Source organism: Triticum urartu, chromosome 3 (genome assembly GCF_003073215.2).
Source record: "Triticum urartu cultivar G1812 chromosome 3, Tu2.1, whole genome shotgun sequence".
NCBI lineage: Eukaryota > Viridiplantae > Streptophyta > Magnoliopsida > Poales > Poaceae > Triticum > Triticum urartu.
In genome coordinates, this window is record NC_053024.1 from 87,523,872 (window position 1) to 87,595,960 (window position 72,089).

At 46.8% G+C, this 72,089-nt stretch overlaps 1 protein-coding gene, 1 long non-coding RNA gene and 1 pseudogene across 2 annotated transcripts; 2 read left to right on the forward strand and 1 right to left on the reverse strand.

Moving 5' to 3' along the window:
* Window positions 1-34,876: 34,876 nt before the first annotated feature.
* On the forward strand, window positions 34,877-37,011 carry LOC125546689 (annotated as a pseudogene).
* A 3,416-nt stretch (window positions 37,012-40,427) lies between these two features.
* On the forward strand, window positions 40,428-41,725 carry LOC125546690 (aspartic proteinase CDR1-like). The gene is made up of 3 exons (XM_048710854.1): window positions 40,428-40,475; window positions 40,520-41,272; window positions 41,336-41,725. Exons 1-3 carry the CDS (start codon window positions 40,428-40,430, stop codon window positions 41,723-41,725), a joined length of 1,191 nt encoding a protein of 396 aa, XP_048566811.1.
* A 5,246-nt stretch (window positions 41,726-46,971) lies between these two features.
* On the reverse strand, window positions 46,972-49,690 carry LOC125543022. Its single transcript, XR_007298228.1, has 3 exons — window positions 49,211-49,690; window positions 48,220-48,461; window positions 46,972-47,491 (listed from the first exon to the last, which is right to left on the reverse strand). It is a non-coding gene; the product is annotated as an uncharacterized LOC125543022 (long non-coding RNA).
* Window positions 49,691-72,089: the final 22,399 nt, after the last annotated feature.

Below are 72,089 nucleotides of genomic sequence, written 5' to 3' on the forward strand. Positions count from 1 at the left end.
CAACCCCGATGACAAGCCAAGCAATGATAATTCGAAGAGACTTGCAAAGATAACCAATCATACATAAAAGAATTCAGAGAAGATTCAAATATTATTCATAGATAGACTTGATCATAAACCCACAATTCATCGATCTCAACAAACACACCGCAAAAAGAAGATTACATCGAATAGATCTCCACAAGAGAGGGGGAGAACATTGTATTGAGATCCAAAAAGAGATAAGAAGCCATCTAGCTACTAACTATGGACCCGTAGGTCTGAAGTAAACTACTCACACTTCATCGGATGGGCTATGGTGTTGACGTAGAAGCCCTCCGTGATCGATGCCCCCTCCGACGGAGCTCCAAAACAGGCCCCAAGATGAGATCTCGTGGATACAGAAAGTTACGGCGGTGGAATTAGGGTTTTGGCTCCGTCTCTGATTGTTCGGGGTACGTGGGTATATATAGGAGGAAGAAGTACGTCAGTGGAGCAACAGGGGGCCCACGAGGGTGGAGGGCGCGCCTGGGGGGGGGCGCGTGAAGGAAATATGCCCTAGAGGCAATAATAAAGTTATTATTTATTTCCTTATATCATGATAAATTTTTATTATTCATGCTAGAATTGTATTAACCGGAAACATAATACATGTGTGAATACATAGACAAACAGAGTGTCACTAGTATGCCTCTACTTGACTAGCTCATTGATCAAAGATGGTTATGTTTCCTAACCATGGGCATGAGTTGTCATTTGATTAACGGGATCACATCATTAGGAGAATGATGTGATTGACTTGACCCATTCCGTTAGCTTAGCACTTGCTCGTTTAGTTTGTTGCTATTGCTTTCTTCATGACTTATACATGTTCCTATGACTATGAGATTATGCAACTCCCGTTTACCAGAGGAACACTTTGTGTGCTACCAAACATCACAACGTAACTGGATGATTATAAAGGTGCTCTACAGGTGTCTCCGAAGGTACTTGTTGGGTTGGCGTATTTCGAGATTAGGATTTGTCACTCCGATTGTCGAAGAGGTATCTCTGGGCCCTCTCGGTAATGCACATCACTTAAGCCTTGCAAGCATTGCAACTAATGAGTTAGTTGTGGGATGATGTATTACGGAACGAGTAAAGAGACTTGCCGGTAACGAGATTGAACTAGGTATTGAGATACCGACGATCGAATCTCAGGCAAGTAACATACCGATGACAAAGGGAACAACGTATGTTGTTATGCGGTCTGACCGATAAAGATCTTCGTAGAATATGTGGGATCCAATATGAGCATCCAGGTTCCGCTATTGGTTATTGACCGGAGACATGTCTCGGTCATGTCTACATAGTTCTCGAACCCATAGGGTCCGCACGCTTAAAGTTTCGGTGACGATTGTATTATGAGTTTATGTGATTTGATGTACCGAAGGTAGTTCGGAATCCCGGATGAGATCGGGGACATGACGAGGAGTCTCGAAATGGTCGAGATGTAAAGATCGATATATTGGATGACTATATTCGGACATCGGAGAGGTTTCGAGTGATTCGGGTATTTTCGGGGGTACCGGGGAGTTACGGGAATACGAGGAAGAAGTAATGGGCCTCATGGCCCAAGTGGTGGAAGAGAGGAGGCAGGGCGCACGCCCCCCCTAGCCCAAACCGAATTGGACTAGGGGGCCGGCCCCCCTTTCCTCCTTTTCCTCCCTCTCCTTCCTTCTCCTTCTCCTCCTTCCTTTCCTCCTCCTAGTAGGAGTAGGAAAGGGGAGTCCTACTCCTACTAGGAGGAGGACTCCTCCTCCTGGCGCGCCCATAGAGGGCCGGCCGGCCTCCCCTTTGCTCCTTTATATATAGGGGCAGGGGGCACCTCTAGACACACAAGTTGATCAGTTGATCTCTCCCATCCGTGTGCGGTGCCCCCCTCCACCATATTCCACCTCGGTCACATTGTAGCGGTGCTTAGGCGAAGCCCTGCGTCGGTAGCAACAACATCACCGTCACCACGCCGTCGTGCTGACGGAACTCTTCCGTGAAGCTCTGCTGGATCGGAGTTCGCGGGACGTGATCGAGCTGAACGTGTGCTGAACTCAGAGGTGCCGTGCGTTCGGTACTTGAATCGGTCGGATCGTGAAGACGTACGACTACATCAACCGCGTTGTGCTAACGCTTCCGCTTTCGGTCTACGAGGGTACGTGGACAACACTCTCCCCTCTTGTTTCTATGCATCACCATGATCTTGCGTGTGCGTAGGAAAATTTTGAAATTACTACGTTCCCCAACAGTGGAGTCATACTGCTTACCAGCATGTCATACTTTGGTTCGGCGATATTGTTGGATGAAGCGGCCCGGACCGACATTACGCGTAAGCTTACGCGAGACTGGTTCTACCGACATGCTTTGCACACAGGTGGCTAGCGGGTGTCAGTTTCTCCAACTTTAGTTAAACCAAGTGTGGCTACACCCGGTCCTTGCGAAGGTTAAAACAGCACCAACTTGACAAACTATCATTGTGGTTTTGATGCGTAGGTAAGAACAGTTCTTGCTAAGCCCGTAGCAGCCACGTAAAACTTGCAACAACAAAGTAGAGGACGTCTAACTTGTTTTTGCAGGGCATGTTGTGATGTGATATGGTCAAGACATGATGCTAAATTTTATTGTATGAGATGACCATGTTTTGTAACTGAGTTATCGGCAACTAGAAGGAGCCATATGGTTGTCGCTTTATTGTATGCAATGCAATTGCGCTGTAATGCTTTACTTTATCACTAAGCGGTAGCGATAGTCGTGGAAGCATAATGTAGCGATCAGACCTCAAACAGTGTGATCTCTGTGCTCCGGTGTCATCCCTGGATCAGTAATGCTTACACCACACAATACTCGGAGGATTTATAACAGAGTAGCAATCACACACTTATTACATCGAGTGTCTCAATAGAGAACTTATTACAATAAATATGGCTTAAGGCCATCTAATAGCGATAACAGCAGAAGGCTTGGAAGATAAGTGAGTCCATCAACTCCAACGACATCACTGAGTATAGAACCACGACCTAAAAACTCCTTAATCGTCGTCTGAAAAGTCTGCAACATTAATGTTGCAGCCCGAAATGGGTCAGCACATGGAATATGCTGGCAAGGTAACACATAGAGAGTAATGGAATGAAACAGCTATACTATATGCATATTTGGCTGGTGGAAAGCTCTATGGTTACAGTTTTGCGTAAAGCCATTTTTTCCCTACAACAAAGGAATAAATTTTATTTACTATCATGGTAGTTGTTAAACATTGAGAATGGTTGACAGCATCCTCAATCCCAATTAAACATCATCATTATCAAAACCCAACAAAATTAATTTAGAGTAACATGTTGAGATTCATATGATAATCCAAGTACTAGATACTCAAAAAGTCCATAACTAGGGACACAGCTAATCATGATTAGTTTATTACACTCTGTAGAGGTTTGCGCACTTTTCCCCACAAGACTCGATTGCCTCCGTTTGGTTTCTCGCACTACATGGTGTTTGAGAAGATGGATGACCAAGACATAGTCTTTCAGAAGCACTAGCACCTTACGATGGATAGACCGTTACACCTACTTTCCCCTACATCTGCTAGTCTACCCTGTAAGAGTTCGCACGACTTAATCAACTATGCCAGAGCCCATAATGGCTTGTGGCTGCACATGGAAGTTTCTAGTATGAATAATCTCATGATCCCTTTGAGCATGGGTGGCGGTCCAGAAAGAAACAGGCAATCCTGGAATACCCAGGTACCTCAATCCAACCAGATGTGTATTTAAGTTGCCACCTTAGATAAACCATTAATTAACAAACTCACATCGGTCATGGATATCACTCACCCAATCCACGTCTACTAGCATAGCATGGCATAATGGCAAACGTAGAAGTAACTCCCAAAGGTTTGATAATAAAACAGGTAATAGGTACTACCTCAACTACTTCCCATCCCACAATTTAGTTACATCCTAATCATGCAATGTGTGAGGATTGATCTAATGCAATAAAACTGGGTAGTAGGAAAGGTATGATCAAAGTGTTACTTGCCTTGCTGATGATCCGCGAAACCTAGAGATTCGAAGTAACAGGCGGCGCACTCCGGGTATTCTATCACAGACAAACAAACAAGCATACAATAAGCACTCATAAATGCACAGGTAAAACTCAAATAAGAGATCTAACCAGAAAGTTCAACTTAAGAACTCCGGTTTGCAAAAAGAAACAAATCGAACGAAGCAACGAAAGTCAAACGGAGGAAGAAAACAACTTCGTTCTACTAATATGGATCTAAGTCAAAACTTGTTTAAGTTGGTTAAACGGATAGAGGGTTTCGAGACGAAACTCCAGGCGCTTGAATCGCCTGATTCCGATAAACGAGCGAAAAGTTATACTAAAACAAAAATCGGATCAGAAATCGCGATCAGAAATTAATCGCAGAAAATCCGAGAAAAAGAAAAAGGACGAACGGATTAACGAGCGAACGTTCGTTAACCGGATCTAAACGACGAATACGTTCGTTAAAATGAACGACTGAGCGAACGCTCGCTATTTAACCTAAACCGAGAAAAAAAATAAGATCTAAAAAAACGACGAAAAACTGACGGGTTTTCGAAAAAAAACGACGACATGGATTTCGAGGCGACCTCGGGCGGCGGGTCGGCGAGGCGGCGGCGTCAGGCGAGGCGACGGCGACGGGCGGCGGCGGCGAGGCACGGCGGCGGCGGCGCGAGCGGGCGGTGGCGGCTCGGGCGGGGTGGGGCGGCTCGGGGCTAGGGTTTCGGCCCAGGGGTGGGCTGGCTTATAAAGGCTAGTCGGGCCGGAGTCCTTGTCGAACACGGCCCGTAGGTCGGTGCGATTTTTTTTATTTATTTTTTCTAAAATAATTACGCGCAGAAGAAAAATAAAAAGAAATACTAAACGGACTCCAAAAATCCCGACATAAATTTTCCTGGGCTTCTAAAATCAAGCCGCACAAGGTGAACATTTATTTGGGGCCTAAATGCAATTTTGAAAAACGCACATTTTTCCTAAATTCAAATAAAATAACGAAAAACTCCGAAACAAAATCTTATTTGATTTTATTATTAAATCCTCAATATTTCTTTATTTTGGGAAAGTCATTTTATTCCCTCTCTCATATTTTTGTAATAGAAATAATTGATGATAAAATAATTAAAATCAAATGATCCTATTCTCAAAATTTGAGAAAACTCAAATATGAAAATAACGAAATCCCCAACTCTCTCTGTGGGTCCTTGAGTTGCGTAGAATTTCTAGGATCAAAACCAAAACCAAATAATATATGATATGCATTGATGATCTGATGTATAACATTCCAAATTGACAATTTGGGATGTTACAAACCTACCCCCCTTAAGATGAATCTCGCCCTCGAGATTCGGGTTGGCTAGAAAATAGGTGAGGGTGGTCTTTGAGCAAATCTTCCTCTCGCTCCCAGGTGGCTTCATCCTCCGTGTGGTTGCTCCACTGAACTTTGCAAAACTTGATAACCTTGCTGCGAGTGACTCGGCTGGCAAACTCGAGAATCTTAATTGGTTTCTCCTCATAGGTAAAATCGTTATCCAACTGAATTGCTTCCAATGGCACCATGTCTCTCAAGGGTATGTCAGCCATCTCCGCGTGGCACTTCTTCAACTGAGAAACGTGGAACACATCATGAACTCCTGACAATCCTTCGGGCAATTCCAACTTGTAGGCCACTTCTCCCATACGTTCCAATACTCGGTATGGTCCTACAAATCGTGGCGCTAACTTTCCCTTAACACCAAAACGCTTTGTTCCCCGAAGTGGAGATACTCGAAGATAAACTCGGTCTCCGACTTCGTAAACTGTCTCCTTGCGTTTAGAATATGCATAGCTCTTCTGCCTGGACTGGGCTATCTTGAGCCTATCGCGAATCAATTTCACCTTCTGTTCAGACTCTTTAATCAAATCAGGCCTAAACAACTGGCGGTCTCCAACTTCGTCCCACGACAACGGTGTCCTGCACCTCCTTTCGTACAAAGCTTCGAAAGGGGCCATCTTTAAACTGGTTTGGTAACTATTGTTGTAAGAGAACTCTGCATATGGCAAATTGTCGTCCCAACTAGATCCATAATCTAGCGCACAAGCTCTCAGCATATCCTCCAAAATCTGATTGACTCTCTCGGTCTGTCCATCTGTCTGTGGATGAAAAGTTGTGCTGAACTCTAGCCTGGTACCCAAAGTTTCATGCAACTGCTTCCAGAACTTTGAGGTAAACTGGGTTCCTCTATCTGATACGATACTCCTCGGAACTCCATGCAGACATACGATCCTGGTCATGTATATCTTTGCCAACTTAGCACTGGTGTAAGTGGTCTTTACTGTGATGAAATGAACTACTTTCGTCAACCGATCGACTACAACCCAAATCGAGTCATAGCCTGAACGAGTCCTGGGTAATCCCGTGATAAAATCCACCTAACTTATCCCACTTCCATTCGGGTATCGGCAATGGTTGTAAAAATCCCGCTGGCTTCTAATGCTCTGCCTTTACTCTCTGACACACATCACAAACTGCTACATACTCCGCAATATCCTTCTTCATTCCGGTCCACCAGAAAATATCCTTCAAATCCAAATATATCTTGGTATTTCCTGGGTGAATCGAATATGGTGAATCGTGTGCCTCTTGCAGAATCAACTTCCTGATCTCCGGATCATTGGGCACATAAACACGGTCTTCAAACCATAGGGTGTCGTGCTCATCCTCACGAAATCCTTTAGCCTTTCCTTCGCTTATTTTCTCCTTTATAGAGGCAATCTCCTTGTCAGTCTTCTGAGCTTCTCTGATTCTATCCATCAAAGTTGACTGAATCTCCAATGCTGCTACATAGCCTCTCGGAACTATTTCCAAACATAACTCTCGAAGATTTTCGGATAACTCCCTTGGTATTTTTCCCGTCATTAATGTATTAACATTGCTCTTACGGCTCAATGCGTCAGCTACTACATTAGCCTTTCCGGGATGGTAATGCAATCTCATATCATAATCCTTGATGAGCTCCAACCATCTCCTTTGTCTGAGGTTTAACTCCTTCTGCGTGAAAATGTACTTCAAACTCTTATGATCCGTGTACACCTCGCAATGGTTTCCAATGAGGAAATGTCTCCATGTTTTCAATGCATGCACTACGGCTGCTAATTCCAAATCATGCATAGCATAATTCAACTCATGAGGTTTCAGTTGTCTTGAGGCATATGAAATAACTCTCCCTTCCTGCATAAGCACTGCTCCAAGTCCTCGATGTGAAGCGTCGCAATACACCTCATAGTCCTTGGTCTGATCTGGCAAAATCAACACTGGTGAAGTAACCAAGCGTTTCTTCAACTCCTGGAAACTAGCCTCACATTCCTTAGTCCATTTGAAATTGGTATCCTTCTTTAATAACTCCGTCATAGGCTTTGCAATCTTGGAGAAACTCTCAATGAATCTTCGGTAGTATCCTGCGAGTCCAAGAAAACTCCGTATCTCTCCAACTGTGGTTGGTGCTTCCCACTTGGTCACGGTATCAACCTTAGTGGGATCAACTGCTATTCCTTCTCCGGATATAACGTGTCCGAGGAATCCTACATCCTTCAACCAAAACTCACATTTGCTGAACTTGGCATACAACTGATGTTCTCTGAGCTTACCAAGCACCAAAGGCAAATGCTCCTTATGCTCCTCTTCATTTTTCAAGTAAACTAGGATATCATCAATGAACACCACGACGAACTTATCCAAAAACTCCATAAACACTTTATTCATCATGTTCATAAAATAGGCAGGTGCGTTAGTCAGACCAAATGACATAACGGTATACTCGTACAGCCCATACCTGGTGGTAAAAGCTGTCTTAGGAATATCCTGTTCTCGAATCTTCAACTGGTGGTATTCTGATCACAGATCGATCTTGGAAAATACCTTAGCTCCTTGCAATCGATCAAACAGACCATTGATCATTGGTAGTGGGTACTTGTTCTTAATCGTTACTTCATTTAATCCTCGATAATCAACAACCATCCTTAACGATCCATCCTTCTTCTCCACTAGAAGTACTGGCGATCCCCAAGGCAAAGAACTTGGGCGAATATATCCCTTATCCAGTAACTCTTTAATCTGCTTCTTAATTTCCACCAAATCCTTTGCAGGCATCCTGTATGGTCTCTTTGATATTGGCCCTGTGCCTGGCAATAGCTCAATCAAAAACTCAATATCTCTATCCGGTGGCATGCCTGGTAACTCCTCTGGAAATACTTCAGGGAAATCCCTTACCACTGGTACTTCCTCCTGCACAACTCCTGTTAAACAATTTACTTGAGTCCCTTTTGGCATATGTCGGGATAGATACTTGATCCTTCTCCCTTCTGGGGTGGTAAGCAAAATTGTCTTACTGGCGCAATCGATGTTTCCTCCATACATCGACAGCCAATCCATACCCAGAATTACATCCAATCCTTGTGATTACAAAATGATTAAATCCGAGGGAAACACATGCCTACCTATACTCAATGGCACTTGAAAACATCCTTGACTGGCCATATACTCCGCTCGTGGTGAGCTTACTAGCATAGGTGTTCTAAGAACCTTAGTGGGCAGGTTATACTTATCCACAAATCCCCTTGATATGTATGAATGCAATGCACCAGTATCAAAAAGAACGAGTGCAGTAAATGACTTAGCCGAAAACTTACCGATTACGGCATCCGGCTGCTCTTCAACCTCCTCCACATTAACGTGGTTCACCTGTTCCCTGTTGAAAGGGTTCGTCTTCTTCCCAGAACTTCCATTGCCATTCTGGCCTTCAGGACATTCATTGGCATAATGTCCGGTCTTCTGACACTTAAAGGAAGTGACTTGGCTCAGGTCTTTCTTGGCTGGGGTTGATGGGTTGGTGCGATTCTGGCCGTTGCTTCCTCCATTGCCATTACCATTCTTGGTGCCATTGTGATTGTGCGAGCTACCTCCTCCATGGGTATGCTGAAAATGTCCTCCCGGTCTAGGGGTAAAACATGGCTTCTACTGAGCTCCTGAATTGTACTTTCCTTGTCCATACTTCCTCTTGCGGTTCTCAATTTGCTGCTGCTTGCCTTCAATCATAAGAGCACGGTCTACCAACTCCTGGTATTTGTTGAAGGTTGCCACCATCAACTGCATGCTCAACTCATCCTTCAGTCCTTCCAGAAACTTCTCCTGCTTGGCTACATCCGTAGCAACGTCATCTGGGGCATAACGTGCTAATTTACTAAAGTCCTCCACATACTGGCCAACTGTCCGTCCTCCTTGGCGCAAGTTGCGAAACTCACGCTTCTTCATGGCCATAGCTCCTGCTGAAACATGGGCAGTACGAAAGGCCTGCTGAAACTGGTCCCATGTGACAGTGTCGACAGGGAAAGTGGCTGTGAAATTCTCCCACCATGATGTTGTGGGTCCTTCAAGCTGATGTGCGGCAAACTTCACCTTCTCCGCATCTGTGCATCCTGTTGTGGTCAACTCTCTAGCTGTCTTGCGGAGCCAATCATCTGCTACTATCGGCTCAGTGCTACTGGAAAACACCGGCGGATTCAGCCTAAGAAAACGGGCTAAGTGATCAACAGGTGGTGGTGGTGGTGGGTTGTTGTTGTTGTTCCCCTGATTCTGATTCTGGACTAGCAACTGCATCAATGTGTTCTGCTGCTGGATCAACTGGGTGAGCTCCGGTGGAAAGGTAAATTCGGGGTCACGTCTCAGAGGCATCTAAGGGTTTATAAAAGATGAGATTTAAGAATAGAGGGGGTCTAAAGAGAAAACACTACCCATATGCACATGAGGCAAAAGCAAACAATTCACTTCATTCAATCAAACAAGGGCATACAATCGATCTAACTATCGCAAAAGTGCTCGGACTACTGTATTTACATGGTGGACTACTACTACTGATGAGGTGGTCTACTAGAAATATTCTTCGGTTGCAGACTCCATGATATCTGCTTTGGCTTCATCAACATAGTCATCATCGCTATCATTTGGGTCCGAGTTAGTGTCGTCGATGATGATGTAGTCTTCCAGACGAATCTCCTTGGGTTCTTCGTCTTCATCTACTGGTGTAGGGCCTCCCATAAATATCCCGACCTTCATTGTTAGGTCGGCATTCTTATCCACTAATACTTCAATTTCTTCTTCATAATCTTCACGTGTAGCCTTGAGTTCTTCCTCCAGTTCCTTGATTCTTGTCCTTGCCTTCTTCAGGTCTATCATGTCGGCGCACATCTGGTTCTCCTGTCGTCGAATGTGCTGGTTTAACTCCTGGATAAAAGCTGCAATTGATCTATCCTTTCTGGTGCTGATCATCTCCCAGTGCTCATCTCGGCGCCCACAAATCTGATAGATAGTATCCTTGAGATCATTACGGTAGACTTCCCCAATGCGTCCCATGGCGATGTGAGCTGCCATGCTCTTTCCTAGACTCCAAGTTGGTGAATCAAAAGAAAACTCTATGGGCTCAGTGACTGGCATGAACGTCCTTCCTGGAACTTGAACTTGAATCATCCAGCGCTCTTCTTCAGGTAAAGTGGCGTTGTAGGTTCCGGTGAAGCTGGGTACTCCTATGTTCAGGTATCTCGTGACTTCCTTCAAGTTACGTCCAAAGGGTGTATTTTCATCCGGTTGCGTGAACTTGTTCCTTGCATCCGCCATCCTAAAGAGTAGAAAAGATGAGAGGTCAGAAGAGAAGAGAGTGAATAGTGATCTAGGTCTTTAGCTTAGTGGTCGTGTCCTACAGTCAACGTGTGCTCTAATACCATCTCTTTTGTAGCGACCAGACCTCAAACAGTCTGATCTCTGTGCTCCGGTGTCATCCCTGGATCAGTAATGCTGACACCACACAGTACTCAGAGGATTTATAACAGAGTAGCAATCACACACTTATTACATCGAGTGTCTCAATAGAGAACTTATTACAATAAATATGGCTTAAGGCCATCTAATAGCGATAACAGCGGAAGGCTTGGAAGATAAGTGAGTCCATCAACTCCAACGGCATCACTGAGTATAGAACCACGACCTAAAAACTCCTTAATCGTCGTCTGAAAAGTCTGCAACATTAACGTTGCAGCCCAAAACGGGTCAGCACATGGAATATGCTGGCAAGGTAACACATAGAGAGTAATGGAATGAAACAACTATACTATATGCATATTTGGCTGGTGGAAAGCTCTATGGTTACAGTTTTGCGTAAAGCCAATTTTCCCTACAACAAAGGAATAAATTTTATTTACTATCATGGTAGTTGTTAAACATTGAGAATGGTTGACATCATCCTCAATACCAATTAAACATCATCATTATCAAAACCCAACAAAATTAATTTAGAGTAACATGTTGAGATTCACATGATAATCCAAGTACTAGATACTCAAAAAGTCCATAACCGGGGACACGGCTAATCATGATTAGTTTATTACACTCTGCAGAGGTTTGCGCACTTTTCCCAACAAGACTCGATCACCTCCGTTTGGTTTCTCGCACTACATGGTGTTTGAGAAGACGGATGACTGAGACATAGTCTTTCAGAAGCACTAGCACCTTACGATGGATAGACCGTTACACCTACTTTCCCCTACATCTGCTAGTCTACCCTGTAAGAGTTCGCACGACTTAATCAACTATGCCAGAGCAATGGCTTGTGGCTGCACAGGGAAGTTTCTAGTATGAATAATCTCATGATCCCTTTGAGCCTGGGTGGCGGTCCAAAAAGAAACAGGCAATCCTGGAATACCCAGGTACCTCAATCCACCCAAATGTGTATTTAAGTTGCCACCTTAGATAAATCATTAATTAACAAACTCACATCGGTCATGGATATCACTCACCCAATCCACGTCTACTAGCATAGCATGGCATAATGGCAAATGTAGAAGTAACTCCCAAAGGCTTGATAATAAAACAGGTAATAGGTACTACCTCAACTACTTCCCATCCCACAATTTAGTTAGATCCTAATCATGCAATGTGTGAGGATTGATCTAATGCAATAAAACTGGGTAGTAGGAAATGTATGATCGAAGTGTTACTTGCCTTGCTGATGATCCGCGAAACCTAGAGATTCGAAGTAACACGCGGCGCACTCCGGTATTCTATCGCAGAAAAACAAACAAGCATACAATAAGCACTCATCTAATGCACAGGTAAAACTCAAATAAGAGATCTAACCAGAAAGTTAAACTTAAGAACTCCGGTTTGCAAAAAGAAACAAATCGAACGAAGCAACGAAAGTCAAATGGCGGAAGAAAACAACTTCGTTCTACTAATCTGGATCTAAGTCAAATTTTACAGTAGCAAAAACTTGTTTAAGTTGGTTAAACGGATAGAGGGTTTCGAGACGAAACTCTAAGCGCTTGAATCGCCTGATTCCGATAAACGAGCGAAAAGTTATACTAAAACGAAAATCGGATCAAAAATCGCGATCAGAAAATAATCGCGAAAAATCCAAGAAAAAGAAAAATGACGAACGGATTAACGAGGGAACGTTCGTTAACCAGATCTAAACGACGAATACGTTCGTTAAAACGAACGAATGAGCGAACGCTCGCTATTTAACCTAAACCGAGAAAAAAAATAAAACCGATCTAAAATAAAATAAAATAAAATAACAAAAACAAAAAAAACCGACAAAAAACCGACGGTTTTTTGAAAAAAAACAGTGGCACGGATTTCGAGGCAACCTCGGGGGCGGGTCGGCGAGGCGGCGGTGTCCGGCGAGGCGACGGGCAGCGGCGGCGGGCGGCGGCGTCCGGCGAGGCGACGGGTAGCGGCGGCAGGCGGCGAGGCGCGGCGGCGTCCGGCGAGGCGACGGGCAGCGGCGGCAGGCGGCGAGGCGCGGCGGCGGCGGCGGCTCGGGCGGGGCTGGGGCGGCTCGGGGCTAGGGTTTCGGCCCGGGGGTGGGCCGGCTTATAAAGGCTAGTCGGGCCGGAGTCCCGGTCGGACACGGCACGTAGGTCGGTGAGATTTTTTTTAAAATAATTACGCGCAGAAGAAAAATAAAAAGAAATACTAAACGGACTCCAAAAATCCCGAAATAAATTTTCCCGGGCTTCTAAAATCAAGCCTCACAAGGTGAATATTTATGTGGGGCCTAAATGCAATTTTGAAAAACGCACATTTTTCCTAAATTCAAATAAAATAACGAAAAACTCTGAAACAAAATCTTATTTGATTTTATTATTAAATCCTCAATATTTCTTTATTTTGGGAAAGTCATTTTATTCCCTCTCTCGTATTTTTGTAATAGAAATAATTGATGATAAAATAATTAAAATCAAATGATGCTATTCTCAAAATTTGAGAAAACTCAAATATGAAAATAAAGAAATCCCCAACTCTCTCCGTGGGTCCTTGAGTTGCGTAGAATTTCTAGGATCAAAACCAAAAGCAAATAATATATGATATGCATTGGTGATCTAATGTATAACATTCCAAATTGAAAATTTGGGATGTTACACATAAGATTGGCGAGACGACAACGATGCTATGATGGTGATCAAGGTGCCGCGCCGGTGACGATGGTGATCATGACGGTGCTTCGGAGATGGAGATCACAAGCGCAAGATGACGATGGCCATATCATATCACTTATATTGATTGCATGTGATGTTTATCTTTTATGCATCTTATCTTGCTGTGATTGACGGTAGCATTATAAGATGATCTCTCACTAAATTTCAAGATAAAAGTGTTCTCCCTGAGTATGCACCATTGCCAAAGTTCGTCGTGCCCAGACACCACGTGATGATCGGGTGTGATAAGCTCTACGTCCATCTACAACGGGTGCAAGCCAGTTTTGCACACGCAGAAATACTCGGGTTAAACTTGACGAGCCTAGCATATGCAAATATGGCCTCGGAACACTGGAGACCGAAAGGTCGAGCGTGAATCATATAGTAGATATGATCAACATAATGATGTTCACCATTGAAAACTACTCCATTTCATGTGATGATCGGTTATGGTTTAGTTGATATGGATCACGTGATCACTTAGATGATTAGAGGGATGTCTATCTAAGTGGGAGTTCTTAAGTAATATGATTAATTGAACTTTAATTTATCATGAACTTAGTCCTGGTAGTATTAGCATATCTATGTTGTAGATCAATAGCTCGCGATGTTGCTCCCAGTTTATTGTGTTCCTAGAGAAAAATTATGTTGAAAAATGTTAGTAGCAATGATGCGGATTGGATCCGTGATCTGAGGATTATCCTCATTGCTGCACAGAAGAATTATGTCTTTGATGCACCGCTAGGTGACAGACCTATTGCAGGAGTAGAGGCAGACGTTATGAACGTTTGGCTAGCTCAATATGATGACTACTTGATAGTTTAGTGCACCATGCTTAACGGCTTAGAATCGGGACTTCAAAGACATTTTGAATGTCATGGACCATATGAGATGTTCCAGGAGTTGAAGTTAATATTTCAAGCAAATACCCGAGTTGAGAGATATGAAGTCTCCAATAAGTTCTATAGCTAAAAAGATGGATGAGAATAGCTCAAGCACTGAGCATGTGCTCAGATTGTCTGGGTACTACAATCGCTTGAATCAAGTGGGAGTTAATCTTCCAGATAAGATAGTGATGGACAGAATTCTCTAGTCACCATCACCAAGTTAGTAGAACTTCGTGATGAACTATGATATGCAAGGGATAACAGAAATGATTCCCAAGCTATTCGTAATGCTGAAATCAAACGAATGTAGAAACCAAGAAAAATATCAAGTGTTGATGGTAGACAAGACCACTAGTTTCAAGAAAAGGGCCAAGGGAAGAAGGGGAACTTCAATAAGAACGGCAAGCAAGTTGCTGCTCAAGTGAAGAAGCCCAAGTCTGGTCCTAAGCCTGAGAGTAAGTGCTTCTACTGCAAAGGGACTGATCACTGGAAGCAGAACTGCCCCAAGTATTTGGCAGATAAGAAGGATGGCAAAGTGAACAAAGGTATATTTGATATACAGATTATTGATGTGTATTTTACTAGTGTTCATAGAAACCCCTCGGTATTTGATACTAGTTCAGTTGCTAAGAGTAGTAACTCGAAACGGGAATTGCAGAATGAACAGAAACTAGTTAAGGGTGAAGTGACGATGTGTGTTGGAAGTGGTTCCAAGATTGATATGATCATCATCGCACACTCCCTATACTTTCGGGATTAGTGTTGAACCTAAATAAGTGTTATTTGGTGTTTGAGTTAAGCATGAATATGATTTGATCATGTTTATTGCAATACGGTTATTCATTTAAGTAAGAGAATAAATTGTTGTTTTGTTTACATGAATAAAACCTTATATGGTTACACACCCAATGAAAATGGTTCATTGGATCTCGATCGTAGTGATACGCATATTCATAATATTGAAACCAAAAGATGCAAAGTTAATAATGATAGTGCAACTTATTTGTGGCACTGCCGTTTAGGTCATATTGGTGTAAAGTGCATGAAGAAACTCCATGCTGATGGACTTTTGGAATCACTTGATGCTTGCGAACCATGCCTCATGGGAAAGATGACTAAGACTCCGTTCTCCGGAACAATAGAGCGAGCAACTGACTTATTGGAAATAATACATACTGATGTATGCGGTCCGATGAGTGTTAAGGCTCACGGCAAGTATCGTTATTTTCTGACCTTCACAGATGATTTGAGCAGATATGGGTATGTCTACTTAATGAAACACAAGTCTGAAACATTTGAAAAGTTCAAAGAATTTCAGAGTGAAGTGGAGAATCATCGTAACAAGAAAATAAAAGTTTCTACGATATGATCGCAGAGGTAAAATATTTGAGTTAAGAAGTTTGGCCTTCAGTTAAAACAATGTGAAATAGTTTCACTACTCACGCCACCTGGAACACCATAGTGTAATGGTGTGTCCGAACGTCATAACCGTACTTTATTAGATATGGTGCGATCTATGATGTCTCTTACCGATCTACCACTATCCTTTGGGGGTTATGCATTAGAGACTGTTGCATTCACGTTAAATAGGGCACCATCTAAATCCGTTGAGACGACACCGTATGAACTATGGTTTGGCAAGAAACCTAAGCTGTCGTTTCTTAAAGTTTGAGGTTGCAATGCTTATGTGAAAATGTTTCAACCTGATAAGCTCAAACCCAAATCGGAGAAGTGCGTCTTCATAGGATACCCAAAAGAAAATGTTGGGTACACCTTCTATCACAGATCCGAAGGCAAGATATTCGTTGCTGAGAATGGATCCTTTCTAGAGAAGGAGTTTCTCTCGAAAGAAGTGAGTGGGAGGAAAGTGGAACTTGATGAGGTAACTGTACCTGCTCCCTTATTGGAAAGTAGTTCATCACAGAAATATGTTCCTGTGACTACTACACCAATTAGTGAGGAAGCTAATGATGATGATCATGTAACTTCAGATCAAGTTGCTACCGAACCTCGTAGGTAAACCAGAGTGAGATCCGCACCAGAGTGGTACTGTAATCCTGTTCTGGAGGTCATGTTACTTGACCATGACGAGCCTACGAACTATGAGGAAGCGATGATGAGCCCAGATTCCGCGGAATGGCTTGAGGCCATGAAATCTGAGATGAGATCCATGTATGAGAACAAAGTATGCACTTTGATTGACTTGCCCATTGATCGGCGAGCCATTGAGATTAAATGGATCTTCAAGAGGAAGACGGACGCTGATAGTAGTGTTACTATCTACAAAGCTATAATTGTCGCAAAAAGGTTTTTGACAAGTTCAAGGTATTGACTACGATGAGAGTTTCTCACTCATATCTATGCTTAAGTCTGTCCGAATCATGTTAGCAATTGCCGCATTTTATGAAATCTGGCAAATGGATAAACAAAACTGCATTCCTTAATGGATTTATTGAAGAAGAGTTGTATATGATGCAACCAGAAGGTTTTTTCAATCCTAAAGGTACTAACAAAACATGCAAGCTCCAACGATCCATCTATGGACTGGTGCAAGCATCTCGGAGTTGGAATATACGCTTTGATAAGTTGATCAAAGCATATAGTTTTATACAGACTTGCGGTGAAGCCTGTATTTACAAGAAAGTGAGTGGGAGCACTACAGTATTTCTGATAAGTATATGTGAATGACATATTGTTGATCGGAGATAATGTAGAATTATTCTGCAAAGCATGAAGGAGTGTTTGAAAGGAGTTTTTCAAAGAAAGACCTCGGTGAATGTGATGGCCTGGCTTATTAGGGATGATAGACTACTCATATCAATAAGGAATTCCTTCTTTTCCGGGAGCCCATCCGGACAGAACTCCCAAGTTAAGCGTGCTCAGCTTGGAGTAGTTTCGGGATGGGTGACCGACCGGGAAGTTGCTCCCGGGTGCGCACGAGTGAGGACAAAGTGCGTAGAAAAGACTAGTATTGATCTGTGGGGCCAGTCTATATCCCGCCAGGAGTAACGACCACCGGCGGGTGTGTCCGGGGCGTTATAAGTTGGTATCAGAGACGACCCTCGCGGTTACACGGATGGTTGCGGACAGGTGCGTGGTCATGTTGTTCATGACGTTTGTGACCCGTCGTGGCACACGGCATGACATATGTACTAGACTGGAAGCACAAACATATGTGCCAAGAGGGAATGTTCCTGTGGCCCGACGAGGACGTCGGTTCCTCTGAGTGGGGGTGTATGTGATGGCCTGGCTTATTAGGGATGATAGACTACTCATATCAATAAGGAATTCCTTCTTTTCCGGGAGCCCATCCGGACAGAACTCCCAAGTTAAGCGTGCTCAGCTTGGAGTAGTTTCGGGATGGGTGACCGACCGGGAAGTTGCTCCCGGGTGCGCACGAGTGAGGACAAAGTGCGTAGAAAAGACTAGTATTGATCTGTGGGGCCAGTCTATATCCCGCCAGGAGTAACGACCACCGGCGGGTGTGTCCGGGGCGTTATAAGTTGGTATCAGAGACGACCCTCGCGGTTACACGGATGGTTGCGGACAGGTGCGTGGTCATGTTGTTCATGACGTTTGTGACCCGTCGTGGCACACGGCATGACATATGTACTAGACTGGAAGCACAAACATATGTGCCAAGAGGGAATGTTCCTGTGGCCCGACGAGGACGTCGGTTCCTCTGAGTGGGGGTGTATGTGATGGCCTGGCTTATTAGGGATGATAGACTACTCATATCAATAAGGAATTCCTTCTTTTCTGGGAGCCCATCCGGACAGAACTCCCAAGTTAAGCGTGCTCAGCTTGGAGTAGTTTCAGGATGGGTGACCGACCAGGAAGTTGCTCCCGGGTGCGCACGAGTGAGGACAAAGTGCGCAGAAAAGACTAGTATTGATCTGTGGGGCCAGTCTATATCCCGCCAGGAGTAACGACCACCGGCGGGTGTGTCCGGGGCGTTATAGTGAAGCTTCTTACATATTGAGCATCAAGATCTATAGAGATAGGTCAAGACGCTTAATAAGTTTTTCAATGAGTACATACCTTGACAAGATTTTGAAGTAGTTCAAAATGGAACAGTCAAAGAAGGAGTTCTTGCCTGTGTTACAAGGTGTGAAGTTGAGTAAGACTCAAAACCCGACCATGGCGGAAGATAGAGAGAGAATGAAAGTCATTCACTATGCCTCAGCCATAGGTTCTATAAAGTATGCCATGCTGTGTACCAGACCTATTTTATACCCTGCCCTGAGTTTGGCAAGGGAGTACAATAGTGATCTAGGAGTAGATCACTGGACATTGGTCAAAATTATCCTTAGTGGAATAAGGAAATATTTCTCGATTATGGAGGTGATAAAAGAGTTCGTCGTAAAGAGTTACGTCGATGCAAGCTTTGACACCATTCTGGATGATTCTAAGTCTCGATCTAGATACATATTGAAAGTGGGAGCTATTAGCTAGAGTAGCTCTATGCAGAGCATTGTAGACATAGAACTTTGCAAAATACTTATGGATCTAAATGTGACAGACCCGTTGACTAAAATTATCTCACAAGCAAAACATGATCACACCTTAGTACTCTTTGGGTGTTAATCACATAGCGATGTGAACTAGATTACTGACTCTAGTAAACCCTTTGGGTTTTGGTCACATGTCGATGTGAACTATGGGTGTTAACCACATAAAGATGTGAACTATTGATGTTAAATCACATGGCGATGTGATCTAGATTATTGACTCTAGTGCAAGTGGGAGACTGAAGGAAATATGCCCTAGAGGCAATAATAAAGTTATTATTTATTTCCTTATATTATGATAAATGTTTATTATTCATGCTAGAATTGTATTAACCAGAAACATAATACATGTGTGAATACATAGACAAACAGAGTGTCACTAGTATGCCTCTACTTGACTAGCTCATTGATCAAAGATGGTTATGTTTCCTAACCATAGACATGAGTTGTCATTTGATTAACGGGATCACATCATTAGGAGAATGATGTGATTGACTTGACCCATTCTGTTAGCATAGCACTTGATCGTTTAGTTTGTTGCTATTGCTTTCTTCATGACTTATACATGTCCTATGACTATGAGATTATGCAACTCCCGTTTACCAGAGGAACACTTTGTGTCCTACCAAACGTCACAACGTAACTGGGTGATTATAAAGGTGCTCTACAGGTGCCTCCGAAGGTACTTGTTGGGTTGGCGTATTTCGAGATTAGGATTTGTCACTTCGATTGTCGGAGAGGTATCTCTGGGCCCTCTTGGTAATGCACATCACTTAAGCCTTGCAAGCATTGCAACTAATGAGTTAGTTGTGGGATGATGTATTACGGAACGAGTAAAGAGACTTGCCGGTAACGAGATTGAACTAGGTATTGAGATATCGATGATCGAATCTCGGTCAAGTAACATATTGATGACAAAGGGAACAACGTATGTTGTTATGCGGTCTGACCGATAAAGATCTTCGTAGAATATGTGGGAGCCAATATGAGCATCCAGGTTCCGCTATTGGTTATTGACCAGAGACATGTCTCGGTCATGTCTACATAGTTCTCGAACCCGTAGGGTCCGCACGCTTAAAGTTTTGGTGACGATTGTATTATGAGTGTATGTGATTTGATGTACCGAAGGTAGTTTGGAATCCCGGATGAGATCGGGGACATGACGAGGAGTCTCGAAATGGTCAAGACGTAAAGATCGATATATTGGACGACTATATTCGGACATCAGAAAGGTTCCGAGTGATTCAGGTATTTTCGGGGGTACCGGGGAGTTACGGGAATACGAGGAAGAAGTAATGGGCCTCATGGGCCTAGTGGTGGAAGAGAGGAGGCATGGCGCGCCGCCCCCCTAGCCCAAACCGAATTGGACTAGGGGGCCGGCCCCCCTTTCCTCCTTTTCCTCCCTCTCCTTCCTTCTCCTTCTCCTCCTTCCTTTCCTCCTCCTAGTAGGAGTAGGAAAGGGGAGTCCTACTCCTACTAGGAGGAGGACTCCTCCTCCTGGCGCGCCCATAGAGGGCCGGCCAGCCTCCCCCCCTTGCTCCTTTATATACAGGGGCAGGGGGCACCTCTAGACACACAAGTTGATCAGTTGATCTCTCCCAGCCGTGTGCGGTGCCCCCCTCCACCATATTCCACCTCGGTCATATCGTAGCGGTGCTTAGGCGAAGCCCTGCGTCGGTAGCAACATCATCACCGTCACCACGCCGTCGTGCTGACGGAACTCTCCCATGAAGCTCTGCTGGATCGGAGTTCGCGGGACGTCATCAAGCTGAACGTGTGCTGAACTCGGAGGTGCCGTGCATTCGGTACTTGAATCGGTCGGATCGTGAACACGTACGACTACATCAACCGCGTTGTGCTAACGCTTCCCCTTTCGGTCTATGAGGGTACGTGGACAACACTCTCCCCTCTCGTTGCTACGCATCACCATGATCTTGCGTGTGCGTAGGAAAATTTTGAAATTACTACGTTCCCCAACAGCGCGCCCCCTACCTCGTGGCCTCCTGTTACGTGGCTTGACGTAGGGTCCAAGTCTCCTGAGTTATATTCGATGAGAAAATCACGTTCCCGAAGGTTTCATTCCGTTTGGACTCCGTTTGATATTCCTTTTCTTCAAAACCCTAAAACAGGCAAAAAACAACAATTCTGGGCTGGGCCTCCGGTTAATAGGTTAGTCCCAAAAATAATATAAAAGTGGATAATAAAGCCCAATAATGTCCAAAACAGTAGATAATATAGCATGGAGCAATCAAAAATTATAGATACGTTGGAGACGTATCAGGAGGCAACCCAATGAATAAAATTTATTTTTGCTTTTTGCTTCCTGTTCTTGAGTGTTTGCACAATTATGCTACTGTTATGATTGTGTTTTTATGTTTTAATTAGTGTTTATGCCAAGTAAAGCCTTTAGGATCTTCTTGGGTGATAGTTGTTTGATCTTGCTGAAAAAACAGAAACTTTTACACTCACAAAAATAATTCTCATTTTTAACCAGAGAGCGATAAAATGCCCATTCCTTTTGCAGTAGATCGATATACAAATTTATCAGGTCGTCCTATTTGTTCAGAGTTTTTGGAGTTACAGAAGTATTCTAAACACCTAGATTTCTACAGACTTCTGTTTTTGACAGATTCTATTTTCTTTGTGTTGTGTGCTTATTTTGATGGCTCTATGGTTTTCTTTGATGAGTTTTTTCCGTAGAAAAGTTGGAATACAGTATATATAATGCAAGAACAAAATATGAATTGGTTTACTACAACACTTACAGTAGTGATTTGTTTTCTTATACTAATGGATCTCACGAAGGTTTTTGTTGAGTTTTGCGTGATTGAAGTTTTCATGTTTTGGGTTATATTACGATGGATGAAGGAATAAGGAGTAAGAAGAGCCTAAGCTTGGGGATGCCCCGGCATCCCAAGCTATTATCCAAAAGAGAGCAAGCAATTAAGCTTGGGGATGCCCCCGAGTGGCATCCCCTCTTTCTTCTAACGACCATCGGTATTTTACTTGAAGCTATATTTTTATTCGTCACATACTATGTGTTTTGCTTGGAGCGTCTTGTATGATATGAGTCTTTTCTTGTTTTATTTTGTGTTTTTAGTCTTGATTCCTTGCTGGCCACACCTATTTGAGAGATCCAAAATTATGTCATGACTTGTTAGAATTGCTCTCTACGCTTCACTTAAATTTTTATGAGCTATGGTCTTGCTCTAGTGCTTCACTTATATCTTTTTGAGAACGATGTGCTTTAGTATTTTTGAAGAAATAATATCTTGCTTCACTTAGATTTATTTGAGAGTTAGTAAAATTTTCAAGAAATTCTCTCTTGCTTCACTTAAATTAATTTGAGAGAAAGAAATTTTATGCTCATGATCTTCACTTATATTTGTTTGAGCTTATCAAAAGAAACATATGAAAATTAGTTCCAAAGTTATAGATATCCAAGAAGGATATAATAAAAACTTTCTTGAAGATCACTGGACAAAATAAACTTGATTCTTAGTAATAGTTTTGAGATATGATGATGTGATATGGGAGTTATGTTGATGAGTAATTATGCTTTAGCAAGAATATTGGTGTTAAGGTTTGTGATTCCCTATGCAAGCACAAAAGTCAATAATTACACAATGAAATTATATCCTACTTGTGGTGCATTATTCGGTGTTAATTATGCTCAATGCTCGCTTATGAGATTATTTGTTTCTTGGTTGGTCGCTTCTCGATCTTTTGCTAGCCTTCATTTTGCACTAAGTATGATCACTACTTGTGCATCCAAAAACCTTTAAACCAGTTTTGCCACATGAGTCTGCTATATCAACCTATATGCGGTATTCTTTTGCCGTTCTAAGAAAAAGTGTATTTGCCATCTCTAATTTTCAAAATAAACTTCTCTTTTGTGTGTTTGTTTCGCTCGCGGAGCGGTGAGGGGTGGCTAATATTTTCCATGCTAGATGTGTTATTCTCACGATGAGTGTTTATTCACTTGTCATTGCACGAGAGTAAGGAAAAGGTATTAGGGATGCCCAGACCCGAAATGAAAAATGAATTTACTTTATGTTGTCAAATAATAAATTCCTTGGAAAGTGTTGGTATGGAAGGCACCCGTGGATACGGTTAGCCATGGAAAGTGAAAGTATGGTGGAAAAAAGAATAAACTTTATTTTCTGTTTGGGAACCGCCTATGATATACTCCCTCCGTTCCTAAATATTTGTCTTTTTAAAGATCTCAAATGGACTATCACATACGGATGTATATAGACTTATTTTAGTGTGTAGATTCACTCATTTTGCTTCGTATGTAGTCACTTGTTAAATCTCTAGAAAGACAAATATTCCGGAATGGAGCGAGTATCTAGCATGGAAAGTGTTGGGAACTCTAAGTTGTTTTTGTTGGTGGGAAGGACTCACCTCCCAAAATGTTTTTATCTCTAAGTTTTTTGCTTTGAGCTCTGGCACCTCTACAAATCCCTACTTTCCTCTGCGAAGGGCCTTTCTTTTACTTTATGCAATTTTTATTTTTGAATTTGAGTCTCCAGATTCTCTTATAAAAGCACCAACTAGGAGGCACTAAGATCGTACTTGAGCATTGGGTGTAGTTAATATGTGAGTGTGTCTCATGAATGGATCAATGATTGAGCATGGTGGGCTAGGGATAGCTTATTTTAGCATTGATATTTTGAAAGACATGGTTGCTTGTTGATATGCTTGAGTATTTAAGTTATCATGTCAAAACTAGACAATTGCTTTGAACAATATAAAAGTCCAAATGTCCATGCTATAAAGAAAAGAATATGATATGATATGTTAGGCAGCATTCCACATCAAAAATTCTGTTTTTATCACTTACCTACTCGAGGACGAGTAGGATTTAAGCTTGGGGATGCTGATACGTCTCCAACGTATCTATAATTTTTTATTGTTCCATGCTGTTATATTATCAATTTTGGATGTTTTAGAATCATTTTATGTCATTTATATCATTTTTTGGTACTATCCTATTAACATAGTGTCAAGTGGCAGTTGTTGTTTTTTGCATGTTTTTTACATCGCAGAAATTAAATACCAAACGGAGTCCAAATGCAATGAAACTTTACGAAGATTTTTATGGACCAGAAGACAGCTAATGGGCCAAGGCTGCGCCTGGGGGGGTGCTCCGAGGAGAGCACAACCCACCAGGGCGCGCTTGGAGGCCAGGAGTGCCCTGGTGGGTTGTGCCCACCTCGGGTGCCCCCCGGACCGCCTCTTTGCGCTATAAATACCCCAATATTCCAGAAACCCTAGGGAAGTCGACGAAAATCAATTCCAGCGGCGCAGATTCCAGAACCACCATATCCAATCTAGACACCATCACGGAGGGGTTCACCACTTTCATTGGTGCCTCTCCGATGATGCGTGAATAGTTATTTGTAGACCTTCGGGTCCGTAGTTAGTAGCTAGATGGCTTCATCTCTCTCGTTTAATTCTCAATACAATGGTCTCTTGGAGATCCATATGATGTAACTCTTTTTGCGGTGTGTTTTTTGGGATCAGATGAACTTTGAGTTTACGATCAGATCTATCTTTTTATATCCATGAAAGTTATTTGAGTTTCTTTGATCTCTTATATGCATGATTTCTTATAGCCTTGTATTTCTTCTCCGATATTTGGGTTTTGTTTGTCCAACTTTATCTATTTATCTCGTAATGGGAAGAGGTGCTTTGTAGTGGGTTCGATCTTATGGTGCTTGATCCCAGTGACAGAAAGGGAACCGACATGTATGTATGGTTGCAACTAAGGATAAAACGATGGGTTCTATCACTATATAGATAGATCTTGTTTACATCATGTCATCATTGTTATTGCATTACTCCATTTCTCCATGAACTTAATACACTAGATGCATACTTGATAGCGATCGATGTGTGGAGTAATAACAGTAGATGCAGGCAGGAGTCGGTCTACTAATCTTGGACGTGATGCCTATGTAATGGTCATTGCCTGGATATCATCATGATTATTTGAAGTTCTATCAATTTCCCAATAGTAATTTGTTTACCCACCGTTTGCTATTTTTCTCGAGAGAAGCCACTAGTGAAACCTACGACCCCCGGGTCTCTTTCTCATATTATTTGCCTTTGCGATCTATTTTATTTGCCTTTCATTTTCAGATCTACTAAACCAAAAATACAAAAATACCTTGTTGCAATTTATTTTATTTAGCGTTCGATCTATCAATATTTACAACTTTCTCCCGTCCACGTGCCAATTTCTGGCGCCGTTATCCGAAAGGTATTGACAACCCCTTTTACACGTCGGGTTGCGAGTATTTGTTATTTGTGTGCAGGTGTTGTTTACATTGTGTTGCTTGGTTCTCCTACTGGTTTGATAACCTTGGTTTCACATCTGAGTGAAATACCTACCGCCGCTGTGCTGCATCATCCCTTCCTCTCTGGGGAAATACTGATGTCGCTTCAAGCGACATCAACATTACATAGTAAAGGTTGGTCATCTATATGCATAAAGTAGCACAAGTCAGATATTAATAATAAAATAAATAAAAATTCTTAACATAATTTATTTATGCAAAATTAATTATTAAAAGAGATTTGGCCTGGCGAGAGGCCGATGTCGACAGGGCGTCGCGCGACGAGGTGCCGGATTTGCAGGGTTGCCCGAGTTACGGACGTGACGTGCGCAGGACTGCGGTGGCATATTGGATCGCCCTGAAACGACGGCCGCAGTGTAGACCGGAGTGCAAAACCTATAGCACCAATTGTCGCTAACCAATAGAAAATAATCTTTGAAATATAATTAATATGCACATCGCGAATAACTTAGAGCGATTGCACCTGGTGATTTATCTGACGACGTCCATACTGATGGCAGACGAGATGATTATGTACGAGGGACGTCCTGGCCAGAGTGCCTCAAGACTACATCTGGCCGACCAACATATGAAACGCTCGATCTGAATGCGGATGTTGGTTTGGCAAAGGTTCTGACGCGTAGGTTGGGCGGCCGAGGTGACGATAGGATATGGTCACAGTCGAATTTTGACGTCTATCCTGCGACAACCCTAACCTCCCGCGACTCCGCTCGCGGCCGCCGCCGCCACCGCGCCGCCCCCTTCGCCGCCCTCGCCCATGGCCCCCTTAGCCCATGCCGCTTCCCCGCCGCCGCCCCTCCCCCTCCCCCTCCCAGCCCGGCCGGGGACGAAGGGCCTGACTCGGATCCCGACCCGTGCCTCTCTCCGGCGGTCGTTCTTTTCGCCCCTGCTGCTCCAGCCCTGGCGCCGGCCGCTCTGGCCCCTGCTGCTCCGGCCCCGGCGCCCGCCGCTCTGGCCCCGGCCGCCCCGGACCTGGCCGCTCCGGCCCCTGCGGCTCCAACCCCGGCGCCCGCCGCTCTGGCCCCGGCCGCCCCGGCTTGGGTGGAGGTTGGGAGACGGCGCCGCCCGAGCCTGGAGAAGGTGGTTGCTCCCCCTCCCAGGAAGGATGCTGGACTGCCTTGCACTTTCAAGCAGAGGACTTTCGGCCTCTGCTTTCGGTGCTTGGCGTTGGACCACTTCGTCGCGGGCTGCCGCGGCCCTGTCCGGTGCTTGGGATGTGGCCACTCCGGCCATCGCGAGCGGGAGTGCTTGGCACGACATCCTGCCGGTTCAGAACCTCGTCGTCCCCCGCTCGCGCCTACCGGACCTCGTCAGTGGCCTCCCCCCTGCAGCGGATCGCCTCCAGCCCCACTTCATCGACCTGGTCGCACTTGGGCTTTGGTGGTTTCTCACCAAGACAACCCTGCGACTGATGGTGTCGTGTCGGCGGCTGACCCCGGCGTGCCTCCTGCTGTTTTGGAGCCCTTGCGGCCTCTCCTTGCAGCTCAGGCGGAGGCGCTCGGCGCTGAGCTACAGGCCTTGTTCGCTGCTCTTCTTGAGGTGCTGTTCAAGCCTCTTCAAGACTTGGTTGCTGCTGTGGAGAGTTGGACTGCTCAAGTCTCAAGCCTATGGGAACCTATGGAAGCTATCGGAGGCAGCCAAGACCCTGCCAATGTTGAATCTGCTCCTCCTGCTGTGGCCGTTGGTGAGGATTGCAGTGCGCTTGTTGTGGCTGGCTGCTCAGCTGAGTTGAGTGAGAAGGCTCAGTCCGTTGATGATCCGCCTGCCTTGGAGAAGGTCATGCTTGAGGATGATCCTCCTAACTTGGCTTCTGTCCTACTCGGGATGGTGAGTCAAGGCGTGGAGGAGCGGGCCAAGGTGTCTTCTTGTTTTGACATGGTTATGTCTGAGGTGGAGCTTGTTGAGCAGTCGACACTGGAGGAGCCGAAGGTTTCCAGTGCTCCTTGCACCAGCAAGCCTTCAAAGGAGCTGATCCGGATGTATGCAAATGAGCCTCTTGGGAGAGCCTCCTCTCCGTGGGGGGAGTTCCTCAAAGATCTTGCTCTCACTGTGTCGAGATCGCCGCAAGTTTTGCAGGTGGGAGAGGCTGCTCCTTCTCTCTTACAGTGATGAAGCTGCCGTTTGGACAAGAAAAACAAAGATTGCGACATTCCTGTAGCCAAGCGCGCAGAGTATAGGCGGGCGGAGGCCTTTGGAGAGGTTCCAACACTCAAGAACAAAGGAAAAGCATCTGAAGAAGACCTGAATGAGAAGATGCAACACTATCTGCAGATGTACAAGAAGGAACACACGCCCAAGGCGATCGAGGCGGTGCGCGCATTAGTTCAGGCCAATGCTTGACCACTTCTGTTGCGAGGGTGCACTTCGGTGTGCTGCCATTGTAGAGAGTTTGTGGGTGTTTGCGGAGTTCGTCTTTGTTGGATACAAGGCATGGCCTCCATTCCTAGGTCTGGGGCTCTTGTTTCCGGCACAGATGATGTGCCATGAGTTGTTGGGTGTGGTTTTTGCCGGTTTCCCATATTAACCGTGTGTTGTATGGTTTTCGGGTCTGGTTTCCCTATTAACTGGACCACTTTCCCTCTTCTATAATGCAAAGGCAGAGCACCTGCCGTTCACACTCAAAAGAATTTTGACATCTGCCAGGCCGCGAATGAGGAGTCGGTCGGCGAGAACTTTGGCCAGATATCTCTGCAAAAAATAATGCAGTACAAACCAACCGAAAATATTCTGTATGTAGTAATTTACGTCCTAAACGAATAGTTAGGAAAAATAAAACCTGCTGACGGCGACGACGTGAACAAACAAGCTGATCCATACTGAACTAGCGAGAAGGATCCAGTTCGCTTTTGACCTTTGCATGATGATTCACCAGTACGTGAACTAGTAGTGCTAGTTGAATTACTATAATTCACTGACTACAGTGGTGGATCCAGGAATTAAACTTAGCCGGGGCGGAACATTTGAGGTACAGATTTTTTGATTGACAAATGCAAGTCCACTGAACCAAATCTCATAAAATTCAAATATTAAGCTATATGCATTCAAAAATTAACATAACCAATGATTTAAATAGTCGTCAGCCCCTAGTTCGAGTCGGATATAGTCCGGCTATGAGTCATCCGCCAAGGACAAGTTCTTTAATGAGTTTAGCATGTCGCCCAAAGGCGAGTGCTGGAAGATGTTTGCGACGCTGAATTCGAAGATTGATAAATGATCAAGTTCGGCGTCCGCGGGCTCACATGGTTCGGAACTTACGGCCGGAAACGAGTCTGGAGTTCCGGTGGAACAGGCATCGTGTGAGATCAAGCCTATGTGCGGCTCCAACGCCATGGAATCTGTGGCCTCCGTGGTGGGGTCGATCCTCCCGTCCTTGGATGGCGCAGTCTGCTCTGGATCTAAGGTCAGGGCGGTTATGGGAGCTGTCTCCTGGATGCGGTCCGATGACAGATTTAGGTCATGTCCCTCGGGGTGACCAGGAGTGGTATCCGCGGTCTCGAATCCGGCGAAGATCAAGTCTCCACGGATGTCCGCAACGTAGTTCAAGCTCCTAAATCTGACTTGATGGCCAGGGGCGTAGATTTCGATCTGCTCCAGATGGCCAAGTGAGTTGGCCCGCAGAGCGAAGCCGCCGAACACGGAGATCTGTCCGGGGAGGAAGGCTCCCCCTTGGGCAGCATCGTTGTGGATGGTTGAAGGAGCCATCGAACCTCTTGATGACGGCACAGTGGAACTCTCAATGAAAGCACCAAAACTGAGGGAGTCCTGGACTAAGGGGTCCTCGGGCGTCCGGCCTGTTAGCCATGGGCCGAACTGATGGGCTATGAAGATACGAAGACCGAAGACTGCACCCGTGTCCGGATGGGACTCTCCTTGGTGTGGAAGGCAAGCTTGGCGACTAAATATGTAGATTCCTTTCTTTGTAACCGACATATTGTAACCCTAGATCCTCCCGGTGTCTATATAAACCGGAGGACTTAGTTCGGAGGAGGATACTCATTATCATAGCCATACAAGCTAGACCTCTAGGGTTTAGCCATTACGATCTCGTGGTAGATCAACTCTTGTAATACTCATATTCATCAAGATCAATCAAGCAGGATGTAGGGTATTACCTCCATAGAGAGGGCCCGAACCTGGGTAAAATATTGTGTCCCCTGTCTTCTGTTACCATCGACCTTAGACGCACAGTTCGGGACCCCCTACCCGAGATCCGCCGGTTTTGACACTGACATCGTGACTTACCCCTCGGGAACCCAGTCATGGACGCGGCGGATCTACGGCCCGATGCCTGCCTCGCCAAATACTCTGGGGTTGCCGTCGCTCGCCATTTTGCCCTGGGGTTCACCCTCGTACTTCCTCTGTGTGCACCAGCCCCCCTATCAGCGTTCTGGCCGGGCGCACGGAAGGAGGCCACACCGCGGGTCGAGCAGGTGGCGGGCGCCCCACACATGGCATCTTAGGAAGGTGGCGGGCGTTTGGCGGCGGTGCAGGTGGTGGCGGTGGCGCAGGACGGCCGGACGGCGGACGAAACAGAGTGGCGTCGAGTGGCCCGGTTAGACCCTAGGATTCATTTGGGGACGTTGTTGCATGGTCCCACATGTAAGCTGCGTACCCACGTCCACGTGGTCCCACATGTAAGCTCCGGACCCACTACTGCTAACGCCAATAGATGGAATGGACTCAAAACTGCCCGTTTGGGCTCGTCATAGTAGTTGCACACAGTCTAGGGGTAAAACTGAGCATGATTCGCAACTGAGGGCAAAACTGAGTACATGAACACCACTGAGGGCAAAAAGATAATTAACCCAATTAAAAATGAAACACCTCAATTGAAAGAGAGGGCTCCAAAATTAGGAAGCATAGTGTATTAGATCATAAAAAACAACAATTGCATCGATACATATAGCAAGGTAGCAACAGTCACGCAGCCAAAATAATAGTTTATCATACGAATGGACGGTTAGCCGGATATTATCCAATGTAGCCGAGTGCATTTTGTCGACCCCTTGGCTTACCCTGGATGATGAGTTCTCAGATTTGTTTTACAAGAAAATCTATTATGTACGCCGTCACGATGTCATCATGTGCGGTAAGCCAAGGGGTCACAATAACACTCAAATTTCTTTATTGTGTTATTGTGGCTCGCGCGGGCCACAATAACACTCGAATCTATTATGTGGTAATCCGTCGCGCGGGCCACAATAACACTCGAATTTTATCACTATATGCCGAGTTTTTTTCCAATACGCTGAGTGTTTTCGAGCCGTACCATGGTGTATGTGGTGGTGCGCCGAGACTCCGCTCCGTGCGTCTTGGCATCAACACACGGCTTAGAGGGCCATAAGCCGATGAAAGGATCGTGAAGAGGTGTCTATAGAGGGGGGGTGATTAGACACTAAGTGTCAAAAGTTGCAGTTTTTAATATTCTTAAGTTTAAGTGGAGTTTAAGCACAAGTTTAACAAACACAATACATATCAAGCAAGCATGCAATGAGTATATGAGCAGCGGAAAGTAAAGCATGCAACTTGCAAGAATGTAAAGGGAAGGGTTTGGAGTATTCAAACGCAATTTGAGACACGAATGTTTTTGTCGTGGTTCCGATAGGTGGTGCTATCGTACATCCACGTTGATGGATACTTCAACCCACTGAGGGTAACGGTTGCGCGAGTCCACGAAGGGCTCCACCCACGAAGGGTCCACGAAGAAGCAACCTTGTCTATTCCATCACGGCCGTCGCCCACAAAGGACATGCCTCACTAGCGTTAGATCTTCACGAAGTAGGCGATCTCCTTGCCCTTACAAACTCCTTGGTTCAACTCCACAGTCTTGTCGGAGGCTCCCAAGTGACACCTAGCCAATCTAGGAGACACCACTCTCCAAGAAGTAACAAATGGTGTGTTGATGATGAACTCCTTGCTCTTGTGCTTCAAATGATAGTCTCCTCAACACTCAACTCTCTCTCACAGGATTTGGATTTGGTGGAAAGAAGATTTGAGTGGAAAGCAACTTGGGAAAGCCTAGAGATCAAGATTCATATGGTTGGAATGGAATATCTTGACCTCAACACAAGTGTAGGTGGTTCTCTCTCAGAAAATGTGTATTGGAAGTGTAGGTATGTTCTGATGGCTCTCTCCACGAATGAAGAGTGGGTGGAGGGGTATATATAGCCTCCACACAAAATCTAACCGTTACACACAGTTTGCCAAACTCGGTGGGACGGAATGGTTAAACTCGGTCGGACCGATTCAGCAAACCTAGTGACCGTTAAGATTTTCTGTGGGACTGAGATGCAACTTGGTAGGACCGATATGGTTAGGGTTAGGGCATAACGTAATCTCGGTGTGACCGATTACACAAACTCGGTGGGACCGATTTTGGTAATAAGCTAACCAGAGAGTTGGTCAGGCAAACTCGGTGGGACCGATTACACAAACTCGATGGGACCGATTTTGGTAATAAGCTAACCAGAGGGTTTGCATTGTAATCTCGGTAGTACCGATTGCTCAAACTTGGTGAGACCGATTTTGGTAATGGACATACACAGAGAGATTACAATCCCATCTCGGTGAGACCGAGATCCCTATTAGTGAAACCAATTTGCTAGGGTTTGTGGCAGTGGCTATGACATTTGAAACTCGGTGGCGCCGGATAGATAGAATCGGTGGGGCCGAGTTTGACTTTTGGTTTAGGTCATATGTGGATGTGGGAAGGTAGTTGAGGGTTTTGGAGCATATCACTAAGCACTTTGAGAAAGCAAGCCATTAAGCAACACCTCATCCCCTCTTGATAGTATTGGCTTTTCCTATAGACTCAATGTGATCTTGGATCACTAAAATAGAAAATGTAGTCTTGATCTTGAAGCTTGAGCCAATCCTTTGTCCTTAGCATCTTGAAGGGGTTCCACATCCTCTAGTCCATGCCACTCCATTGTTGAACTTATCTTAAACATACTAGGTAAAAGTGTTAGTCCAACAAGAGATATGTTGACATTAATTACCAAAACCACCCAGGGAGCACTTGTGCTTTCAGCCGAGTGACCGACATAATACTTTTTTGACGAAAATGCTGCTGTGCAGCTTTTCATTGAATATGAGAGAGGGAAGACAACGCCTGTTAGTTACAAAATTTGCACGAAATGTGCACCACCGCATTCCGTATCCTAATGTCTAGTTTGGTTCTAGAGGTCTATGCAGCAGGTTATTGATCTTGTTACGACCGACTATCGTTCAAGTGTTGATGTCTTCAATCAGGCGGCGGAAGACTTGCACCCCCGTCGAGAACTTGTTAACGAAGATCCACGCATTTCGTTCTTTCCATGCCGTCCACCAGACCAGCTGCACCAGCGAGCTCCATCCACGTCTATGGTCCCTCGGCACCCTGGACCGGCTTTGATCCCACCATTCTAGAAGGTTTGCCGCGGTTGCGGACGGTGCCAGCATCGCCGGTAGACCGCACCGGCTTAGCACCCTCTGCCAAAGCTCTGTGGTGAAGGAGCATGAGGCGAGCAGGTGAAATGCGCTCTCCGGCATCCTCTGGCAGAGACTGCATGATGCATTGTGTAGCCATCCTCGTTTGGCCAGGTTGTCGGCGGTGAGGCATCAATTTAGCACCGCAAGCCAGGAGAATATTTTGCATTTCATGGGTGCGTCGGCCTTCCAGATGATATGTTTGAATTCAGTCCACATCGATCCCTCGAATTGAATCGCATACGCTGATGCCGACGTGAATCGTCCGTCAGCCGTCCATTTCCATTCCACCCAGTCCGGCTCGTCGGTCAGCACCACATGTTGAAGTTGCACCCAGAGTGTGGTGAACTCCCGGATGGCTTGGCCCGAGGGGTTTGCTTTGATATGTCTTGTCCATCTTGTGCCGCCGATTGCTTCTGCCACCGTGAGCTTCTTTCTTGTGCAGTGTTTGTAGAGCTCAGGGGGGCAAATGTTCGAACTTGCACTTAGGAGCCAAGGTTCCGTCCAAAAGCTTATCTTCTTGCCGTTTCCAAGATGGAATTTCGCTGATGCATTGAAGAGTGCCCTTACACGCTCATCCGTGGGCAGTGGCAAGCCTGGCCATGGTTTTTCAGGTTGGGTTCATGTTTGCCAAAGCCATCTCATTCTAAGTGTTGTGCTCTGTGCCTCAACATTGGTGATGCCAAGCCCTCCGAGCTCTCGTGGTCTGCATACGGCCCTCCAGTTTACCAAACATTTCCCGCCCGGGGCGACCTCTTTGCTCTCCCAAAGGAATCCTCTTCGGACCTTATCAACAGCTTTGCGTAGCCAGACTGGAGGGTCAATGGAGATCATTTGGAAGACAAGCATGGCCGAGAGGACCTGTTGCACTAGGCTCAGCCGGGCGTCCATGGAGAAGTGAGCTAATTTCCATCCTTTCATCTTGCCGTAGACCTTGTCCAGCGCCGGTTGCCAGTCAGCTCTAGTGATCCTGCAGTCAGAGAGAGGCATACCCAGGTATGTGCAAGGAAAGTGCTTGATCGGACAGCCCAGCTCCCCGGCAATTGCTTCCATATCTATCCCTCCGCAGCAGATAGGTGTTAATGAACTCTTTCCATAGTTCGTACGCAATCCTGATGTTGTACCAAAGGTGTCTAGCATATCCTGAACAGCCTTCATCTCTTGGATGTCTGGGTTTATGAATATAATTGCATCATCGGTGTATAGGGATGTTCTGTAGGCCAATCTCTGGTTGCCAATGGGCTTTAGAATCCCTACTTGAGATGATTTGGCGAACATTGTTGCCATGCAGTCCAGGACGATGACGAAGAGGAGCGGTGATAATGGGTCGCCTTGGCGCAAACCTCTTCTATGGATAATTGGCTCGGAAAGCTTCCCATTGATGAGCACCCGAGTGGATTGAGTGGCAAGCAGATTTGAAATCCAATTCAACCATTTCCTGCCGAACCCCTTCGCCTGCAAAACTTCCAGCAAGAATTCCCATGACACCGTATCAAATGATTTTTCGATGTCAAGCTTGATCATCATGGCTGGGGTCTTTGCTTGTCGTAGCGCCCTTGCAATCCCACCGACATAATACTCTCGGCATAACTGAGAAACACAAGACAAAATATGTTTTTCTTGTATTGGCAGAATCATTTTCTTTCACGAGGAAAACACAAAAGATTTATGAAATACGTTAGATGAGAAAGCGAGGAGAACATAATAAAGAAACAAATAGGAGAAAATCATGCAGTAGTTTAACCGTTGCCGTTTCTGAATGATTTAATGTCCTTGCCATTTTTCTGACGGAGGACTCTGACAACAATTGGGACCTTGAGCTGCTCGTTCTCTGTCTCTTGAAGAGTTGGTCGACTGGCAACGTCCTTTTGCCCTCTTCCCTGTGCTCTCGGAGGAGGACTCGGTGGCCTGGCCCCACTCTACATCTGGGCGTTTTTCCTGTGAAATCGTTATATGGCAAACTCATATCTGGATCGACCACTACCAAATTTAAGTGTCCGGAGGGCCCGCATCCCTCCTAAGGTTAAGGTCTTCCTATGGCAAGCTCTACGAGGGCGCCTTCCGGCAGTTGACCAGATTCGCAAGCGTAATGGTCCGCGATCTGATAGATGTGCTTTATGTGGCCAGAGAGAAGACACAACTCACATCTTCTTCAACTGTGTCTTGGCTAAGCTATTTTGGTGTTGTATCAGATCGCGGCTTCATGTCTCTTGAAGGCCTGCTTCCTTCTTAGAACTTTGTCTTTTGGCTTCTAACCTGGTTGGGGCTCAGAGAAGAATGTTCTGGATGGGATTCGCAGCCATGCGCTGGACCCTTTGGACGACTAGGAACAAGTTTACCATTGAACACATTTTTCCTGCTAAACCCGCTGATTGCTTATTTAAAACTTGCATATTGCTGCAGTAGTGGAGATTCTTTTTTTTTTGAAGGGAGCAGTAGAGATTCTTGATTAAGGAGGAGGATCGGGACGCATTTGATGATATGGCTACCAAGATTCAGGCTACAGCTACTACCCTTCCTCGAGTTCAGGCCGGCGGTTAGGAGCTGATGACCCTACTATCGTCGTTCCTGAGTCTCCGGCCTGTGTGCCGTGTACTAGCCTGGGAGCTATGTATGTTAACTTCTGTCTGCCGTGTTTTGGCGTTGATACTTTGCGAATGGTGTGTCGTTTCGTTTGGTACGGCTACATTGTTGACTCTGCCGGATGGCTTTATTTATAAAGTCAGACTCTAAACTTTTCTCTAAAAAAGTTGTCTGTCTTGCCACTGAGATATTCGCGTGCTAGCAAATTAACAAGTGATCACAAAAAAAACTTTAAGCACGGACTTAATTACCGCCTTCAAATCTCTAATCTCTCTCCAATCAAATTATTGCAGGAAATTATCATTTCTTGCTTACCACATTCGTCTCCCCACCGGGACTCTAGCAAGCGACCGGGTGTAGAGGTACTACACAATGGCGGGTGTAGACCACCCAAGTCGCCGCTCCACGACCCGTCGCTCACCTCGCACGACCGCGTCCTTGCCGCCGTGCGGCGTTCCACGGCGCGCTCGTACGGTTCTTCCGGCGGCGTGGTCGAGATCAGGTCCAGTCCGTACGAGTACCTGATGTACATCAACATCGGCACGCCACGCACCCGGATGCTCGCCATCGTCAACACCGGCGGCAACCTCGTGCCGTTCAAATGCATCAACGGAACCTCCGGCCCTCCGCCAGCCGCCGCGGGGGCGGGGGGGGGGGGGGGGGGGGGGGGGGCGTTGAGCTACGTGTTCGACACCTCCTCCTCGTCGTCCTACGGCTTCGTGGTCTGCCGGTTGCCCTCGTGCCACGCGGTCCGCGGCACCTCCTGCGACGCCAACTCCCTCTGCCAGTACCACTTCTCCTCCGGTGACGGCTCCACGACGGACGGCATCCTCTCGAGACCTTCACCTTCGACGACGCTCCCGGCGGCTGTGTTGGATGCCGCGATCGTTCGCAGCTGCAAGCCTGCAACTGACCAGAGTCAACTTCGGCTGCAACACGAACACGACCGGCGGCAGCCCGTTCCTCTTGACCGGCAACGTCGGCCTCGGCGCCGGGAACCTCTCCCTCATCGACCAGATCGGTGCCCAGACATCGCTCGGCCGGAGGTTCTCGTACTGCCTCGCGCCCTTATCCGTCAACGCCTCCTCCATCAATTTCGGCGCCCGCGCCACCGTGACGAAGCCCGGCGCGGTGACCACGCCGCTGGTCCCGTCGGCCGTGGACGCTTTCTACACCATCCTGCTCACGTCCGTCAAGATCGGGAACTCGACCATCGTACCGCCGAAGCTGTCCCCCGTCGTCGTCGACTCTGGTACGGCACTGACGTTCCTCGACAAGGCGCTGCTGGACCCGATCGTGGAGGAGCTCAGCAGTCGCCGGAGAAGCTGCTGGACCTGTGTTACGAGGTGGGCGGTACGATTCCGGACTGGGTGCTGGAGAAGCTGTTCCCGGAGGTGACGCTGGGGTTTGGCGGCGGCGCCGTGATCACCCTGAAAGCGAAGAACGCGTTCGTACAGCCGCAGCGGGGGACCGTGTGCTTGGCCATGTCCGCGGCGACGGACAATGTGGCGGTCATCGGTAACATCACGCAGCAGAACTTCTGGGTCGGCTTCGACCTGGACAAGGGCGCCATCACCTTCGCCGCGGCCGACTGCGCGAAATCCTACCCCTCTCCTCCCGCCTCTAATCACCATGAGTAGATATAGCTAATCACCATGTACTCCCTCCATTCCGAATTACTTGTCTTAGATTTGTCTGAATACGAAGGTATCTAGCACTAAAATAAGTCTAGATACATCCGTATCTAGACAAATTCAAGACAAGTAATTCGGAACGGAAGGAGTAATAACTAGGATTATCGAGTACCGCCTCTGTCCAGAAATACTTGTCCAAAGAATTGATGTATCTAAATGTATTTTAGTTTTAGATACATTCATTTGTATCTATTTCTAAGACTAGTATTTCGGGATGGAGGGAGTAACTAAGGGGGTGTTTGTTTCCGGGACTTTTTAGTGTACGGACTAAAAAAAGTCTCTCTTAAAGACTTTTTAACCAAACGGGAGGGACTACTAGGGACTAAAAGTTGCTTTTTTGATACTAAATGAAGAAGACTCTCAAGGAGAGTCTTTTTTGGGACTTTTCCAACAATGCCCCTCCATGCACCCATTGGCCCGTCACCCTATGATGTTGTTTGGTTGTTATTTTTTTATATAATAGGGGTAACATGGTCATTTAATAACCTGAGGGACAAAGCATGGCCAACAAGGTGGAGGTTCAGCCCAGATATGGGGAATCGCTTGAGCAATGGTGTCTACGGCAGGAGGATGTCTCGGCTAACCGGAGAGCACACAGAGCAAAGTGTCTGCTGGTCATGTGGACATTATGGAAGCATAGGAATGATGTGGTGTTTAATGGAGCAACGCCATCATTTCAACACGCCATGCAACGGATTCACGAGGAAGGACAATTGTGGGGTCTCTTCAAGGAGGATAATATAGGGTTCGAGGTAGCTCAAGTTGCGTGGGATGTCAGCGAGTAGTAGGCTTTGGTAGTCAAAGGTAGGCGGAAATCCGCTTGTACATAACGCTGTAACGGTGGACATGGATTTCGTATCCTTTCTTCTCTAATGAATGATACGCACTCTCTCCTACGTATTTGAGAAAAAAAAATAACCTGAGTGACTAGGTATTTTTTAGTCCCTAGAAACAAACAGGGAATGACTTTTTAAGGAATAGAGACTAGAAAAAGTCATAAGACTTATGAATCAAACAGGGCCTAATAACCCTTACGTCTATTGTTTTGCCATAATAAATCTATGCATGCATGCGTTGATGTGTCTCAGTGTCGAAGTTGGACCATGAATGCAACATGTACTTTCATCTCCGAAACTACTTTTCAGAGGATGCATGACCTGCACGACGGGAGTGCTGATTTTCGTATGTCAATAAGTTGATATACTAAAGCGGTCAAACATGTGATTGTAGCATCATCACGATTTAGCTGGTCGATGTTGTGTCTGAAGCAAACGGCCTGGGTAAAAACCCTACCAATTAGCCGAATGCATCGGTCTGATGTAGAGACCAAGGGTAATCATCTTTCTGAAAAAAAAAACATACCAATTTGAGTTGGTTGATCCATCATCCATAGTAGCAGCGACGATACCGCTAGTACCAGATGCGTGTGACGACAAGTGGTGCTTCAACTGCCTAGCGGCAACGCTGTCACCCCAGTCGATGTTGCTGCGACTGGTTCACAACGATGCGAACGAACGGTAGAGGGGTTGGTACCACTGGCTGATGGCGTGGCCGCAAGCCGGCCAGCGACCAGACATGCACAACCGCGATGTTGCATCCGCGTGTCGCTCTGCTAGTGCTACCTGCCGACCAACGAAAAACGATGATGCCATACGACCACCAGGACGCTCTATTGTGAGCAGTGGCCCAATGTGTTGCGAGACATTCGGTGACAAGGGATGCACCTGAGCAGTGATGCGGCAAGCCATCCTAAAATGGGGACGAGTGGAGAGTGGCGGCGGTCAGCGAGGGCTCTCTACTGCGAGCGATGACTCTAGTTGTTGCTAGCCACCCGGTGATAGGAGTGAGACGGGTAGCGCGCCTACTGGAGACCTGGGGAGCCGCGAGCGATGTGCAGGGGCAACACAAAGGCGATCCAACGCATATAAGCGGCCCAATCTTATGGTGTAGGAGTCGACCTATCCGTGGTCTTTTTTTAAGAGACACCGAAACGACTGAAAGTGCTAATTGGAGGAGGAGCTCCATGGAGCCCTTTGTTTTAAAATTTTAAACCTCATTTTTAAGTTTCAAAAAATCTAAAGAACACACGCGTTCATACTGATGTATAGTAGTACATGTGTGTAAAATTTGAAGATGGTTTTGAAATGATCACGATATTCCCTTTTGTGTGTAGCTCCAACCATAATGTATTTCATCGTCCGACTTTACACACATGTAAAACAGATCAATATGAACATGTATGATTTTTACAGAATTTTTTGACACTTGAAAAAGTTATTTGCATTTTTTACAAAAAAAAGCTTTATGGAGTTTTTTCTAAAAAAAATGCCCTACTCCCAAACGACATCTTATATCTTATATTTATTAGGAAAACAATAGCTGATACAATGGAAGACAACTAGACGTAGATTGACCAGTATAAAATAAAATTGCATTGCAAAACATACTAGACTTCTTATTCATCCAATTGCATGCCCCCCGTCGGAGTTTGAAAATTACACTGAAACAACAATAAAGAAATTACACCTACAAACGCCTTCATCACACCAGGCTTTAAGGACGCAATAGTTACAAGCCCCTTTAGACGAGATGTAGGAGTCACTAAAGAAGCATCAGGAGGAGCATCAACCCATGTAGTTTAGGTTTGGAATCCATCACCACCAATCCCGAGGATTGGAGAAACTAGACCATGCCACAGTACAACACATAAATAGATGTCAAAGTCGTCACATCTTTATTTTTGCGGCAATTCAAAGTCGTCACATCAAAAGCCAACCAATTGCTTTTATTGAAAGACACACCAACTAGTGAGATCAGAAGAGAGCCAACAAATTTTATGGTACAAACTTTCACAGGCCCTTCACCGGAGCCGGATCAGACATCGTTGAGGTTGGACATACCTTAGTCCAACACGTCATCGCCGGCAATCACCTCATCGATGTCACCGGAGAAACAAAACCCGAAGGGGAGAAACGAAAAACGGACAGATTGGTCCCTATTCCTCTTGCTCTCGCTGATGCCGTGGAGTGAGGAAGAGGGGAGGAGGTGTGTGTGCTTGGGGGGGGGGGGGGGGGGGGGGGGGGGGGGGGGGGGGGGGGGGGGGGGGGGGGGGGGGGGGGGGTGTTGATGAGGCGGCTAGGATAAGTCTTGCACAACAAGGTTTTATTTGGCCGAATTAGCGATACCGATCAGTGTGCTTAATCGATCGACCGTGTGCACTTTTGGACTGACTAAGTATGAAATTTGAATTATTAAATGAGGTTAGAGAAGAAAGTGGGGAGAACAAAAGAAAAGAAGACGGGAAAAATTTGCAATCAGTTTAATCGCTGCCGTTGTAAAAAATTCAATGTTCATGCAATTTTTATGGCCAAGGAAAAGAATCAATCAGCTGCCCTGTCTGGCCACCGGAATGTTCGCCTGCTAATTAACAAGTATAACTACTAATCATCTTTTAGCACGAACTTAATTACCGCCTTCAAAATCACAAATCTCTCTCCAATTCACCATTACGCACACGGCGGGAAATCAGCAATTCATACCAAATCCTTACATGCCACATTGGCACGCCGCCCACCCGGATGCTCGCCCTCGTCGACAGCGGCAGCAACCTCGTGTGGTTCAAATGCAGAAACGGAACCTCTACCTCCGGTCCTCGGCCAGCCGCCGGGGGAGCAGCGCCGGTGTTCGACCTGTCCTCCTCGTCGACCTACGGCCTCGTGGCCTGCCGGCTACCCTCGTGCCAGGCGATCTACGGCACGTCCTGCGACGCCAACCAATTCTGTCAGTACCAGTCCTCCTACGGCGACGGCTCCACCACGTCCGGCATCCTCTCCACCGAGACCTTCTACTTCGACGACGCTCCCGGCGGCTGTCTTGGATGCCGCGAGCGTCCGCAGCTGCATCTGTCCAGGGTCAACTTCGGCTGCGCCACGAAAGCGACCGGCAACACGTTCCAGCTGGCCGGCTACGTCGGCCTTGGCGCCGGGAACGGCTCCCTCGTGAACCAGATCGGAGCCCTGACGTCGCTCGGCCGGAGATTCGCCTACTGCCTCGCGCCCTTCTACGTCAACGTCTCGTCCATCCTCGACTTTGGCGCCCGCGCCACCGTGACGGAGCCGGGCGCGGTGACCACGCCGCTGATCCCCTCCGCCGTGGACGCTTTCTACACCATCCTGCTCACGTCCGTCAAGATCGGGAGCTCGACCATCGCGCCGCCGAAGCCGTACCCCATCATCGTCGACTCTGGCACGTCACTGACGTTCCTCGACAAGGCGCTGCTGGACCCGATCGTGGAGGAGCTCAGCAAGAGCATCAAGCTCCCGCGCAAGCAGTCGCCGCAGAAGCAGCTGGATCTGTGCTATGACGTGGGCGTGGGCGGTGCGACGCAGGATTGGGAGAAGAATTTCCCGGAAGTGACGCTGGAGTTTGGCGGCGGCGCAACGATTACGCTGCAGGCGCGGAACGCGTTCGCGGAGCTGCCGGTGGGGACCGTGTGCTTGGCGATGGCGCCGGTGACGGACGATCGGTCGGTGGCGATCATCGGGAACATCGCGCAGCAGAACTTCCGGGTGGGGTTCGACCTGGACAAGGGCACCGTCACCTTCGCCGCTGCCGACTGCGCGAGCTCCTACCCCTCTCCTCCCGCCTCTGTCTCTCTGTAGCACCATGAACTCAGCGTTTGGATGCTCGCGATCCATGTGTTGCACTTTGGATAATGCGCGCGTACACATGACCCGTGCTTGGGCGACCCGTACGTATGCATGCATGATGCGTGTCTCCATCCATCGAATGCTCAAAACAAAAAAGAACATCGGTCGATCGATCGCTCGCTCGCTCGCTGACATTTTGCAAATAAATAAGCGTGACTCGACTCGACTCGACTCGACTCAACTCGCATGCGTGCGTCCACTCGATGAACCCCCGCACCGTACGACTCTTGTAGGGACAGCCAGCTTTCTGTTTCGATGGTTTTCCATGGAGAGAAAAACAAGTCTTTTTTCTGCGACAAAGATAAGCAGCATAGCTTAGCATAGTATACATGGAGCTGCATTGCATGAGTCAACCACCCCTTTTTGCATCTTGTCTTGCAATGCCGTACGCGGCCGGCCTCTATTCAGAATCAACTTAATTCGATCAAGTCCAGGAGTAACAAAAAGAATTAATCAATACCCCAACGGTATCTTGCTTGACGTACGTCGACTCCAACGGTGGTCAACCGGCCGGTCAGAGTACTGACTATTTAACCAATCAACAACTAGCAACCCTGTCCATCTCGACAAAACTGGCCTCCTTCCTCACCAATTTCTCATGCCGCCGGTGGCGGTCGGTGGTCGCCATGCCATCGCCGCAAGCCGAGGCACATCAAGTGCTCGCACGTTCACCAGAGACATCGATGCCCGCCCACACCGGACGAGCTTCACCAAAATCTCTGTCGAGAGGGGTCTATTCTTTTTTCCCCGCCATTCATTCATTAGTGCACGACACGAGACGAAACAGGCCCCTCGGCTAGACGACGGGCTAACGTGCAAACAGACAATATAACTGGACACTCAAAAGATGACCTCGGCAGCACACAACAATGTCTTCCTCGGTGACCCACATCCACTGATATAAGACGTCACCGCCCACGCTCCACATGCAACGCTAGAATTCTTGTCGTTGCAACTAGGTCACCTTCTCTCCCATCCGCCATGCTTCCGCGTCCGACACCACCTCAAAATGGCCCTTCTCCTCACATTGACCCCTCTACCCGCGAGCCTCCCAACCGGCCATGGCCTCAGCCTCCATCCACCTCCCATCGCCGACGACGTCAAGGCAGACGTGCAGCACGCAGACGAGTGCCGCCGGAGCTGTGCGGGCAGCGACGTGCAGCATGAACGACGGGTCGACGGCGAGGAGGAGGAGCTCAAAAGTGCTCTGCCCACAGGCTACGCGCACCTCTGGTACGGAGCACCAAGGGCGCATCTCTTCTCGTTTGGATTCCATTCCGTTCCGTTGCCGCAACCGGCGCTGGATCGATCGGGAATCGCGTACCACCAATAACACACGCTGGATGCATGGCTCCGCACTACTTCGACCTCTTCATCAGCCGGCTTTGATTCCTTCACCAAGCCCAAAGAGATCGATCATGCATGCATCGTCGACCGTTTCCACGTCTCCAAGCTCAACCATCGTCGACCAACCCCAACACCTCCTCCGAACCAACAACCCAACCTCCTCTCTACACTCTTGTCTAGTAATGCATGTGTGCAAGTACTCGTGTACCAATCGGTACATCCATGCATGCCTACGTGTACGTCACCACAACTTCACCTATTTTTTTAGTTTTTTTTTTTTGAGAATCACAACTTCACCTAGCTAGCTGCCTTGTCTTACACTAGTTTAGTGATCCAAATGGTCTTAGTATATTAGTAACCCACGTATCCTTGCAATGGTGGCATGGCACTTTTTTTTCGCGAATACGCTTGAGAGCATATCTTTTTATTGATAGGTAGAAAGAGTGAGTACCCGCGCGCGCGCGGGGGGGGGGGGGGGGGGGGGGGGGGGGCGTTGCATTGATAGGAAGAGGAAGTACAGGGGGGGGGGCTCGGTGGTCTAGCACGCAGGCAAGACAAGGAGCAGGGAGCAGTGATGACGGGCTGCGCAGCCCGGATACATGGCTAAGCTCCTATGGCAGCAGCACAATAAGACCGTGAGCTCCAGCCCTAGCCCAAGAGCGTGCATCGCTCTGGATAAGCTCAAGGAGCCAGGAAGCGGAGGGGGACTCGCCATTGAAAACGCAGCGGTTTCGCTGCTTCCAGATAGACCAGGCCGTCAGGGTTTCGAGGATGGCCAACCCCTTGAGGTGCCTTGTGGGGGAGCTGATGATTTTCTTTTTGAAAATAAATAAATATTTTTTTAACGCGAGCATTTCAAGTTTCTGAACAAAATATTGTAATGTCAAACATTTGTGAAATGCGAACAATTTTTTGGGAATCTCAAATATTTATGAAAAAAGAAACAAATTTGAAAACAAGAACAAATTTTGAAATAGTGAACAATTTTTTGAAAATGCAAATAATTTTTATGTACAGTAATAAATATTATAACACGAACATGTGGCAGAAATTTTCCAACACCAACACAAAAAATAAAAAAATTAGTTCTTTATGTTTGGTATTTGGTTTGTCGGTTGTTATGCCCACCCCTAGCTCCAAGGACAAAAAAGTTCGTGAAACTGAAGAAGTTCACCGATTTGAAAAAAAGTTTACGAATTTGGAAAAAAATTGGAAAACTGAAAAAGTTCATTGATTTGAAAAAAAAACCCCTACAAAAGTGCTTATTTTTTTCAATTTCCCGAACTTTTTGGCACATTTATGTACTTTTCTCAAATCGATAATTTTTTTTCAATTTCATGGACTTTTTGTTCCATTTGTGTACTTCTATCATACCGATAAACTTATTTAAACTTGCAGACTTTTCTTTAAACTATGATTTTTTTAAAAAAAATTGAAAAACCGGCAACTAGGAGTGGGTGTTCGGTATAAACCAAAAATTTGGTTTTTACCATCCGGTTAATTTTTTAATTCAGTTAGACAAACAAAAACCAAAAATTGTAATTTAAAATAGATAACTGAAAATTCAGTATGGTATAGTTTTCAGTAGTTGTGATTCAAATGCAGCAGCAACACCTTTTATATAGTTGGAAATCTTTTCGTCATCTCCTCTCACAGACGAGATGGGACTATACCCGGGAGAAGTTGGTTGTGCGCAATACCCGCGCCTCCTGTTGGGCAATTATATACGCTGACTCGGATTGTTCAGTTAGCCGGGTTGTTGTTGTCCCACCGGGCCGCCTGATGGTTCATTGGCGACATGTAGGAGACACAACTGACCTTGTTCTCCTTTGTGATGGCCCAGAGCTGCGCCTCAGCGGCAGTCGTTTCCTGGTAAGGATGGCAATGGGTAGGGTATGGAGCGGGTAGAGCAATACCATACTCATACCCGTACCCATGGGTACGAAACTTTATCCGTACCCATACCCGATGGGTACCCATACGCATTGGATATCCAATGGGTAGATCAAACAGTATACAAATTATTCGCAATTTTACATTCATCTATAGCACATTTGAGGAAAAAAACATTGATCTCAACTCAATAATAGATGGATGGCTACATGACAATTATCTTAATTCAAAATGATAATTGGTGACAACTTTAACATAGGTTCACAATCTCACAACACAACTTTAAAATAGGTACACTTTTTATCATGGGTAAGGTTCACATATTTAGTATAAATGGGTAGAGTATGGATATATCCATGGATGAAATGCTATACCCGTGCCCTACCCATGACTTAACGGGTAGGGTATGGGTACTATCCGTGGGCACAAAATTATGCCCGTATCCTACCATCCTTATTTCCTGGCGAGCAGTGGCTTGAGCGCGGACGACATCATAGATGACACACTGCTCTGCGACGAAATTAGGGTTCATTGCGGCTATGGTCCGACACGGTCTTCTCGCCCGCGCACTCGCCGTAGATCTAGCCCTGCGCCAGCCGGTGCTGTTCTAGGAGGAACAGGTTGTATCGATGTCCCTCCCACGCCTGTTGGAACAAAGGTGCTGGCCCAGGCTGCACCTCCGCCATGGCGGCGTTGTATTGCGCCTGCGCCTGCTCCATGGTGAAGCTGACGTGCACATGAGGCACGGGAGCCGGGATGATGTCGTTTGAGCCCGTCTCCATCGTGGAGTTGTCTTCTCGTCGGAGACCTTGGGCGAACTGGCAGGCAAGCCAGCCTCATTTCGCCTGGCATGGCGGTTCTGCCACGCGACGGCAAGGGTGGCCACCGCATGCTTCATCTCTAGTGACAGACTGTCCCATAGATCATTCCCGCTCGCGGTCATAGTGGTTGTCCACCCGTCCCGTCATCTCTCAGACGGCGAGCCTGCTTAATAACGGCATACAAATGAACATGCAATAGAATCGCCGTGGTAGATATCCGTCCGTCCCATCCAGTAACGCGTCTCTGGCATTGAACATGCGCAGACACCAGAGACGCTCTCGGGCGGCGCCATCGACCAACGCGTCGCTTCAATGGCGGAGGCAGCGAGAGGTCGCATCCATCCTGAGTCGTGTTCAATGTGGAGAGACACAACATCGGCATGAATGCGGGTAGCTGGCGCGGGCTAAGAACACGGGCGCGGAACGAGGGGTGGTCAGATGTGGGCTTGGGAGCGATCCGGACACGAGCAAAGAGTTCGGTAAATTACTAAATTGAAAAAAGTTCACAAATTTGACAAAAGAGTTTGGTAAATTACTAAATTGAAAAAAGTTCACAAATTTGACAAAATAGTTTAGAAAAAGTTCACGAATTTAAGAAAATATTCACGAATTTGAAAAGTTCACATATTTAAGAAAATGTTCAATATTTAAAAATAGTCTGTGAATTTTGAAAAAAAAAATAGAAAATAAATAAAAAATTTACAATCAGGAGAAACGAAAATAATAATACGGCATTTCAAAATCGCTCCTGTTTTGTTCAGTAAAAGTTTGAACCTTTTTTTTAGAAAATATTTCATATGTATGAATGCTGTTGTGTTTTCTTATTTATTTGGCGCCACAAATTTTCACAAGGTGTGGTGGGTGAATTGGTTAGCAACACGTGTGCTTAAGTGTGAGGTCTTGAGTTCGAGTCCGCATGAGTTCACCTTTTTATTCTATTTTTACCCCGCTTTTATTGTTAGGAGGGGCATGGCTTAGTGGGCCGGCCCGTTCTTGTCTGTGTAATCCGTATACGAGGATTCACGGCATCTACACTATTATTAAACAGGAGAACTTGGCGGACGAAAACTCTGCCGGACCCACGCTCGCGCAAGATCGGAACGGTTTCACAAATTCTGTTCGCGTCCCAACAACAAATGGCTAAACTACAGAAAATTAGCCACATCTACACTACTATTAAACACACGCTCGCGCAAGATCGGAACGGTTTCACAAATTCTGTTCGCGTCCCAACAACAAATGGCTAAACTACAGAAAATTAGCCACAATTAACGGCAATTAAACACGTCCGCCTAACAACAAGTAGCTAAACTTACGGGAATCAGATGGATCTTCCTACCCTTGCCCACCCGGACGTACGTCGCAGCCGCAGAGCCTGTCCTGCGCCATCGCAGCCATGTGGCGCGGACGACGACCGCGCCGAAGAGCTTCTCGCGAAAGTAGGTGCAGACTATCCTCTTGTGCGCAATATGTGGCCGGTTCCATCCCAGTTAATCTCAGTGTCTTTCTTCGATGTCGCTGTTCAGACGGACACTGCAGTGAGACGTCGGCGCCGCAAGCCACTGTTGCGCCGTCGCCGCCCAGCCAGTTTTGGCCATCGCCCCCTTTCGCGGCCGACGACGTAGGCGCCGACGAACTCCTCAGGCAACGCACCTGCCTGCACCAAAGGAACATGGGTATGATTTTACAGGATATTCAATTGGGTTAACTTATGGGGCCGACCAGTTCCTGATTTTACACAAAATTCTATTTAACATATATGTGCGTTCTTCATTTGCTTCCCTAATCCATGTCAAATTTGCATCCTTATAACAATGTTCTTCACTCTCAAATTTGCATATTTACAACAATGTGCTGATCAATGCATCATTTTTGTGCAAACCATAATAGATCTACCTCCTGTAACTTCAACATGAATTTTAACAGTGCATCAAACTGGAGCCCTCCATCATATTGGTTTAACAGTATAGTATTCAAATCTATATGACTGAATGAATAAAACCCAGTCAGTATGATGTATTTGTAACCTGATCCAAGAGAGTGCGGAAGAAAACCCAGTCCAACAATATGCATTTTTTCTGTACATAAATGAGGTCGTCTTCTATTATCAAATTTGCATATTAGATGGCTGCGGGATAAGTATTGCATGATAAACAAAAATATTAAACCAAACATATAGGCTCGGAAACAGTTTGGATTTTACAAGAGAAAATCTACTAAAGTAAATTCAGGTAGAATCAATGGCAGAGCTAGGATTTGGAAACAGGATAGTCCTCCTCCAAAATTATGTCGTTTCAGTTACAGAGAAGCTTTGATGTATCACAGTAGTCTAACTGATGCATTCAACAAATAACTGGAATATTCAGAAATTATGTGAGTAAGTACCTGATCATTTTGGCCAAAACAAAAGCCAAGACTATCATGAAGTAAACCTGTCAATAACTTCTTCTGTACAACGCTGAAAAGCTTCGGGATGAGTATTGAAAACATGTCAATGTGTATGGCAGGCAGGTACGCATCCCCATTCCCATCTTTGTGTTTATTCCAGAGTCCCAAAAATTTAGGATGGAACGAATTCCATGACTCTTAGATAGTTAGATGGTCTTCAAAATCCATTTCTTGTAAGCCTGCAAAAGCACTTCTGTTTTAACAGGGGGGCCGGGACAACAAGAAATATATCTAAAAGGTCGTGCTATATCATGAATAACACTTGTGCAGCTGCCGTAAGTAGTACTGAAGATGCCAGAGATGTTTATGGACTTCTAATAAGGCAAGTTATTCCAAGAAAGGAAATTTTTGAGGTGATAAACTCTTTGAGCCAACCACCGTCCTCTATATATGAGAACCATACCATCATCATTCTTCAAACTGTATTATCCTACAGTCATACATGCTTATCCTACTGTACTATCGTACTATGCTTCTCTTGATCCTCTTTGATTTGCTATAAACCTCACATTTGGAAACTTAACCCTGCACATCTAAGAACATGTGTTCATTTTTCAAAATAGAAGTAAATTTCTTTGGCAGGATCAAGCCAAATCAACCTCATCTGTCTTGGTCCCTATCGCCCCTAGCCACCCAGAATTCTAATCCACCAATCAATCAGCTTTATCGCAGTATGGTTGCCTGAAGAATATTAACTAACTGGAATCCCCACTCATAACAGTTGCCCCAACCAAGTTAAGAACGTCTAATCGAACAGCTTACTCCAAGATTAGGCAGACCAAAATAGGATCACCCCAACTTCTAATTTTTCTCCCCGATTCTAAAATGACTCTCATGCTTAAACCTAGACTACTGAGCTACATATGTACTATACAGGAATGGATAGCAATTAGGGATTGGAAGAAGTGGGTAATGGGGAGTAACTCACATCAGATACAAGCAGATATGAAAGCTGAAGTGGGGAATAGATCGTCTAATGGCGCCGGCTTGCCCTTGCAGGGACCAGCCACCGCGGCACTGCTGCCGGACCTAGGCAGGGCAGGGTGCGGCGCAGTCGCACGCACAGGGTGGTGGGAGCCACCGACGAGCGAGATGGAGATGAAGGCACCGGGCGCGGAGGTTGCGATGCACGATTGCCACTGCCCCCAATCTGATGGAGACGAGTCCCGCGCCCAGCGACCATGCCGAGCTCGAGCGGATCCTTGGGCACTTCGGCGACAGACTCGACGAGGAGGGGCCGAGAAGATTGGGGGGAGTGCGAGCCTGCAAGACCTCGCTCCGGTGATGGGGACGAAGAGGATGGGCGGCCTGAGGAGGTAGAGAGAGATAGTGTGTGTGTGTGTGTGTTGTGGGCTTGTGGCCACCATGGAATAGGGAGCAGTGGGGAGACAGTGAAGGGATAAGGTTAGGGGCAGGTTGGTGAGAGAGGTGAGGAGAACCGAGAGGGAGAGACAAGTGTGCTTTTTTTAGCTCTTTTTTCTTTTTTAAGGGGTCATTTCTTTTCTTTTCTGAGCTGGTATTTTAGCCCTTTTGGTCTAAGTCAGATCAGATATAGCGTCCGATGTTGTCCAATTCATTTTTTTTATCCCTAGCGCATTTGGTCATTTGGTTTGTATTCAGTATTGGACTTTGTCTAATTCTTTTTTATCAGGTGTGTTCAGTTTGACTATGTGGATGTGCGATCGTTTTATACAGTCACAAGGGGTACAAAAAGTATTCATTCACAATCATTTTGAAAGTTTTATAAAACTATTAAGATTTTTATCGGTATTTGTTATTGAACCTATCAAAATTTCATAATCATGCAAGTTGTGGTCTCTGAATGTTAAATTTCATGGAGTATCTACGGGCGGTATTTTGTCCGACACTCATATTTTGTTGTATAGGATGATTCATTGCCAGCCATATAAAGGTTTTGATTTTGAAATATGTCAAGTTTAGTTCAAATTTATTTATACTTACATTTTCTTCGGCATTATTTTTATGTTAATTTTTAAATTTACGCCATGAATTTGTTTTTTCAGTTTTACAAGTATTTGTTAAGACAACTGAACACTTTTATGTTTCGCAGTGAGTGTTTTTGGAAGTGTTAAAGGTCATCAAGAATATTTTATTATATTAACACTTGAATAGGATTATATGACACTAAGATGTATGTAACATTTTCACTCTTTATGATAGCCAGGTGGCAATAAAAATAAGGAGAGAAACAATGAAATCCTTGACGAGGACCTCTAATTCCTAAAAGGATGACCTTCGTATTTTCTTGATTTTACCACCTGCTTGCAAGTTGGAAACTGTGTTCAAATATATTTGTTGTAGGTTGTAACCTAGATGTGTAGAGAATCTTGCCTTGTGCAAGAAAACGTGCGTTGTAGGTTGTAAAAGAGTAAAATTTATGCGTTAATAAAGACGTGTGTTGCACGTGCACACTTACTAGTACTTTTATAAAGATGATTTTGCCCTTTATTATAAAGGGGTATGAGACAATCTCAGTTCTCGATGTGTTTAGAGGAGTCTACCGAAACATAAGTGTTTTTTTAAAACGAAAACTTTAGTGGAACGCCGCACGGCGGCAAGCAGGCGGCCGTGCAAGGTGAGCGACGGATTGTGGAAAGGCGACTGGACAGAGTCCCGGTGGATGAACTCCACGGTAAAGCCTTCGCCACCGACGTACGTCGTGCATCCGCCCACATGAGTTCACCTTTTTATTCTATTTTTACCCTGCTTTTATTGTTAGGAGGGGCATGGCTTAGTGGGCCGGCCCGTTCTTGTCTGTGTAATCCGTATACGAGGATTCACGGCATACTTTTATAAAGATCATCTTGCCCTTTATTATAAAGGGGTATGGGACAATCTCAGTTCTCGATGTGTTTAGAGGAGTCTACCGAAACATAAGTGTTTTTTTTAAAACGAAAACTTTAGCGAAACGCCGCACGGCGGCAAGCAGGCGGCCGTGCGAGGTGAGCGACGGATTGTGGAACGGCGACTGAACAAAGTCCCGGTGGATGAACTCCACGGTAAAGCCTTCGCCACCGACGTACGTCGTGCATCCGCATAGCTGGGCTGGCAGGACGACGCCAACGACAAGGAGAGCGTAGCATCTCGCACCTGCCATTGCCTATGATCGATGATGTTCTGGCGTAGTAAGGCCAACTCCACCACGCGATCCCAAACGGACGTCTGTTTTGCCCGGATTTTGTCCGTTTGGGTAGGGCAATGGGGTCGTCTCCGGACCGTTTCTGGGATGCGGTGGCCGTGCCCCCAATGTGCGGACGTATCCTGTTCGCATACATTTTTTTGCAAGCCCTTAACTTTTTTATCATTCATTTTTGGTACATGAGGATACATCACCAAATTTTGATTAGAAAAGTAAGATCAAAGAAAACAAGAACCACAAGAATACATTTTAGAAGATATCCAACTTTCATAACTGCTCTTGTAAGTTGGATTAGTGCCTTCTCGATGCATTCATTGTTTATCTGTGGAGGAGGCTCGATCTTGCGTGCTTCTTTCTTCTTCGAGTCTAAAGAAGTAGAGGTTGCTTCCTCGCATCTAGTCTTATGTCTAGTCTCTAATCTATCAACAAGTGCGCTAGTCTCATCTCTAGTCTCTATGCTAGCTAAAAGTGCACGAACATTTACTAAATTGCGCTGTATCAATATATCGATGTACTCTTCTTCCCAATACCAAAACTTGCATCCATGCTACACCATAAAATTTTAAGTTAGCACAACTAGTCAAATCTAGGAGCACAAACCGAAGCTAAAAAGAACACATACCCGATCGTTTAAGCACTTGATGAACACCCATCCGGAATGTTCCGGCGTTGTAGACACGTGGCGCATGACCTTCTTTGGGCAGTGGTCGCACTTAATGTGTTGCAACGATGCGCCGGCGAGCTTTTCGGCTAGCACTGAGCCCGACTGACCGCCATTCATGTATCTGCCGCCGGACCACCGACGGTGTAGATCCGAGCGGCCAGAGGAGGAGCCACTGCCTGCATGCGGCCTTGCGGCCCTGCCAGGGCCTTCCGCCCCGGTGCTCGGCCAGTCCATGGCGTGGCGCGGCCTCCCACAGTCGGGCGAGCTCAAGACCGACCGGATCCGCCCCAAATCCGGCCGGCGGGTGCGCAAATCAGGTGGCCGTGGTTGGGTAGCTCGGGGGCACTGAGGGGAAGAGGCTGGACGAGCGCACGTCCGAGCTGTACAGCTGCAATGGCAGTGGCGGTTGCGGCGGCGAGGGAAGAGTGGGGATAGTTGAGAAGAGTGGAGGGGGTGCGGCCGGAGGGAGGGGGGTAGAAAAAGGAGCCCCTCTGCCATCGACGGGTGAGCCAGGGGAGGACACGCGCAGACGCCCTGCCCGCCCGCGTGCTGTCCGTTTCACCTTAAAAGCGGCACAAACTTGGACCGGGATGAGTCAAAAGCGGACAAAAAATGAACAAAATTTGTTTGCGCCCGCGCGCTGGGCCGTCTAGTTTGTCTGTTTTACTCTAAACAGACGCATGCATATAGGATGGGATAGCGCGGTGAAGTTGGCCTAACACGCAATGCTGAGGTAGCCTTATTAATGGGGGGGGGGGGGAGGGGTTAGTGTAACATAAGCGTAGAGTTGATTGGGAGGGCGGTTACTAGTTTCTACTCGTTAACTTTCTACTACTACCTTTTGCATTTGAAACTGAAGAGTTTGAAGGCAGTAATTAATTCCATGCTAAGAGATGAGGAGTAATTAATTACTTACCAATCTTGCAGAAGACTAGTTACAGCGGGAATAACTTCGGTAGTAATATTGAGTCCAACTCAGCAAATTTACTTATGTGGCAATGAGTTAATAAGGAAAGAGGTAGTTTGAGTAACTTAGCTAGTTACTGTAACATCACATGTCCCAATGCAATATGAATTTATAAACTAATAAATAAGACTTTGCATGTTACCATACTTATGTAGGCTAGTCATAGTGGGAGTAACTTAGCTAGTAACATAACGCACTTCGAGAAAATTCTGCTTATATGGCAAGTAATTAATGAGAGATGGTAACATAATATGTTACTGTAACATAATATGTTACTGTAACATAATATGTTACTGTAACATAATGTTTTTCAAGACAAGATGAGTCTACGAGCTAATAAATGAAGCTATTTATGATACTACTAGTATGTTACTTTGCATTATGAAGGTAGTAACTTAGACTAGTGTCATATGCATGACACCAGTCTAAGTTACTCCCTACTATGACCAGCCTTAGTACCCATTATAAAGATAGTAATATAATTTAGGGATATGTGTATGTTACTCTTCATTGTGGCTAGTTGAAGAGGGATAATCGGGCATTGGTTATTTTTGTGGATGCTAGCAACTGCTAGTCTTCGAGAAATGGCAAGGATTAGAGCATCTCCAACGGCGCAAATCCAAATTTTCAAAGAATAATTGAAGTTACAAAATATGGATATTTTGTCCAAATAGTACCTCCAGCAGCATACCCAAAAGTGCAGCATCTTTTAAAAAAAAGTGTACGCGTTTAGGCATATACCCATATTTTGCTACGAAATACCCATCCTATCCAAAATTGTGGCGGAAAGAAAAACCGTCCAAGTGAAAATTGGACATCTCCACACTCACGTGTAAAACTGACACATATCGGTTCACATACACGGATACGACAATCGGTCATCCACCTTATCTCCTAAATGTTTTTTATTTCACAACACTCAAAATAATTATCGAACAGTACAATTCATTCATAAATAACATGCAAATATCTACTTCTAATATCTCGGTTGGTAGTCTCCGTGGTTAAATTTCGTTCCACCAACGCCGGTTTATTTTCGTTCTCCCTCCCACCTCCCGTATACCAAAAAAAAACCTACCAAAACCACGTAAGAGCAATACCTCTCGTCCCTCGCACGCCTCGCACTCGCATGCCTGAACGAAAAAAAAACCAGCGAAAAAAAACCGACAAAAAATCATCCGACTCGCACGCACGAGCGAGTGACCTCCAGAGTGCCCTCGAGCGAGGCCTCCAGATCGCTTCGCCGCCGCCCTCGCACTCGCATCAGGCAACTCGCAATCCAGTCCTTCGTCACAGCCCTCACGCTCGCATCAAGGATCGAGGCCTCCAATGGGATCGGCGGCGTCGAACCCTTTGAGGAGCCGCCACCGACCCCCTTGAGGAGCCGTTTGCCGATCCCCTTTAGGAGCCGGCGCTGATCCACGCGCCGCCACCTATGCAGAACCCTAGGGCAGGGCGCTAGGAACCACCGACAAGAGCATACTCGCTCTCGTAAGCGACCGACGCACCCCTCCCTACCCCTCCCCTGATTCGTCTGCGGCCTCGCGGATCGGATCTGACTTACTGACCGGTCAGTTTCTTCCCCTCGTGATGTTGCTTTGGCAGGTGGCCAGGGTCTCCGTGGTCGGCATCGGCGTCGACGTCGTCCACGGCTCCATCAGGCTCGACATCCTAGGTAACGCTCCAAATCTCCCAACCTCCTGCTGCCTTCTCCTATGGTACCGCTCGATCAATGCGGATTTGGTTGCATCACTGTGTTGGCCGCTGCTCCCGTGGTTCTACGATTAACAACGCGTTTGGTTGGGGGGAGTAGGATGTGGGGAATGGGAGTTCACAGGGTGTGAGGTTCAACGTCCCATGTTTGGTTCAGGTACATGGGAATTCATCAGGGATAGGGAAGGGGAATTTGACAGTGTTACATGGGAATTCATCCATGTTTGGTTCAGGTACATGTCCGCAACAGAAGGCAATCGAAAATCACTGCTAATACATGGGAAAATTCATTGGTTATCGATAATACTCCTGGTAATCGATGAGGACCTATCCCCCTTCTTTTCTTTGTTCGACCATCCTCATGCTTCCACAGCTGTAGTCGCCTGCTCTCCAGACCGTCGTCGGGTTTGTGAAGATTTGATGTCATTCTAATGGCCGCTACGCGTGGGTCACGGACACCCCGATCTGGCTCTCCACCTCACGCCGACGCGGTGCCTCCTAGCGACGACTTCCTCCTCCTCACGCCCTTGCCGTCCTCCTCCGCAAGACTTCGCCGTCACCTACGCGAGACCGACGCGCGGGAGGACGACGTCGACCATGGAGCACCGCGGACGTGCTACCACCATGGTGGGGACGAGGCGGAGTATGTCGCGGCGGCGGCGACGAGCACCGCGAACGCACTACCACCATGATGGGGACGAGGTGTTACATCCCTCCCCTCGAGATCAGCTCCAGCCTGATGACGACAACCTGATCCCTACAGGTGATGATGACGTGCTCCGGCCAAGACAAGCCCCGTCCATATTCGTCACCGCGGGCTGCACCCCTCTCTCTTCCTTCACCACCACGAGTTGAGGAGGAGCACCATCAACTCTCTTGATTGAGTGTCTACTCTGATAGAAAAGAAGATGAAGTATGTGACCATCGTAGCTACTATTGAATTCATGTATATACATTGAATATTCATCCAACTTTTTGTACTGTTTTCCCAAATGACAAATGTGTTGATCTGAAGGAGAGAGGGTGAGAAGAAAAGGTACGTCGTGCAACTGGTAGCGGGAGAGAATTGTCTAGCCGGCAATCATGGATTTATAGCAAGGGCCACTGAGGGAGTCCTGGATTAGGGGGTCTCCGGACAACCGGACTGTTGGACTATGAAGATACAAGATTGAAGACTTCGTCCCGTGTCTGGATGGGACTCTCCTTGGCGTGGAAGGCAAGCTTGGCGGATATGTAGATCTCCCCCCTTGTAACCGACTCTGTGTAACCCTAGCCCTCTCCGCTGTCTATATAAACCGGAGGGTTTAGTCCGTAGGACAACATACAATCATACCATAGGCTAGCTTCTAGGGTTTAGCCTCTACGATCTCGTGGCAGATCAACTCTTGTAATACTCATATCATCAAGTTCAATCAAGCAGGAAGTAGGGTATTACCTCCATCGAGAGGGCCCGAACCTAGGTAAACATCGTGTCCCCCGCCTCCTGTTACCATCCACCTTAGACGCACAGTTCGGGACCCCCTACCCGAGATCCACCGGTTTTGACACCGACATTGGTGCTTTCCTAGAGAGTTCCACTGTGTCGTCATCATAAGGAGGCATGGCTCGTCTCGTTGCCAAGAACAACATCACCTTTGGGGGAGCTCTGGCTGTAGGCCAAAACTCTCCGACTAGGCGGCTTCGTCATGATCGCCCGCTCGGCCGCTGCACCGACGATGACTTCTTGGGTCATCGAAAATAGCCTCCACATCGGCTCGAAATTCACCGAGCAGATGGATCCAATGGAGCTCTCCTCTTTGAACGAGCTCTTGGACCGCATCACCGCTCTGGGAGTCGCCACAGACTATGATCAGATTGGGCTTAAACCCGACCAAAGGGAGATTAACTCTCCGTCGGTCACCCATCAGATAGCGGTGGTGGAGGAGCAATGCGGCGATTCTTCCTCTATCCTGAGGACGAACTATGTCCGGATTCCCGATCTCTCTGAGCCGGATACCCGTCCACGGGAGGACATCGCCCTAACCCTGAACCTAGAATCAGGCTGCATGCCGAACCTGCGGGGCAACATCCCGGAGCCCGAACTTCCAAGATCGGAAACTCCCCCGCCCCTGGGTCTTAGATTGGGTCAAGGTCTGGACTTAAATCCACCCACCAACCCAGATATAAACGATCTTTCCCACATTAGGCAAGAGCCCCAAGAGACAGTACATCACTATTGGGCCAGATTCCTCCTTGTAATGAACAAGGTCAAGGACTGTCGCGAGGAAGACGCAATTTCGTTCTTTTGCAACAATTGCATGGACAAGGGAATCCTCAACGCCATAATTCGCCGTGACATTGCACACTTCGCTGACTTGGCGGCCATAGTATGGAAGTACTGTGCGATTGAAAGCGCCTGGAAAACCCAAACAAAATTTTGGGATAATCCGGCTCTGACAAAACCCCCAGTCCGAACTAAAAGGGTGCACTCTCATAAGTCGCCCGACTCAATTACAAAGAAGCAAAAGCCCACTACAGGGCATGGAACCGTATTGGAGGGATGGCTTAACAGGCCCTGCAAAATTCATAGTACAACGGATACCATACCAACACACAACCTTAGAGCATGTTGGGTACTCCGGCAGGTGGCCAAGAGCGGTGAGGATCTCCTCATTCAAAACACAACAGAGCACCATCCCATGAATAACAATACAGTATTGACAGTCTTCGAGACCTTCACCTCAAATAATAGGCGTAAGCGAGCACTCCATAGCCTTGCCGAAGTCTGCCACATGGCAGCAATAAATCCATGGAGTGACACATCTATCACCTTCAATGCCAGTGACGAACCTAAATTCCGAATAGCCCGAGCACCAGCCTCCTTGGTCCTCAGTCCAATTGTGGACGGCTTTCGGCTTACTAAAGTGCTCATGGACGACGGCAGCGGATTAAACCTCATTTATGAGGAGACTCTTCAAAAAATGGAAATAGACAGAAACCGTATTGAGCAAAGCAGCACGACCTTCCGAGGAATCATCCCCAGTCGGGAGGCACGTTGCGTCGGGAAAATCACACTAGATGTGGTATTCGGCACTTCGGAGAATTACAGGTCCGAAGAAATTACATTCCAAGTGGCCCCGTTCAGTAGCGGGTACCATGCCCTTCTAGGGCGGGAGGCATTCATGACCGTCCAAGCCATACCCCATTACGGGTACATGAAGCTCAAAATGCCCGGGCCCAATGGAATCATCACTCTAGCTAGTGACCCGGACATAGCACTCCGCGCCGAGAACAAAACAGCCGCACTGGCCCTCGAGGCATTATCCGAAGCCCTTGCGGTGGAGGAATTAACTGCGCTGCGCTCCACAGTGGACAGGGACGACGTGATACTCGACAAAAGATCCAAGTCCACCTTTTTTAAACCAGCGGATGAAATAGTCAAATTCCAAGTCCATCCAACAGACCCCACAAAAACAGCATCCATCGGGGCACAGTTAAACCCCACTGTAGACGCCGAACTACGGGAGTTCCTGCGCTAGAATTGGGACATATTCGCCTGGCATCCTTCAGACATGCCAGGAATCCCATGCAGGCTGGCCGAGCATAGCCTTAACATTCTAAAGGGATTCAAGCCGGTCAAGCAGACTCTTCGTCGTTTCTTCGATCCTAAGCGACAAGCCATTGGAGAGGAGCTAGCCAAGTTACTGGAGGCCGGATTCATTAGAGAAATAAAACATCCGGACGGGCTAGCAAACCTGGTAATGGTACCAAAGAAGGACAAATCATGGCGCCTATGCGTCGACTTCAAGGACCTTAATAAGGCTTGCCCAAAGGATCCCTTCCCCCTCCCTCGCATCGATTAAATTATCGACGCCACCGCAGGACACGACTTATTGTGCTTCCTCGATGCATAGTCCGGTTACCACCAAATTAAGATGGCGGAGTCCGATCAAGCCGCAACGACATTTATCACTCCATACATCCCCTTCTGTTTTAACACAATGCCCTTCGGGCTCAAAAATGCCGGCGCAACGTATCAATGCATGATTTAGACATGTCTGGAAAAGCAGATCGGCAAAATAGTGGAGGCATACGTAGACGATGTGGTCGTTAAAACCAGACACATTGACTCCTTAATAGACGACTTGAGGCTCACGTTCGACAATCTCCGAACATACGACATTAAGCTCAATCCGGAAAAATGTGTTTTCAGCGTACCCGCCGGAAAGCTCCTGGGCTTCATTGTCTCCAGTAGAGGAATTGAAGCAAATCTGGCTAAAATCTGAGCTCTGTCGCAGTTGGCTATCCCAACTGACCTCAAGCAAATCTAGAAGTTAACTGGATGTGTGGCGGCCTTAAGCCGCTTTATCTCCCGATTAGGAGAAAAGGCACTCCCCCTTTATCGCCTTCTTCGGCGCACCGAACACTTCGAGTGGACGGACGCAGCCATGGCCGGATTGGAAGAAATAAAAGCCATCCTGGCCACCAACCCAATCTTGGCCGTGCCAAATGTCGGCGAACCAATACTGTTATATATAGCGGCAACTCACCAAGTTTTAAGCGCAGTGCTCGTCGTCGAACGAGAGACGGACGGACATAAATTCCCACTTCAAAAGCCGGTATATTATGTATCCACTGTCCTCACTCCATGCAAATCACGGTACCCACATTATCAAAAGATAGCATACGCGGTATTCATGGCATCCCGGAAATTATGACACTACTTTCAAGAGTGTTCAATTACGGTGGCCTCAGAAGTACCACTCAACGACATAATAAACAACCGCGATGCCACGGGCCGGATTGCCATATGGGCTATCGAGCTCCTCCCGTTCGACATAACATATAGACCACAGCGAGCCATTAAGTCGCAAGTACTAGCCGATTTCGTCACCGAGTGGACAGAAGCCGAACTCCCTAAAGAGTACGGCGCATACTCCAATTGGATCATGCACTTTGACGGCTCTAAAATGCTGGCTGGTCTGGGGGCTGGCGTCGTCCTGACGTCCCCCACCGAAGATACAGTCCAATACGTACTCCAAATACTATACACAGACTCCAACAACGCAGCCGAATATGAGGCCCTATTACATGGTCTCCGGATGGCAGTTTCCATGGGCATTCAATGCCTGGAGGTGCATGGGGACTCGAACCTCGCAATATCTCAAATAAATGGAGACTTCGATGCCAAGGATCCGAAAATGGCGGCATACAACGTCGTCCTCAAAATGTCAACTCGGTTCGAGGGGCTTGAATTCCACCATGTGGCTTGGGAAAACAATCAGGCGGCGAATATCCTCTCCCGTATCGGCGCTAAGCGCGATCCTATCCCACCTAACATATTCTTGGAAAGGCTATTTAAGACATCCGTGGTATGGGAAGGGGACACCGGTAACAATAGTCCGGACCCGGCCACAACACCAAATACCAAACACTCTGACACAATCGGAGGCTCTGCCATCGAAATAACACCTTCAGCCCATGTGATAATGGCCGTCATCGCCCAGTGGATAGAACCATTCCTGGCCTACCTAACCAGGCAGGAACTACCCAAGGACCAAAATGAGGCACGCTGCATAGTGAGGTGATCTAAAGCCTACAAGGTCCACGAGGGAGAGCTTTATAAGAAAAGCACTACCGGAGTCCTTCAAAGGTGCATCTCCGAAGAGGAAGGGCGTAAGCTTTTGGCAGAAATCCATGCTGGACTCAGCGGCCACCACGCCGCAGCCCGGGCCCTTGTAAGCAAGGCCTTCCGTACAGGTTTCTATTGGCCGACGCCCGAGCAGATGCACAGGATCTGGTCCAACGTTGCGTCGGTTGCCAGCTTTTTGCAAACCAAAGCCATATGCCGCCTACCACTCTCCAAACAATCCCCATTACTTGGCCCTTTGCGGTCTGGGGGCTTGATATGGTCGGACCCCTTAAAGGGGGAACCCATAAGATAAAATACTTACTGGTCATGGTGGATAAATTCACCAGATGGATAGAAGCCAAACCCGTTAAAACGGCTGAATCCGGACCGGTGATAGACTTCATATCCGGGGTTGTACACCGTTATGGCATCCCCCACAGCATCATCACTGACAACGACACGAACTTTACAGCCGACGAGGTAAAACTTTGGTGCAGCAACATGGGCATCAAGCTCGATTATGCTTATGTCTATCACCCGCAAACTAACGGTCAAGTCGAGCGAGCAAATGGTCTTATCATGAGCGGCATCAAACCCAGATTAGTGCGGTCCTTAAAGGAATCAAACACGCACTGGGTAGAGGAGCTCGACTCCGTACTATGGGGGCTGTGGACCACGCCAAATCGCACTACCGGATACACACCGTTTTTTATGGTGTACGGCGCAGAGGCGGATCTGCCTTGTGACATAATTCATGACTCACCTCGAGTGCGCATGTACGAAGAAAAAGAGGCCGAGCTCGATCGGCAGGACAGTTTGGATGCCCTGGAGGAGGAGCACAACATGGAAAAAGCCCGTTATGCATTCTATCAACAACAGGCTCGAAAGTATCAAAGCAGAGAAGTACGGGCCAAAACCTATAACGTTGGCGAACTAGTTCTATGCCTGCCGGAGAAGAAAAAGAACAAGCTCAAGCCCAAATGGGAAGGTCCCTCCATTATTGACCAGGTTCTGACCGGTGGAGCGTACCGTCTACGGGATGCATCGGACAATCGACTCGAGCCAAACCCATGGAACGCAGCCAGACTCCGAAGATTCTACGCCTAGTGCCGGACTCTATGTTCGTCTCCTTACCCCCGTCAATTTTTTGCATATCCGTTATCTGTCTTTTCTCTCTTTCTCTCTTCTTTTCTCTTCTCCTCAAGGCCTTAAAAGGCTAACTTGTGTCTTGACTACACAATCTTGATGCGCTAACCGCGCTCATTATACTTGGGGGCTTCTTATACAGAAGCTTAATATAACTATTTTTCTGGGCTTTATGCCCCACACATGTGTTATTCTTCCACATGTACCTTTTTCGCCATTATATGCATCGATATGACTTAAGTTTTAGCCAAGCTGGGTTGCCTGGCTCTTGTATTTATGCCCTACGTTCTCGTTAATTCGGCTAGGGCATAAGGGGAGCACCTCTGCGATTGTTACTGCCAGGTCAGCCGGATGTGCACCTCAGACTGGGTGAAGCCGAAAGCTAGTGTTCTCAAGGGAATATTCGGTCAGTGAACAAAAGATGACTTTTATTTATTTTGATACATACCCCCAGATGTTTATAGCATGCGTCTCTTTTCATAGTTCGGACATGCACATTAGGGCATGCGTACCCAGGGAAAGGAACCCTTAACGGAACTATTCTCCCTGGAAGATGTTTCTTACTATCCATGTAATATAACATAGCTAGTTGGGTACTTGTCTGCTCAGGCACTTATGACCCCTACGCCTGGTTTCCAGGCATACCCCGACTTTTACATAACCGAGCGGGTATTCGACTACACTCCGGACTATCGGGTTCGGAGGTCGAAGTGAAAAGGTCCGCCATGACAAATGATTTACAATCCGTCTAGGGACATTATATATGTCACTTAAAGTACACAGTCACTAAGACTGACTAAATTCTTCTTCTATACCATCAAACAGGCTGTCTAGCCTACAATCCTGTTGGGAATACTTTGCGGCTAATTCTACTTGGTCATACACCAAACTGACGGGGATCTCTTTCCTATCGGGCCCCATGGGTCCGACCTAGGCCATGTGGTTTGGGTCAGCTTTGGTATATCGCGTCTTCACCATGGCCCAGGCTTCCCTTGCACCTTGTCGGCAGGCTGATATCTTCCATAATCGGAAGCGCCGCCGTGCTCCCTTGAGCTTCTCTATAAGCTCCCCCATGCCTCCTAGCAGGGAGGCGGATGGCCACAAGGCTTGGGCAATACCCTGCATCACGTGCCGAACTTGTTCGTGCAGTTGTGAGAGCTCTGGTAGAAGATCACCTGCAGATCCGGGCATCTCCTTCACGGGACGACCCGTCAGCATACCTGCAGACATAACTCTGTTAGCCGGCTTCTTCGTCGAACTCTTTCAAAAGTTTGTTCAAGCACTTACTGAAAATGTCGCATCGAAGCCGCTTATTCTCCTTCATGGAGTCCGCAAGCTGGGCTCAGACATCTTTCAGTTCCATGCCCAGCTGGATATTGGCATCCTAGAGATTATTTTTCTACTGCATGACCCGCGTAAGCACGCGCTTGCCAGCATTTAGCTGTCGATTAGCACATTGCGCATTCTCCGGCACGGCCTCCGGCTTCACTCCGGAGTCATCTGCAACATCTGTTGTTAGATTTGCATGCATGCCGCATACTATCTGGCACCTGTCATTCTTTGCAATGGAAACAAGTGTTACCAGAGGGGGCCTTCTCGGACTCCTTCAACGCGGCAACCGCGGCCCGTAGCTGGGCTTTGCACTCTTCCAGATCTTGAGACAATTGGGTATTCTTTTCTGTAAGAACCTGCACAAATAATGATCCTTAAATCAGTTGTGTCAACTGTTTCAAGTCTCAGGGGCTACTAATATATATAATCGTCAGATTTTCTTACCCGTATATCCTTTACATACTGGTCAGTGGCTCTGGCAAGACCGTTTTGAGCAGCACGGATGTATACGTCTCCTGAGTTGAAGGCATCGAATGCCCCTTGGGAGAAACAAGCGTCACAAAGTATGGCCCGGCGACGCCTGTGATTCATGGCGCTCTCCACTTTGGAATTTGTAGCGGATAGTCTATCCGCATCCTATGTAGGAGGAGCATCCGGCGTTCGCCCTGTGTTAGCTTCCGCCTTTATGTCCGGCCATGGAGCCCGACTGGTGGAGGCGTGATCAGCAACCTCTCCGGATATAGTCCGGCGAGCGTTTTTCCTACTAGGAAACATGGACGTCATTATATTTTAATAAAGACGACAACCAGGGAGCGAGGTTCTGTATCATACCTCTGCGCCGGCGTCTCAGTCCTGACCGCCTTCCTTTTTAGCCTACCCGGCTTCGGTGTCCCTTGTTGGCGAGTCACTGCGGGTTCGGCATGGCGTCCCGAGGGCCTTCCCTGTAAAACACCATATGTGTACGGTAGGTGAAGTGCATAAAAGAGGATCCTTCTCGAAAGTTGGGACTCCGGTTTTCTTACATGCGATGCAGGGAGTAGCCCAGGATAGTCGGCTATGATGGCCACCATGGCATCATCGCAGCTCAATTGATAGAATGTCCTGTCAATCAGCTCCACAAATATGTCCGGATCCTCTTCGAGTCCGGGATCGAGGGCCCGGTCAGGGTCCTCTGGTTGTGGAGGTGGGCTGTTGACCTCCCTTACGGCTTTTCGCAGTTCCTGCGATGAAACGGCAAGGTGAGTATTTATGACGAAGAATGCGGGAAGGTTGGGAGTAAAAAGTGACAGCTCACCCAGCTTGGAGGGTTGTACATGGAGAATCCATCCCGTGGCTTAATACGGATGAACTCCTCTTCCTCTCCCTTGAATAAATCGGACAGAATTTTTGCTAGAGCAGCAATTGAGTCCGGTCCCTTACGCCCACAGCGGGTGGCATCATCTTCCCCGTTAAAGCGCCACATGGGGTGCCCTCGATATTGAAGTGGCTGCACCCCCCGCATTATACATATTGACATAACCTCGATTATTGTCAGTCCTGATTGAGCCAACACTTTTATTCGGCCCATCAGGTAACAGACTTCTCCGTTATCTTCCTCCTGAGGGCTCCGTGGGCGCCAGCTTCGGCGTTTCTTCAAAGAGGCATTGTCGAACTCGGGAAGACCCATCCGGATAGGGTCTGGAAGGGGGGTGTCCTCCATGTAAAACCACTCCGAAGGCCAGTCTTCGGATGTCTTCTTCGGGGTACCGGACAGGTATCCGGTCCCGACGATGCGCCATATTTCGGCTCCGCCCACTTGATATATTGACCCCTTCTGTGTATGGGGCACAAGGCAGAATAGCCTCTTCCACAGCTCGAAATGAGCTTCGCAGCCCAGAAACAGCTCACAAAGGGCAACATAACCAACGATGTGTAATATGGAAGCGGGGGTGAAATTATGCAACTGGAGGCCATAAAACTCCAGGAGCCCGCGGAGGAACGGATGGATCGGAAATCCAAGTCCCCTTAGTAAATAAGGGACAAGGCATACCCGCTCCCCCTTGGAAGGATTGGGGAAGCTCTCCGCTTGCTCCCCGCCATTATAGGTGGCGAGCCGGCTCAAACGGGGACCATATACGCTGGAGGGAGAAATCCTTGGGTCTGTAACTCTACTAATTGGCTGTGCGGGATGGAACACTTCTCCCAGTCACTGGGCTTAGGGCTACGGGAGCGGGAGGAGGAGCTGCGATGGCCGGCCATGTTAGAATGGATTTTTCCAAGCGCGCTCTGATGGATACTCGCCGTGGGAGGATGGTGTGGTTTGGATCTAAGAATCCCCGTCTCTTTAATAGACAGTTTACTTACATGGCTAGGGTGGCGAATTTAAAAATGCCCTGGCTCCTCGCATTCGCTAGACACGTGGAAGATAGCCCTTATTGGGCGTGTAAGCCAAGAAGTGCAACATTTATGGGGAGCCAGACACTACTCAACAGATATTCAGAATTTGGAGAAGAACCCGCCTTGCAATGCCAAAGATAATTTGCGCGCCGGACTCATCGTCATTGAAGCCTGGTTCGGGGGCTACTGAGGGAGTCCTGGATTAGGGGGTCTCCGGACAGCCGGACTATATCCTTTGGCCGGACTGTTGGGTTATGAAGATACAAGATTGAAGACTTCGTCCCGTGTCCGGATGGGACTCTCCTTGGCGTGGAAGGCAAGCTTGGCAATACAGATATGTAGATCTCCTCCCTTGGAACCGACTCTGTGTAACCCTAGCCCCCTCCGGTGTCTATATAAACCGGAGGGCTTAGTCCGTAGGACAACATACAATCATACCATAGGCTAGCTTCTAGGGTTTAGCCTCTACGATCTCGTGGTAGATCAACTCTTGTAATACTCATATCATCAAGTTCAATCAAGCAGGAAGTAGGGTATTACCTCCATCGAGAGGGCCCGAACCTGGGTAAACATCGTGTCCCCTGCCTCCTGTTACCATCCACCTTAGACGCACAGTTCGGGACCCCCTACCCGAGATCCGCCGGTTTTGACACCGACAACCACAGAGTGATTTCTAGCAATCAGGGAGGCTAGAGAGACTTGGTTGTTGTTCTGTTTGCTGTGTGAGAGGATGGTCACTCAATGTAAGAGCGCAGGGAATGTTGCTTGCTACTGCTACTGCGTGTGCTATTGTGTTGTTTTGTAATATGTAATATTTCTGAATTGTTAGAGATATTGCCGCAATGAGATTTGTTACCATTATGGATATATGGTCTTTTCCAGTGCATTGCAAAACTAGTTTCTGATCAGATACCCTGGTAACCCTCATGATTGGGTGGTGAGTATGTAAGTAGTTTCTCTTACTGTATTTTCCATTCTTATTTAGGCTTGCTCAGAGGATAGTGCAAGGAGATGTCCCACAAGCACTGACAAATTGTCGAGTAAGTATACTTTTCAATGCAAGGATGCTATATTGTCGAGGGTTATATCAGATGGAGAGAACTACACCAAAAAATTGAAGGAGACGTATGTTGGGTTTCGTAGTAATTTCAAAAAATTTCCTACGCACATGCAAGATCATGTGATGCATAGCAACGAGATGGGAGATTGTTGTCTACGTACCCACGCAGACCGACTGCGGAAGCGTTGACACGACGTAGATGAAGTAGTCGTACGTCTTCACGATCCAACCGATCAAGCACCGAAACTACGGCACCTCCGAGTTTGAGCACACGTTCAACCCGATGACGATCCCCGGACTCCGATCCAGCAAAGTGTCGGGGAAGAGTTCCGTCAGCACGACAGCGTGGTGACGATCTTGATGCACTACAGCAGCAGGGCTTCGCCTAAACTCCGCTACAGTATTATCGAGGATTATGGTGGCAGGGGGCACCGCACACGGCTAAGGAATAGATCATGTGGATCAACTTGTGTGTTTCTGGGGTGCCTCTGCCTTAGTATATAAAGGACTACAGGGGGGGAGGTTGGCCGGCCAAGCTTGGCGCGCCAGGAGAGTCCTACTCCCTCTGGGAGTAGGATTCCCCCCCCCCCAATCCTAGTTGGAATAGGATTCGCGGAGGGGGAAAAGAGGAGGAGGGGGCCGGCCACCTCTCCTAGTCCTAATAGGACTAGGGAAAGGGGGAGGCGCGCAGCCCATCTAGGGCAGCCCATTCTCTTTTCCACTAAGGCCCATTATGGCCCATATAGCTCCCGGGGGGTTCCGGTAACCCTCCCGGTACTCCGGTAAAATCCCGATTTCACCCGGAACACTTCTGATATCCAAACATAGGCTTCCAATATATCAATCTTTACGTCTCGACCATTTCGAGACTCCTCATCATGTCCCCGATCTCATCCGGGACTCCGAACTCCTTCAGTACATCAAAACTCATAAACTCATAATATAACTGTCATCGAAACCTTAAGCGTGCGGACCCTACGGGTTCGAGAACAATGTAGACATGACCGAGACACGTCTCCGGTCAATAACCAATAGCGGGACCTGGATGCCCATATTGGCTCCTACATATTCTACGAAGATCTTTATCGATCAGACCGCATAACAACATACGTCGTTCCCTTTGTCATCAGTATGTTACTTGCCCGAGATTCGATCGTCGGTATCCAATACCTAGTTCAATCTCGTTACCGGCAAGTCTCTTTACTCGTTCCGTAATACATCATCCCGTAACTAACTCAGTAGTTGCAATGCTTGCAAGGCTTAAGTGATGTGCATTACCGAGAGGGCCCAGAGATACCTCTCCGACAATCGGAGTGACAAATCCTAATCTCGAAATACGCCAACCCAACATCTACCTTTGGAGACACCTGTAATGCTCCTTTATAATCACCCAGTTACGTTGTGACGTTTGGTAGCACCCAAAGTGTTCCTCCGGCAAACGGAAGTTGCATAATCTCACAGTCATAGGAACATGTATAAGTCATGAAGAAAGCAATAGCAACATACTAAACGATCGGGTGCTAAGCTAATGGAATGGGTCATGTCAATCAGATCATTCAACTAATGATGTGATCCCGTTAATCAAATAACAACTCCTTTGTCTATGGTTAGGAAACATAACCATCTTTGATTAACGAGCTAGTCAAGTAGAGGCATACTAGTGACACTCTGTTTGTCTATGTATTCACACATGTATTATGTTTCCGGTTAATACAATTCTAGCATGAATAATAAACATTTATCATGAAATAAGGAAATAAATAATAACTTTATTATTGCCTCCAGGGCATATTTCCTTCAACGTACGGGCCTGACGCTGATCCTCACGTGCTACCGTTTGACCCTCTTGTGGCCATTGCCACGACTGGCAGTAGACCGAATGGCCGGATGGCGGTTCACCTCGATTCTTTCATAACCTCCTCCCTTCCGAGAGTCAACACGCTCCATGCTATGAGTACTGGCTCTACTCCTACCGTAGAGTGTCACATACCACATTCCGTGAGCATTATTGAGGATATTCAGGTCAGTGCTTCTTCATTGATCCTTCATGGTCTTGCATATTTGCATTTCAACATGAATGACATTTGCATTGCCATATTGTAGACTCGATTGATTGACACCGAGAAAGAACAAGATGAAAATCATGCCAAGCTGAAGGCACAAGATGATCTAGTGAAGTATTTACAACATATGGTGGCCAATCGTTATTCCATGCAAGGCCAACCAGTGCCAGAGATGCCACCGACGCCAAAGTGGAACATTGTGAGTTTCGTTCAAACTATTTCTATCACCATTTTCGGCATTACCATATGCATTCATCTCACTATTGGGTCAATCCATCACAACTCAACCCATCACAAGGGTCGAACAATGTTCCGGTAGTTCCACCTCAAGTTGGTGGAGTTGGGGCAGCAAACGGAATAATGCCTTCTAATGTTGATGTTATCACTCCGGTTGATGGAGTTGGGGCAGCAAACGGAATGATGCCTTCTAATGTTGATGTTATCACTCCGATCTCCAAAATCGCGTTAACTTCATGTTATGTTATGTTTGAAACTGTTCCTTGTATGTTGAGAACTCTTGCATCTTGAGACTTGTAAACTTGTGGTAGTCGAGTGTCTTCACTACTATTGCTTTTATGTGGAATGTTTTTCAAAATCAATCATTGCTTCTTTTGTTCAATGATGCCTATATGTGACATGTTCTATGTGTGATGAACTATATGCTGCTGCTGTATATGTTTTGCTGCAGGAAAGAAACAAAAACAGGAAAAAAGGCTCCTAGGCACACAATTACCGAGGGTGGCTCTCGGCAATGACTGTGAAACTAGACCAGAATGCACCCTTTACCGAGAGGCCTCTCGCTAAAGGTGTCAGGTTACCGAGAGGCCTCTTGGTAAACGATAATAACCTGTGGTTCCCCTGACAACTTTACCGAGAGGAGCTCTCGGTAAAGGGAAAAGGATTGCTAAGGTTGGCTCTTGGCAAAGTTGGCCCTCGGCCTGTTCTCGTGGTCCCACATGTCAGGAGGTGACACGTGTCCGCCTCCTAGTGGTTCTCTTTTCCGGGAGGGGCTCTTGGCAAAGTTGGCCCTCGGCCTGTTCTTGTGGTCCCACATGTCAGGAGGTGACACGTGTCAGCCTCCTAGTGGTTCTCTTTGCCGAGAGGGGCTCTCGGCAAAGTTGTCCCTCGGCATGTTCTCGTGGTCCCACATGTAAGGAGGTGACATGTGTCAGCCTCTTACTGGTTCCCTTTGCCGAGAGGGCCTCTCGGCAAAGTTGGGCCTCGGCTTGCTCTCGTGGTCCCACATGTCAGGAGGTGACACGTGTCAGCCTCCTACTGGTTCTCTTTGCCGAGAGTGGCTCTTGGAAAAGTTGGCCCTCGGCCTGCTCTCATGGTCCCACATGTCAGGAGGTGACACGTGTCAGCATCCTACTGGTTCCCTTTGCTGAGAGTGGCTCTCGGCAAAGTTGGCCCTCGGCCTGTTGTTGTGGTCCCACATGTCAAGAGGCAACGTGTGTCAGCCTCCTAATGGTTCCCTTTGCCGAGAGTGGCTCTCGATAAAGTTTACGTGGTCCCACATGCCTGGAGCTAACGGACTTATCCGTTAGCTGCTTTATTTTGCCGAGACGGGCTGTTTAGCTCTCGGCAAAGGCTTTGCCGAGTGCCCGTGTTATGGCTCTCGACAAATTCCTGTTTGCCGAAGAGGTGTACGCCGGGTGGCTTTTGCCGAAGGTGACACTCAACAAAGGCGTTGTCGGCGGTTTTTGGGCCTTTACCGAGTGTCCGTGGCACTCGGCGTATAGGGTGATTCCAGTAGTGGGAGGATCTTATGAGTGATTTTTGCTTTTGTTTTGAGCAGCTAATTACCAATTGACATGGGTGGTTTGATTGCCGGTGCAAAATATCGAGGAGAATTTGAGGATAGGCTTAAAGAAGACGCAGATTCTGATGGACATGTCATTCTCTTCATTGAGGAGATTCACACTGTTGTTGGAGCAGCTAACAAGATACATGAATCGTTATTGCTTTGACTCATGAAATCATGAGATATTTTTCCTTATTTCTTACACTAACTTCCTACATGTTTTATTTGATAATGACATTTACCTCGTTTTTCTTTAAAGATGGCATGCATAGGCTAAAAATTGAGGATTAGACTGATCTATTTACTCAATAAGTTTTACCAAACATGTGGCGGTTGTGCTGGCGCTACTGTCATCCTTTGGATCTCATAGATCACTGAATTTATGTTCAGCATAAAAAAAGGCTGCTTGGCTGCACCAATTCCATGTAGCTAATTGATATGTCTCCAACGTATCTATAATTTTTTATTGTTCCATGCTATTATATTATCTGTTTTGGATGTTTATGGGCTTTATTATAAACTTATATATTATTTTTGGGACTAATCTATTAACCCAGAGCACAGTGCCAGTTTCTGTTTTTCCTTGTTTTAGAGTATCGCAGAAAAGGAAAATCAAATGGAGTCCAATTGACCTGAAACTTCATGGAACTTATTTTTGGACCAGAAGAAGCCCACAGAGTATCGGAGATGGACCAGGAGAGTCCCGGGCTGCCCACGAGGGTGGGGGGCACGCCCACCCCCTGGGCACGCCCCCCTGCCTCGTGGACAGCCTGGAGATCCATCGACGTACTTCTTCCTCCCATATATACCCATATACCCTAAAAGCTTCGGAGAGCACAATAGATCGGGAGTTCCGCCGCCAGAAGCCTCCGTAGCCACCGAAAACCAATCTAGACCCGTTCCGGCACCCTGCCGGAGGGGGGAATCCCTCTCCGGTGGCCATCTTCATCATCCCGGTGCTCTCCATGATGAGGAGGGAGTAGTTCTCCCTCGGGGCTGAGGGTATGTACCAGTAGCTATGTGTTTGATCTCTCTCTCTCTCTCTCTCTCGTGTTCTTGAGGTGGTACGATCTTGATGTATCGCGAGCTTTGCTATTATAGTTGGATCTTATGATGTTTCTCCCCCCTCTAATCTCTTGTAATGGATTGAGTTTTCCCTTTGAATTTACCTTATCGGATTGAGTCTTTAAGGATTTGAGAACACTTGATGTATGTCTTGCGTGGGATACCCGTGGTGACAATGGGGTATTCTATTGATCCACTTGATGTATGTTTTGGTGATCAACTTGCGGGTTCCGCCCATGAACCTATGCATAGGGGTTGGCACACGTTTTCGTCTTGAATCTCCGGTAGAATCTTTGGGGCACTATTTGAAGTACTTTGTGTTGGTTTGATTAGATGAATCTGAGATTGTGTGATGCATATCGTATAATCATACCCACGGATACTTGTGGTGACATTGGAGTATCTAGGTGACATTAGGGTTTTGGTTGATTTGTGTCTTAAGGTGTTATTTTACTACGAACTCTAGGGCTGTTTGTAACACTTATAGGAATAGCCCAATGGATTGATCGGAAAGAATAACTTTGAGGTGGTTTCGTACCCTACCATAATCTCTTCGTTTGTTCTCCGCTATTAGTGACTTTGGAGTGACTCTTTGTTGCATGTTGAGGGATATTTATATGATCCAATTATGTTATTATTGTTGAGAGAACTTGCACTAGTGAAAGTATGAACCCTAGGCCTTGTTTCAACACATTGCAATACCGTTTGCGCTCACTTTTATCATTAGTTACCTTGCTGTTTTTATATTTTCAGATTACAAAAACCTTTATCTACCATCCATATACCACTTGTATCACCATCTCTTCGCCGAACTAGTGCACCTATACAATTTACCATTATATTGGG

Excerpts from the sequence above, each read along its gene's own strand:
- LOC125546690 (XM_048710854.1), top strand. The coding sequence starts at position 40,428 with ATGGCCAAGGAAAAGAATCAATCAGCTGCCCTGTCTGGCCACCGGAAT. Across the intron at positions 40,476-40,519 it reads CCCTGTCTGGCCACCGGAAT|CACGAACTTAATTACCGCCT; the intron begins GTTCGCCTGCTA and ends ATCATCTTTTAG. Across the intron at positions 41,273-41,335 it reads AGATCGGGAGCTCGACCATC|GCGCTGCTGGACCCGATCGT; the intron begins GCGCCGCCGAAG and ends TTCCTCGACAAG.